We start from the raw sequence: 72,089 nt of genomic DNA on the forward strand, positions 1-72,089 counted from the left end.
GATACCTCTTCTGCGAAGACTTTTGTGTATGAGATGATGAACGGCTTTGTTTCATTTATCCATATATATATATATCCCTTGTTGTCCCCTTTTGAGCCTATAATATTTTTTCTTCTAATTCAACCCTAACCAAGGATCACCCTCCACACTGGGGGCAAGGTGGAAAGAATCTCCTCACATAAATGAAGATATCAATTCAATGGAGATATCAAAAGGTGAACCAATGCCAAGTGCGAAGATCCAATTAGAACAAAAACAAATCAAAAAAGTGAAGAAAAAAATGAAGACAAGAAGCACACATAAAGATTCCCTCGAGTCAAATGGCGCATCAAGTTTCAAACTATGAGATTGATCAAGCACAATTATTCCAAAATCACTTCACTCGAAGACCATAGAGCATCGAGAGAGAAGCATACGAGCATATTCAAATTAAGCAAAACGGGATTGAAATCATCAAAATGAATTGATACTTGGTTCAATACCTTGAAACACTTGTTTGGGCCTATTTATCATTTTCTTTCATAACCATAAACCATGTCCTACATTACGTGCCTTAAAAAGTCCCTTCTAATCATACGTGGATTTCTAAACAGAAGAGACTATCTTCAGATTTCATCCCGCACATCAGGAATAATCTTTATTTGCAAAAGGTTTTCTAAAAATCTTTAATGCATGATAGAGAAAAAAATAACAAAGGGGGGTTCAAGATGTAAATTTTGAATGACGTCTTGAAACCAAAGAAGAATTCGAGTTGAAAACCTGAAAAGGCAGCTCGAATTTAAAAATGGTGCAACTAAGGCAATTGCACAAATTCCTTGATAAAGCATTGCACAATGCATGACCACAAAAGCTGGGAGCCAATGAACACTTCTAGGAGAAATATACAAGCTATCCCGTCAAATCAGTGAACATCAAAGAAATAAGAAGGCCAAACCATTGACTAAACATAATAACCTGAGACTTTTTTATCCTTTCCTTACTTAACCATTTCCCAAAGATAGTTTTGATCTTGACACTTGTCAAATTGCTATAATTTATTGAAGGATTAATAGTGTAATTAATTCTTTGATGTCCAATGAACTCTAGTTTTATGATTCGTCTCAATTGTGAAACCTAGAAAGGGGCAATATTTTCAAAACTTTTTGATCAAACATTTTTTTTCAAAACTCTTCTAATTGATATTTTCAGAACTTTTGAAAATAAAAGAAGAAGAAAATTCTTTTTCAAACAAGACAATCTCTCTACAGTGGATCTTGGTATTTGACATGTGGTTCTCAGACATAAAGCTCATGTTTAAAATCAGCGCTGAAGCAATAGAGGGCATCTTTAAAGATTCAACATCAAATGTTGGGGCATCTTTCGAGATTCAACATCGAATATTGGGGCATCTTTGGGAATTCAACATCCCGATGCGAACAATCAGACCTTCTGAAGGCCTTTCTTCCACATGCAGGAACAAAGAATGAGGCTCCATTTAAGAGATAAAACATGAATTAATTCATGTTGCATGCATCTTATACATACTTAAGAGCATCGCATTCATCATTTTTTATACATATTTTTTACAGCTTTTAGAGTCAAGTTTCAACTTCAAGAAGAAAGATACTAGATTCAAAAGTACATTCAGAAATTGATGATGGTTGTTCAACTTCACAAAGAAGGAGTGTCTGTCAACTTTCCAGTTTTAGAGTCAATTTCAACTTTACAGCGAAGGATATTGGACTCAAGACAACACAAGCTCAACTTCACAGCGAAGGGGCGACTGACTGTCAACAAACAACTTCCCAGTTTCATTTAAGAGCCAATTTCAACTTCACGGCGAAGGATATTAGACTCGAAACATACAATACTTGGATTTCAACTTCACGACGAAGGATATTCAAGTCAAGGCTCAATTTCAAAACGAAGAGGCCATCCACGATTTCAACTCCACGACGGAGGATATCGTACCCACGAATCCACGATTTCAACTCCACGACGGAGGATATCGTGCCCACACAACCACGGTTTCAACTTCACGACGAAGGGAATCGTGTCCACCCGCAACACACAATACTTGGATTTCAACTTCACGACGAAGGATATTCAAGTCAAGGCTCAACTTCACGACGAAGGGGCCATCCACAACGGATGATATCATACCCACAGATCCACGATTTCAACTCCACGACGGAGGATATCGTGCCTATCCATCCACGGTTTCAATTTCACGACGAAGGGAATCGTACACACAAGCAGCATCAATCTCTAGATTAGATTTCAACTTCATGACGAAGGATATCCAACTCAAAGAATGAGTGTCTGTCAATAAATTTTTCAGTTTCAGAGCCAATTTCAACTTCACGACGAAGGATTTTGGACTCGAAATAACACAAGCTTGGATTTCAACTTCAGGACGAAGGATATTCAAGTCAATGCTCAACTTCATGACGAAGGAGCTCTCCACAATTTTAACTTCACGATGAAGGATATCGTGCCCACAAGTAGCAATGCAACCCTTGGATTTCAACTTCACGATGAAGGATATCCAATTCAAAGCTCAATTTCACGACGAATGAGCCACCCACGATTTCAACTTCACGAAGAAGGATATTGTGCCCAATGGATTAACTTAGTGTCACAACAAACATTGTCAACCTTAGATAACCAATCGTCCTTATCACGTAGGAATCGTGTCATCCCTTGACTAGGTCTCCTCATCACGTAGGAACCATGTCATCCCTCGACTGTGTTTCATCATCATGTAGGAACTGTGTTATCATCTTTTAGATAACTAGTCGTCCTCATCACGCCCAGAAATGAAGCCATTACAAGAAGCTGAAACGGTGGCACAATGCACAACTCACATGGAAAACCCATCAGGTTTTTGCTTCAGCTCCAGTAGCCCATCAGGACCCAACTGATCCAAAATTAACCAGACTTCCTCAACGAGAAGGAACAGTGTCATCTTCAGCAAATAATTTACTTGAAAGCGGTCAGATCTCTTCAACGTAAATGAGCAGCGTCATTTTTAGCATCAAATTTACCTCTAAGAAGAATGTTGTCAACAAACAATGATTATTCAAAGAAAGGGGAGCTGATCAAAGAAGAGCTTGCTCAACCTCAACTGATGCCTTTAAAGAAGAGTGAATGGTTCAAAATAAGAAGATTCGGAGCTCGAGACTTATTGATATTCCAAAAATTGTTGTTTTATTTCTTTGCTCTATTCTTGTTTCACAACAATGAGCAAATAGGGACAGCTGTCATCACCAATTTTTATCCCCCCACTATCTTCATTATTCCACTAAAACACACCTAACTCTCCACTAAAATAAACCCACTCAACCCACTTAACCCACTACATCTACCATTACATACAAGAAGGCCACTAAAAAAAGAAAGAGAAGGGTCAGACACCAGGGGAGAAAAACGTGGGAAGCCAAATACGGGAGAGAGAGAAAAAAAAGCTTCAATGATTCTGTCGGATTCTTACCGGTGATCAGAATCACAATCAATATTCCGAACGGTCAAAAGTTTCGTAAAACCATCACAAACAACATACTGAATATTCAGGACGATCGGACGGTGGACGGAGATGGATCGAAGAAAATAAGCAGAACGGTTTTTGGCCTCTTGCCGGCGATCAGGATCTCCGATTAACATTCCGAACAGTCAAAAGATGTACGAGACTATCACAAACAACATACTGAAAATTCAGGACGATCGGACTGTGGACGACGACAGATCGAAGAAAATAAGCCGAACTGTTTTTGGCTTCTTGCCGGCGATCGGGATCTCCGATCAACATTCCAAATGGTGAAAAATTGTGTCATGTAAACACGAACATCATATTAAAATTTCAGGACGATCGGACATTGGACGGTGGTGAATCAGAGAAAACAAATCTGGATGATTTTTAGCCTCTCGCCGGCGATCGAGACGTTTGATCAACATTCTGAACGGTCAAAAGTTGTGCGAGGTCAAGACGAACAACATACTAAAATTTCAGGTTGATCGGATGGTGGCACGACAGCGCAACAACACGATGGCCGGTGAATCATTCATGACACATGTTATGTATTTTTGGTATAATTTCTGTTTAATCCCTGAACTTTTATGTGTGTTTTTCATTCCCGCATATAAATATATATGTTTTATTGATTTTGACACTTAGTTTATGTTATTTTATTTTAGTCACTTAAGTTTTTATTTTTATTATTTATGTCATTTAAATATCTGTTTTAGCTATTTTAGTCTTTTTGAGTTTATGTTTTTACTATTTAATCATTTAAGTTCATGTTTTTTTTAGATCTATTATTCAAATAAATAGTTTCTTTAATTAATTAATTTGAAGCAATTTATTAATATTTAATAAATAGATCATATTTTAACTTGATATTTGACTCAGGATTTCCACCATTACGACAACGTGTAAGCGAAACAGTACCAATTTTGGACGCTGTGGGGTACTAATCCTTTTTCACGAGTATCCGACTCCCGAACCGTTTTAATCGAATTTTTGGTAAACGCAGACTAACTTTTGTCTTAAAAAATGATTTTTCTTAAAATTGTTTTAAAAGACGTTTTTAGGTATTCGACCTACCTAACCCAAAGGTTGATGATGACTCTATCAAATTTTATCAAATTTAATTAAAAATACCCATTTTTCAAAATTAAAAGTCGCAACCGTTTTTAAAATAATAAATAATTGTTCCAACCTAAAAACGGTTATGACATACATAGATCACTTGATTCGTACTTATATGATGGTTCTTAATCCCACATTACGGTGACAAAACATGTGTCACGGGCCCACAAACATTACGGTGCTTATATATTACTTTGTTTATGTTTTTGATCATTTATCTATTTTTTCTTTCAAAATCTTACTTAATATTACATATTATTTTTGTTTTGGTCACTCGCTGTTAAAAAATTAAAAATTATATCGAGTGATCAATTTGTTACAAAACGATAACATTAGTTATCATTTTATTATTTTTGAAACTTCGTACTGTAAAAAGATTTTTTTTAATAGAAGAGGGAGGCAAGCCTATTAGCTAGTTACAAGCTTTAGCATAAGGGGGGCCTCTGATATCACGGTCAACTCTTGGCCGGATGGCGTCAGGCGCAAATAAGAACGTGCGCATCTGATAATGTTGATGGGAATCGAGCTTGGTCATTCCATCTGCCACCATGTTCTCCCCTCTAGGAATCCAAGTAAATTCAGTATATCACAATGCTGTTTTTGAAACTTTAGTATTATAAAAAGAAATTTAATATTACTTTAGTTACCATTTATGTAGTTTACCCAAATAGAAACAAAATTATATGATTTTAAAAAGTAGGTAAACTATATCATTGACCACCTTAACTATTTAGTCCTTTTATTTTTATCACCAATCTTTCAATTTTATCAATCGGAATACTTAAATATTTAATTGAGGTCAATCAAGTCACTATCCATTAACAATTTACAAAAATGCTGGCGTGGCGGATAAAAAATTACCATAATTATACATTTAGTCCTTAATATTTATATATTCTATCATTTTGATCCTAATTTAAATTTAAATTTAATAAATTAATCATTCAATCAGGATTTGATATGTGCAGTACATGAATAGAATATATAAATATTAAGGACTGAATGTAAAATTATGCTAATTTTTTTAAGTATCACGTCAACATTTTAGTCAACCATTAACAGTTAGTGGTTTGATTGACAAAATTGAAAGATTGGTCACAAAAGTAAAAAGAATAAATAGTTAGGTGGTCAAAGGTACAGTTTATCCTAAAACATATATAACTGAATGATCAAAACAGAAACTAAGTAATATGTGGATGATCAAATAGGTATTTTACCCTAAAATCAATTACGCTTCACGCTTTTAAAGAACTAACCTAAATCCCTGGCCGTCTATTGGTACCCGAGTGTCTGTACACAATTGACCTTTGGGCTTTCAAAAATTTTCGACACAGAAATTAAAGAAACCAACAGCTTCCTCTGAAGCTTCGTTGGTGGCGACTGCTGCACGGTTTCATCTTTGAATCTTCTCTTCTCAATCTTCGTTGTAAGTTCTTTATTCCTATCCGATTATTGAAGTTATTGTTTTAATGCTTATGGTGATGAGGTATCGAACTAAAATTTTGGTGAGAATGTTAATACAAATCTTATTTTCTTATATGTAATTTTTGCATCTTTTATTCATATAAGTCGTGGTCTCTTCGGTTTCTTGGGAACTTTTTGGTTTCTTGCTTTATTTGTTTTTACTGCATTTCGGCCCTGAATGAATGATACATGAAGAAAGAATGATACGAAATTGTTCGGACATTCACGGATGTTCGATTTTTCTTAACACGAGAAATGATTTTTCAAAATAGGAAATGTTTTATTATCTTCCCATTTGCATTTGCTCTGTGATTTATTCGGACATTTTTCTATTCCTGTAAGTAGAAGGTTTCATGTGCTGAACTGATGATGTGATGTTATTAATGGTATTTACAGGCTTTGGTTGATTGTCCTTCTATCAAGATGGTTGGACCAGCACCATTTGTAGATATAGGCAAAAAAGCCAAAGGTCTGGGTTGCTTTAGCCTTTACTTTTTATTGCCCGGTTTTGTATGTTAAGATATTGTTTGATAAGGTATCACTTGTCACGGTCTTACTAGAAATTACTGTTCATTGGCAACTTAAACAGATAACTAGCTTTTTGGGTAGAGGAAATGTAAAGACTACTGCAGTTAGATTTTTCAAAAGCACTTAATAAACCAAAGAAAATGCTTATATTTATGTGATAGATAACCAAAACAAGTAGTTATTATTATACTATTATACTGAGGATTAACAGTTGTACCTTATGCTCAATATGATAAATTTTTCTTATAGTTCAGTCTTACATTTATTATCAGGACTTTTCTCACTATTTGTAACTTTTAATAACTGTTAATCAATACTTACTGCAGTTGTTCATTAGTTTATCATGTTACAAAACTGGGACTACGAAACCTTCTTTTTTTGCTTTTAGCCTTCATAAACTCTAATCATTTCTAATTATGTTTATGCAGACCTCCTGACAAAAGATTACAACTTTGACCAGAAGTTTACTCTTTCAATGCTGAGCTCCACTGGAATGGTAGTGTTTCCCCAATAGAACTTGTTGACTCTTTTTATTGAGCTGCTTGATTGTAATATTTTGACAGAGCTTGATTAATATACTTGAAAACTTAAATTCTGTTTTTCCATGATTGTATATGCCACTGATGCTATGGTGTGAGAATAGTTTGTTAAATATTAGTGATTAGCTGGTAGTTTTTCACATATGAACATTATGCTTATAGGATGGATCATTTGGTATTCTGTTATTAATCCTTTCTCTTAAGAAATCTTCTGCAGCAAATTACTGACAGAGATTGTTGGTGCACTGCTATATTTGAGATGTAGGAGAAAACACCTTACTCTCTGCGAGAATTTCATGTACATTGAATAGTTTTTTTGAGTAATGCCACTTCTCGGTACTCCCTCGTTTTGCTCATGTTGTGTATATATATCTGAAGAAATTCACACTAGTACCCCAAATTTCATGATAAATAAATGTCTGCTAGTGATTTCTCGTGTTAAGCTGGATGAAACTGGTAATGGAGACATCATGTGACCTTGGGTTGCCAAGCTAGGGCTGTTCATGGACGGTTAACCGTACCGTTTAGCCTAAACGATCAGTTAACCGTTATAACAGTTATGAGATTTTTCTAACCGTAATCTAACCATTAAGAAATGGTTAACCACTAACGGTTAACCGTTATTAACGGTTCGGTTACAGGTTAACCGAAGGTTAACATATCACAATTTTTTGTCAATTTTTTTCATAATTCATACTGCAAAAAATGTAGCACTTAACACATACTTACACCGGTGTAAGTGAATAAAATAAACAAGTGTAGCACTTAACACATACTACACCGGTGTAAGTGAATAAAATAAAAAAAAGTGTAGCACTTAACACATACTTACACCGGTGTTAGTAAACAAAATAAAAAAGTGTAACACTTAACACATACTTACATTGGTTTAAGTATATACATCTCCCAATATCTTAGTACCTAACGATAAACATATAATTATAAATGTGTAATTATGTTTATATATTTTCAAAGAAATAAATAATAAAAAATATACATTAAGTTATTTGTATACAAATTTTTTAAATATATATAAATTATAAATAATAGAAACTTATATCCCGTTAACAATCATTTTTAGCGGTTCGGTTAACCGAAACTGTTTAGTATTAAAGGTTCGGTTAATTAACCTGTTAAATATAACGGTTATACCGGTTAACGGTTTCGGGTTTTTTTGAACACCCCTAGCCAAAGCTTTCATTGTAATGGGTGATGATCTACTTTGATCTACTTAAAGATGTGTGTGGATGTAGTGACAAAAACCACCTATGTTCTGTCCTTTCAGTTTCCCTTTCTTCATCCCTTAACTTTCTGTTTGCTTTTTATCCATATGAGCTGAATTAGTCACATCTATTCCTTGTATTACATATCTAACCTTCATTATCCCTTTAGTACTCACCAGTGGTCTGTCCAGTCTGGTACATATAAGAAATCCGAGCCTTTAGTGAAATCGTAGGAAATCAGTTCAACTGGTAAAAAATTAGCAAAAAAAGGATTACATCAGAATCTTTTATTATTACTTCTTTGTATGTGTTGGTATATGAAGCTTTACCCTTTGTGGTCATGTATTGAAGACCATACCACTAAACCAAATGCAAATTTTTATTATCTAATAACTAATTACATTATTTAGTTCTTATCTTACATCAAAATATTATACCTAATATTTAATAGTTAATAAATTCTTTAATTTAACAATACTGTTCAACTGGTGACTCTGAGGGCCCATCACCAGTTTGGCATCCAGTACTGTTTCCCATTCATTGATATTCATTTCCATCACATATTTGACAGATACAGGTATGGCTTGCTGCCTCTAAATGGTAGGAAAAAGTTTAGAAAAAGATGTGTTGAACATATCATTAAGCTTATAATAAAATGAAGTTGGAGAACCAGGGAGAGCAGGAGACATGGATGGTTGACAGAGCTAAATTGGGAGGCCTAAAGGAACTAAATCCCTATTTATTTTATTGATTATATTTTTATAAATAGCCTAAGAGCACGTGAAGAAGGCCAAAATGTATTTACTTTCAAGATTTTGATATCTTAGTCACGTTTGCCATCAATGGATTCTAACATTTTCAAAAAAAATGTACTGCTGGTGACGTACCTTAAAAATGAAAAGAGCTCTTTTCAATTATTTTGTTTTTTTAAAATGCTATATTGAACTGTTTTCCAATTTGTTTGTTATGCCATCTAATGTAATTCTTAAAATGTTTCGCAGGGACTTACGGCCACTGGGCTCAAGAAGGACCAGATTTTTTTTGGAGACATAAATACCGTGTATAAGAGTGGAAATACTACTGTGGATGTGAAAGTTGATACCTATTCTAATGTATAGAAGATTTTTCCTTTCCAATTTTTTGTTTGTGATTCGCCATATTTGTGATTCAGTTTACCGCATCACCTGTTTGTATTCGGTGGTTGTTAAATTCTGATTATGGAATCCCTAATAATTTTGTCTCTTTTCCTCTTTTATTTTTTATTTGCTTTCCTGCAGGTGTCCACAAAAGTGACTGTCAATAATGCATGGCCATGTTCCAAAGCTGCTCTAAGTTTCAGGATACCTGATCACAAGTCAGGCAAGGTCAGTGCATGAATGTTAACAGTATAAATGTAAAAGGATGGTCTTAATTTCACATAATAACAGAGGTATTCCTATTATTATTATTATTATTATTATTATTATTATTATTATTATAGCCATGAACTTTTCATGTGGTGGGGATTGTGATAATGCTGACTGTTGATCATTCCTATTCTCTTACTACATATTTACCAAGGCTGTAGTTGATATGGTTGTTTTATTATGTCTCCTTTTCATGTATGGTACCTAGTTCTACTTTCTATGTATCATTTTATCTTGAAAAATGGTAATTTTTTAAAGTAAATCAGTTTGATGGAAGATTATGCTCCAATTCTCTTGTTGATTCAAAAGAAAGATCATTAATGGTTGCTGTTGTTGAAAATTATATTACCAAACACTTCAACCAATCAACTAAAGGCGGTAAACTAGCAACCAACTTCTTGACGTTGGTAATATAATTTTATTTTTGAGAAACTGAATCTTTGACTCCTTACATGCTCCATATCTCAGTTGGATGTCCAATATCTTCATCCTCGTGCGGCCATTGATTCTAGCATTGGCCTTAATCCAACTCCTCTACTGGAGCTTTCGGCAACAATTGGCAGCAACGAGCTTTATTTGGGTGGTGAAGTTGGATTTGATACAGCTTCTGCTTCTTTTACCAAGTACACTGCTGGGATAAACTTGAACAAGCCAGATTTCTCTGCTGCTCTTTTGCTGTAAGTATTTCGAGATCATCTAGCTGTATCATTTTTGTTCCAATATCTTCAGGCTTCAATTAGGTTGGCAAGTGCTGCACCATGAGAAGTTTATAACATCTTGTTAGCATTTTAGAAAATCTAAAGTGGGATTAAGATGATCCAAAATGTTGTTTGCAAGTATTATGGTCCTAGCCATTAATAAAGGTTTCACTTTCAGGTAAGTCTGAAAAACATTTGGGTAGTCTACCGATATTCATTGGGCTTTTCAAAAAATATTCTTGATCTCCAAACATTGATTTCTACCAACCGGATCTACAAACCTTTTACATAATAAAATCCAGCGCTTTCACCTTATGTTTCAGTAAAGACCGACAGTTTATTCCCTTGTCCCATAACTCTTCTAGGCAAAATTTTGTTTCTTGGCTGAATCAGAAATAGCCCACCTCCTCTTTCAGTTTCCAATTAAATGGGATTAAGTCTGCTAGCTCATACACCTCCTGTAATCTTTACGAACTTTACAAAGATTCACAAGCAATTGAGCGAAACGTCTATTTTGCTTGTGTATTTTTTGCTAAGAAGTTTGTGTGACCTGTATAGGGTTGTGGGTGGTAGAGAGAGAATCAAGGGAAGAGCAGTTAGTTAAGGGTGGTCCTACTTTTCATTGGCATTGAGTTGAACGCTGATATGCCTTCCATATCAGCACCTTGTTTTCCTTTGTAATGCCAGAGTGACGTCATTTCTTGCGTTTTGAAAATTTCAGTGACCTAATATTTTTAAATTGAATCTTAATGATGTGTAGGTTAAATTCAGAATGATGTGTTGGCCGACTTATCTTATTAGTTGTCAATATTTTATGCTCCTTTTCTTGTTATTTTTTGTTCTTTCCCTCTGTTAGGAAAGCCTTTGCTTTAATTTTATTGAATGCTTATACTCTCTATTTAGGACTGATAAAGGACAGGCATTGAAGGCATCCTATATCCATTCTGTCAACCCCTTCACCTCTGTTGCTGCTGAAATGGCTCATAGATTTTCCACCTACGAAAACTCTTTCACCATTGGGAGTTCTCATGACGTGGATCCTTTTACCGTGGTAAGAACACGGTTCTCCGACAACGGGAAGGTCGCAATGCTCTGCCAACGTGAATGGAGGCCCAAGTCACTCGTAACTTTTTCAGCGGAGTACGATTCAAAGGCCACGAATGCATCCCCTAAGATGGGGCTTGCCCTTGCCCTCAAGCCTTGACCGTGAGGATGCCGTTTCGGATTTTCCGTATTTTAAATTTTGATATGGTTTTTCCCCGAAACCCTTGTGGGAGTTGTCATTCACCCACAGATTATTTCGAAATATTATATAAGCAAATTGTTGAGATAATGAGTTGATGAATGTGTTTTTTCTTTCACAACATTGGTGGGGGATTTGAACCCAGATTTGCCAAATTGTTATAATGATAACAGCTAGGGATGGGCATGGGACCAAACCTGACAGGTTTCGATCCGATCTGATTAGGTTGGGTTTTTTTTAAAAAAAATTGGGTTCGGGTCGCGTTGAGTTTTTTAAAGGTGATGTTCGGGTTGGTCGGATTTGGGTTTAGGATAAAAAATATCCGATCCGACCCGAAAAAATGTATAATTTTTTTTTATATATTTAAGAATAATTACAATAATATCTCTTTATATATTTTTTCTAATTAAATCATTGCTTTTATTGAATAAAAATAATATTTTTTATTATTTCGGAGCAGGTTGGATCAAGTTTAGATTTTATCTCAAAAAATTAAATATTATTCGAGTTAGGTGAAGGTTGTAAACTTTTTAGGTCGAGTCGAGTTTGCGGAAATCTGACCCTAACAACACAGCAGTTTTCCTTGCTGAATTCTCATTTTCAAGTTGTATGATAGTAGGGGGTGCTTCCCCTTTTGTTGTATCGAATGCGTTGATGGTATGGGAAAACAAGTTTGGGCTTAGGTTTATCAAAGGGAGCATCATTCAATTTTATTTTATTTCGGAATTGTCTTTAAATCCTGATTGGATCTCGAATTTAAGTGAATGATTTTATCTGTCAAAATTGTTATTGCCCTCCATGCCTTCCGTCTAACCCGTTTTGCCTTCTCCAACAAATCCCCTTCCTCCGCCGCCGCTTCCTCCTCCGATCCCAGTGCGGCCACTGAATCCATCGGTGACGACCCCCTCTCCGCCTCCAGTGGCCAACTAATCGTCGGCGTTGAAAGTAAGTACCGCGTCGTTTACCGTCTCGTTAATTCCATCTACGTCCTCGGGATCACTACCGCTGATCATGACAATTCGATCAACGTATTTGAGTGCATCAACATCGTTAACCAAGCCGTTAGTGTCATCGTAACGGCCTGCCGTGGCGTCGATGTCACTCCTGAAAAACTCGCCCGGAAATACGCCGAGGTTTACATGGCTCTCGACATCGTCCTTCGTGGAGTCAACAACATTCGTCTCGCTGCCATGCTTTCCTATATGCACGGCGACGGGCTCACCAAGATGGTCCTTTCTGGACTCGACACTGAGGCCAAGATCCGTGGTGCTGACGCATGGCCTGCCGTCGAGCTCCATTCAGCCGAACACGAATCCAACATTGAAGCCTTCTCGAATGCGAATTTCGAACTGCCTCCGGAAACTCTAGCGGCGGGCGATCAGAACGCTTCAACTCTTGTACCTCAGAGTACACTTGAGCAAGACGAGAAAATGATTAAAGCAGAGGAATCAGAAGCAGAAAAAGATCCTTTTGCTGCGAGTGAGGCCATAAATAAGCAAGAAGATTTAGTTGGAGGGTTCAAGAAGGCGAAGGATCCATCGGCTAATGATTTAACATTGGCGTTGGCTGGATTAGAGGTGACTACACTGCCTCCTGCAGAAGCAACCCAATCTACGGATATTACAGTTGAAGGGTTTGAGGGGAAGTATGGAGGAATTGAGTTCGGCAGTGAACAGACTACACTTGGAGAAGCTTTTGAAGGGTTTAGTGATGCTTGGGGTGGAGGCTTGGATGCTTCTGAGTTTTTGGAAAATAAAAAGGTTAAGAAACAAGAAGGGTTTAGTGGGCTTGAACTTTTGCAAACTGGGGATAATGCTGCCCCTCCGACTGCTGCCGGTGCTGATGGAGGAAAGTCTCTTGAGAATCTTTTGGTGAAGACGACCGAGATGAAAGGTCCCGAAATGTATATTTCGGAGGAGATCAGTGCCAAGTTTAGGGAATCATTGCTCGCTAGAGTTGGATTAATGGGTGTGGTTTACTTGAGAACGATGCCTCCTAAAGTTTCCGTTGATAAAGATACCGAGTTTTCATTTCGTGTTGAAGGAACAAATTCTGTTAAGAGGTTTGTTATACAGAGTTCTCGGGTTAGTAGCCTAGGAAATGGAATGTTTCATGTTAGAACTGCCCCATCCGAGGAGCCTATACCTATTTTGAAATATAGTTTGTTGCCTAGGTTGACTCCGTTGCCTTTGAGAGTTAGATTGATTAAGCGTCTTAGTGGGACATTACTTTCGGCGATGATTCAGTATGTTTCAAATTCTGAGTTACTAGCACCATTGACTGATGTAACTTTTGTTCTGAAATTGCCGGCTGATCCAACATTGTTAAAGGTTTCACCTAAAGCTGTGTTGAACAGATCAGAGAGAGAACTGAAGTGGCATATTCCGGAAATTCCACTAAAGGGTACTCCTGGAAAGTTGAGAGCAAGGATGCCATTGGATTCCGGTGACATTGATGAAGAACTAGAAATTGTTGGTTATGTTAAATTTTCAGTGCAGGGAGCTACTTCATTGTCTGGGGTCTGTTTGAAGCCTGCTTCCGAGGGTAAGACGGATTTTTATGAGGTGAATCATCGGTATCAGAGTGGGGTTTATATTTGCAATTGAACACTGATAAGATCGTTATTTCTATTCAAATTTGTTGGTTTCTTTTACTATTATTTTTCCCCTTCTCGAGGCGATATATGATTAGGTCGCTTTTGATGAATTACTGGATATTGTGCTTGCAATCTATAACAACTTCCGTGAAAGCTTCTGTTTCTTGTTCTTGACCATTGATTTACACTGGCTGCTTTTCAAATAATTATTGTATCAATTTGCATTTTGGATTCTCGCTTGGGGTACAAGCATTACTACTGATTTCAATATTGTTACAAATACACTGATCTTGTTTCAGGATAGCATCTCTTATCTTTATTTTCTGAATCCCTCTGTGTTTAACTTTCTGCCTTTGGTTTAGTTTTGCTAGACATAAGTAGGTCATGATGTTTAAAAGCTACAATAGTGGTGCTGTTAGATTTAGTGCAAGTTCAGACACACCTTTGTAGTGGGATAATGAGAATTGGCGACCTAGCAGATGCTATTGAGGCCAGCTAGATTTTGGTGAGTTGAAAAACTATTATTCATATGGAAACTACATTCTTCTTTTACTTGGAAATAACTTTTATGATTTAGGGTTTTGTTCAATTTGTAGTTGCTCTAAAATTGTGCGGCCTTTGCTTTTTCTCTTAGGCTATAGAAGATGTATGTTGTTAAGAGATGGCTGGCAGATGATATACAACACTGTAGCCGCCTTAGATCTCTGTTATATTAGTTTGTTCCTTTGATTTTGCATATGTTCGATTGGTTTGCTATTCAATAGTTTCAATTCCATAAAATATACTCTCCTAATTTGGTCATTTTTAGTCATTGTAGCCAGTGGTGTTCAATTGGTTGCTTCGGCTATCGATCGAGTTGAATTAGTCACAACCGATCAAATTGATCGATTAACTGAATTAAATTTTGATTTGGTTGGTTAGTTTAGACAACACATGAGAGTTGCAATTTGGGTTCTATTTGTTAAGATTGGTTTTCTTAGGATCTAAGATGTAGAGAATTTGTTGTTGAGCATTAATTTAAAAAAAGAAGAAGAAATACTCCGCTTATTTGTTTTCCAGAACTCTTATAATACATTCTAAATTGATTCTTAAACTTTTAGACATTCTAAATTCATTCCCAAACTATGACAATCATTCTAAATTGGTCCTTAAGCTTTTGAACATTCCAAATTCATCCTTAAATCATGACCCTCTTTCTAAATTAGTACCTAAACTTTTGAAATTCCTATAATTTCCCCCCAAATCATTCAGAAGTTCGAGGATAATATTAAAACATTCAAAAGCTTGTGGATCAATATAGAATGAGGGTCATACTTTGAGGATTGATTCAAAATGTTTAAAATTTTGGGGACTAATTTAGGGGATAAAACTAGAATGTTAAAAGTATGATAACCAATTTAGAATAAGTATCATAGTTTAAGGGTGAATAGTGCAATTATCTCTTTTCTAAAATGTAAATCCTTTTTTTTGGACTCGTCTAATAGTGTGGTCGGGTCGGATCGGGTTCTCGATCAATTCAACTCGATCTGAAAATATATATCCTCCATTCGAAACTCGATTTGACTCAAGTTTAGGGGTGACTCTACCCGACCCAAACCTGACTCGATTTTTTAGATAGAACCCGACCCGACTAGACCCAAAATAAATATATTTATGAGAAAATATTGTTTTTATTCAATAAAAATAAGGATCTAATTTAAAAAAATAGAGATTATTATTATTGTAATTATCCCTAAATATGTAAGATAAATTTATATTATTTTTGGGGTCGAGTAAGGTGTTTTTCACCCTAAATCCGAACTCAACCCCACCCAAACATATTCTCTAAAAAACCGACCTGGTCTGATCCGAACCTAATTTAAAAAAAATCTAGTCGATCGGGTCGGGTTCGGGTCCCGTGTCCATCCCTAGTTTAGACGTAATATAAAGGTTTTACGTAGGGGTATTTATAATTCAGTTAAAACCAAATTAATCGACTGAATTGATTTTTTTTCGATTAATCGGTCAATTAATTTTGGGTTCAATCAACTACTGATTAATGGTTTTTTAAATTTTGTTTATCGATAAATTTGGTTCGAAATCGACTAATTAACTTAATTAACCAAAATTATTATTTATTTAATATATTATATATATTATTGAGGTAATAAGGTGTTTAAACTTCGATTTTAACCGAATTAATCAACCAAATAAACCAAAAATATTGAAGATTTAATATATAATATATATTATTTATAAATTTTGATTAATTTGGTTAACATGCCAATTAATCGAATTTAGTTCGGTTTAGTTAGAAATTTTTGAGAAAAATTTGATTCGGCTAAAGAATAAAGAAAAAAGTTCGGTTAATAGACTCTGGGTAGTTTGGTTCGACCGGTTAACCAAAATAACTGATTAAACACCCCTAATTTTACGTAATAAATATTCAACCTAATATATCCTTTTTAAGATTTTGGCACAATTCATAAAATATATGCCGCCCCATCACGTTATACACAAAAAGGGAGCTCAATTAACTATTTTTTGTTTCCATTAAGAGAGATTATAATTGCCGGCATTATCATTGTGAACAAAATAAGTATATGGAGCACTACTGCATACTTAAAACCTACATTGCTTCATGCATCCACTTCATTCATCTTTATTTCCCCATTAAAACCTTTTAGAGTTGAAGCCAACCTGAAGTTTCCATGATTGCTCATCTACGATTTTGCACACTCAATTAACAATATATTCGGATCGAATTCGAGTATTGTTAAACTTGACTCGAGTCTTATTTACAACCAATGGCAGATCCACTCTTGTCATAGAGTGGATGCGTGTCCATCTTGAAATCTGAATGTTCTTTTATTTGTTATTCATTTTATTGTCTGTGTCCACCTGAAATCTTATTTGTGCTCACCCATACGAAAATTTTATATTATTATATATACGTGCCTAGCCTAAATTTTTTTCTAGATCCACCACTGTGATTCACTCAACACACTTTTACTCGTAAATTAATATCATAAAAGTTCAAATTCAACTAGATCAATTAATAATCACATTTATTATAATGTTATATAATTAGTAACAAAAATTTAGCTATCAAAATTTTCTATTTTATATATTTATTTAATAGATCTAGAATTTCGTTTTTATTTGTTTAATACTTCTTCTTTTTATATAAATAGTGAGTTTTTTTTTATCTTGTTTTATTTTCTTATAAAAATAGTGAAAGGTTTTTTTTTATCTTCTTTCGTGTAAATTTTGGTTTTACCTTACACGAAAGAAAATATTTTTCAGAAAATATTTCCCGTTTTTCAGTGTTTGGTTGGTGAAAAACATATGGTCAACGTAATTCATTTTTCTTATCAACAAAATTCCCTTTGCATTTTCGAAAAAAAAAACTTACATATTGGTTTTTCGTAAATCGTTTTTCGAAATTTTACTTCAAAACATAATATCTAAAATAATATTATTTTTATATATTAATAATACAATATTATATTTTTAGTATTATAATAATATATTAAATTATATTATAATAATATTTTATATTATATTTTTATTTTAACAATATATAATAAATTATTAATAAAACTATTTTTATATATTAATTTCATAAAATAATATTATTAAATTATTAAATATATAAGTTAACTCCAAACACTCTAGCTGCATTCTTCCTCCTCTCTATTTTTTTTCTTCTTTACAATTTATGTCAATTTTATTGATCAATCCAACTTTTTTTCTTAATTTTGTTTAACTGACGACGACACTGCTTTTAATGATGGTTATCGTCCGTCGGTTTTCTTTTTTCTTTGTTTTTATTTTTAATAAGATTAATTATGACTTTGTCACATGTTATTTGCCTTTATGACACGTTTATCTCTGTCTTTGTGGCATGTTTTTCTCTGCCTTTTGGTAGCTTACGATTTTTACCGTTGTTTATGATTTTTTGCCATTGTTTTTGTTTATCTTTTTTTCTTAGGGTTGGATTTGACATTGTCACGACTGATCAATATAGAGCTTATTGTTATTATGATGATATTTCCTGCTTTGGACCCTCATATTGATTTGAATACGCGTTTTGCGTTCGTAGATAGTTTTCCACGTTGCTTGACTCTGATTTGCGATTTTTTTCGGTGATCTTTCAGTAGTTTTATCCCTTTTTTTGGTTCGTTATCGATGCAGTCAGATTTGTTCGTATTTTTATTTTATTCGAGTTTTTTGGTTGGGTTTTTTTAACATTTTCCTTCTTTGGTCCTTATGTGATCTAAGTAGCAGGCGTTTGTCTCAATGGTAATAGGAAATATCATAATTATATTTTAGATTTACGTTATGCTTGTAAAACTTCATTGTAATTTTGAATATTTTCTATTTTTAAGAAAACTACGAATTTCTATAATTTTTTATTAAATATATAAAATATTTATTAATAATTTTTAGAATATAATATTGAAAAAATAATATTAAATAAATTATTTTAATATTTTAAAAATAATTATTAATTATATTTCTAATAAATAATATTATTATTATACTTTATATTTAATAAATAATTTTAAAAAAATTATCAACACAGTAAATATGATTTACATGCATCATTCAAACACCGTAAAATGATTTTCATATTGTTTTAGCAAATGTAATTCATTTTACGAGATTCATTTTTCGTAAAACAAACTACCCTTATCATCTGGCTAGGGCACCTTATCTCAAGCAAACTGATTTAATTAAAAAATATATTTTTCACAGTATTTTAATTGTTATTAATGATGAATCTTTTAGGACTTATGCTGCAACTTAAATTTCTAGGGTGTATATTATTCCATTTTATCACTAATTTTAAAAAGTTAAATAAAACTATTAATAAGAAAATATAAAGAAAATATATTAATCATAAGAAAATAAAATTAGGCTCGAGGCATCCACAGCGATGTGGCCACCGCAACGCTACTGTGATCTCTGCAACTCAACGCCTTCAACAAACTCCTGTCGAAACGATTTTTAAACGGTGGGGGGGATTTGGAAACCGCGTCATTTTTAATTGTTCTCTTTACGATTTAATTTCAATTAAAAACAATGCAATTTTAGAAAACCTCTCGTTTCGAAAAATTGGAAATTCCGTTACGGTAAAATAATAAGGTTCGAGGAGTCGCCACCAATCTTTGATTAGGGTGTGATTGGGCACCCAAAAACATTTTGTCATTTTAAATAAAAATTAATTTTAATTAAAACGACAAGTAGAGGTCTGCGTTATCAAAATCCAAGTTCGGGAGTCGGTTACGCGTGGGGAAGGATTAGCACCCCCACAACGCCCTAAATCGGTACCTAGTCGATTAATTAATTTCTTTGCAACGAATTTCACAAGTTCAGAGTTAGTTTGATTTATGATCCCTTAAACAACAAATGCAAATTTGTAACATTCAAAAACAACGAAATAGTTATATTAAAATTACCAAGCCATTAGAAAGATAAAGGATATTCGATTATTTAAAATATCGAGACCAGATCTTTAGTTGAGTTCTAACGATCTTTTCTCAAATAATTTAAATAATCGAACATTTCTTTTTCTTTCATTCCCAAATTTTAAAGTGATTAATCAATCCTTTTGGTGACACTGTTGGAATACACTTTTAATTTAAAATCATCAAACGACCCTCTAGTAAGTTAAGAGAAGTCATTTCAATAGTTTTAAATTAAAAGGGTATTACCCTTAATCCGATTATATAGTCAAGGTTAAGTCACACAAATGAGGCTAACATGCTTTAAAACATTACACCTAAACAAGTACATACTAACAACCTGCTCAAAATAATATGTACATGCATATACTCGAAATAAATCTAAATTAAACCTACAATTAAGCATAAAATATTAAACAATGCTAAAACGAAACGTACAAAAATAAAAGCAATATGTCTAAACAAACTGAAACTGAACACATTACTAATTCAGCACTAAATGCAACATGCAAAGATATGAGGGTCAACATCTAAACAACAGAAATAAACAAATCAACACTAGGACGAAAATTAAATGAACCATAAAATAAAAAGACATAATTAGAAACATGCAAACTTCGACCTAGGGACTAAAACGAAACATGCAACCATTCAGAGGTTAAATGTCTAGAGAAACAAACCTAAGTACATTACCAATCGGGCTGAAATTAAATGGATAAAACATGAAGTTAAAATCAAAAATACAAAAATATCGATTTAAGGATTAAAATATAACATGTAAAAACTTGAAAACCAAATGTGCAAACGAAAGGAAACATACACTAGCATTCAAGACTAAAATCAAAGTGCATAAAAGATGAAGTCCAAATTACTAACAAACAGGACTCGATTCCATGACCAAAACGAAAATATGGGCAAAAGCGTGGTGACCTTAAAGCAATTAACCCTAAAAACCTAATATAAAACTTACTTTAAACTAAACCTATCCTCAGACGTTCCTCTCATCTTCTCTACTCTCCCTCTATATTCTCTTTTTCATCTCCCCCATTCACAAACCACGGGACTCCAAATCCCAAATCCGGCCACCATGCACAACGCCCGGTGACTCAACGTAAAGGTAAACGATCTTCACCCTACCTCTCTTTATTCTCACTCTATTTAGAAATCACGATCTAAAAGCTAAACCTCATACCCATGTGCAAGGTCTCAGACAAATCTCAACGCTCGGACACCAACCCCTGCTACGCACGACTCGGGTAAACAATCCTCTCCTGATTTTATTTCATATTTACCTTGGTTTGAAGACAAGACCAGTACACACAAAGAAAACGGGAAAATGGAAACAACCAAAAGAGAGTACCTCAAACCCAAAAACGTGTTTCTATTGCTTTCCCGATTTTAATACAATGAAGGATTGCACTTTCTTTTCTCTTTTACATTGATTTTCTGCTGTAAATTCGAAGGAAAAGATTGAGACCACCCTCCTTTGTTTTTACTGTTTTCGTCCCTTGTTTGAGAGCCCCCTTCGAATGATTGTTGGGAAACCTCCTCGTTAATTTTGGTTGTCGAACTCCTCACTGTTGGTTTCTGGTTCCCTGCTCTCGTGAACCTCCTTCCTTTCTTGGTTAATTTCCGTCCTCTGTATTATATTCCCCCCCTCCTTTGAAAACAAAAACAAATTTTGTAGGTTATGGGCTCGAACAAAGTGGACGGCGGTAATGCTTCCTGAATGGCCGACAAACGCGGGTAGGTGCTTGGTGGACATTCACACTGTTTCCCGGTTTTGGGGTAACGTGAGCCTCATTGCTGATGATGAAATTTTTTATCTCCCATAATAATGCTGCTCCCACATCATGTTGAATATACTAATGTATTTTGCAGGAACATGGGGTCTTCACGAGGGGCATGGACAGCATGGGTGGATAGATGAGTCATCGGGACTGATTTTATTCAACTAGTTTTGTATCCCACGTGCTGCCTTTCTCTCTAATAATTTAATGTGCTGTTTATGCTTTGTGAGTGTGCCCCAACATAAACTTCCCCCGCATGTGCTTGTTGCCGTGTATGAGCTGGAAATGTCTCACATGTGCTCCTACGTGTTGCATTATCCTTGTAAGCTGTTAATGTCCAATTTCCGCCTGTTTAGACACTCCTTAGTGCTCATATGTGCTGTTCCAACGTTTCCAATGCATGTGCAAAGAACAACAAAGGTTTTATCGAACTGAATTCGTAACTCCCGTATTGATTTTCCAGCTTGCACAGTCTTCAGTTATCTGATCATATCTTGAGCTACCGATATCGGATTGATACGATTCAAAGTGCGTTGGGAAAGATAAGAGATAGAGGATTAAATTTTAAGAAGACTTAATCATCCAAATATGCTCGTAACATGCTCAAACTTGGAAATCAACATGGATGACGTGCACTGTTTGTAATTTGGGGTCTGATTTGTGCTCGGTGTACCTTGGCCTGCAAAATGATAACATAAATAACGTTAACATTATTATTAATAATAAATAATATAATAATAATAAATAATATCCCGGACAAACGGGTGTCTACAGCTGCCCCTCTTTGCTTATCCTTGTGTTAACAAGAATAGAGCAAAGATAAAAAGAGACAACACGTTTTTGTCCAGTTCAATCTCTTTAAAACTTGATAAGGGATCTATTCCACTCCTCCCCTGGGGTGAGACTTGAAAGATCCTCGGAAAACATGTTAACTCCATATTCCTTCAGAGAGTATGAGACCGGAATAATCTTCAATAAACGTATCTACTCCCTATTTCTTCAGAGATATGAGACTCGAACAATCTTCAACCATCGAGTTCGCTTCCTCTTTTTTAGGGAGTATAGAACTCGAACTTCTTCTGCAAACGGGTTCGCTCCCTCTTATTAGGGGTATACAACTCGAAAATCTTCAAACGGGTTCGTTCCCTCTTTCTCTAGGGAGTATAGAACTCGGACATCTTCTTCAAACGGGTTCGCTCCCTCTTTCTTCAGGAAGTATAGAACTCGAACAATCTTCAAACGGGTTCGCTCCTCTCTTTAGGGAGTATGGAACTCGAACATCTTCTTACGGGTTCACTCCCTCTTTCTCTAGGGAGTATAGAACTTGGACATCTTCTTCAAACGGGTTCGCTCCCTCTTTCTTCAGGAAGTATAGAACTCGAACAATCTTTAAACGGGTTCGCTCCCTCTCTTTAGGGAGTATGGAACTCGAACATCTTCTTCTTACGGGTTCGCTCCCTCTTTCTCTAGGAAGTATAGAACTCGAACAATCTTCAAACGGGTTCGCTCCCTCTCTTTAGGGAGTATGGAACTCGAACATCTTCTTCTTACGGGTTCGCTCCCTCTTTATTAGGAGATACAACTCGAAATCTTCAAACGGGTTCGTTCCCTCTCTTTAGGGAGTATGGAACTCGAACATCTTCTTCTTACGGGTTTGCTCCCTCTTTCTCTAGGGAGTATAGAACTTGGACATCTTCTTCAAACGGGTTCGCTCCCTCTTTCTTCAGGAATTATAGAACTCGAATAATCTTCAAACGGGTTCGCTCTCTTTAGGGAGTATGGAACTCAGACATCTTCTTCAAATGGGTTCGCTCCTCTTTCTTCAGGAAGTATAGAACTCGAATAATCTTCAAACGGGTTCACTCCCTCTCTTTAGGGAGTATGGAATTCAAACATCTTCTTACGGGTTCGCTCCCTCTTTCTCTAGGAAGTATAGAACTCGAACAATCTTCAAACGGGTTCGTTCTCTTTAGGGAGTATGGAACTCGGACATCTTCTTCAAACGGGTTCGCTCCCTCTTTCTTCAAGAAGTATAGAACTCGAATAATCTTCGAACGGGTTTGCTCCCTCTTTCTCTAGGGAGTATAGAACTCGGACACTTCTAACGGGTTCGCTCCCTCTATTTAGGGAGTATGGAACTCGGACATCTTCTTCTGCTTCACTACTTTCTTGTGAAGGCTTAAGTTTGATTTGCTTCAAAGGTCGAACCTGAAAATCAAACATTATCAATTATTAATGTATGCTTGAAGATTCGAAAACATTATACTCAAAAATTTAGAATTTAAGAGAATCTTTTCGAATCCTTTCTCTTGTGAGAGCTTGTCTCGCCGCAATTGAATACGAGAGTCTTTCTTGACTTGACTGCCATTTGAACCTCTCCCTTTCTGGGACCTTGAATCGGTTAATGACTCCTCGCGCGTGTTTCCTTTTAATCACTTAATCAACTTCTTTGTACTCGAAAACTTTCTTTTTCTCCTACATGATGGTCGGATGGTTTGTTCCAACACTTTCTGAGAAGGCTTAAAATGGATCTGCTTCACTTTTGGTGAAGACTTAAGATGGTTTGCTTCGCTACTCTCTGGTGAAGACTTATGATGGTTTGCTTCACTATTCCGGTGAAGGCTTCAGATTGATTGCTTCACTATCTCCGGTGAAGGCTTCAGATGGTTTGCTTCACTATTCTCCGGTGAAGGCTTAGGATGGTTTGCTTCACTTCTCTTCGGTGAAGGCTTAAGATTGACTTTGCTCCAAATGTGTGCAAGTCTTTCTTCATACACGAAAATCTTCATTTTTCTACATCTGATGGCCTTCACTTCAAAGCAATGCTCCTTCTATGGATTAGACCTCTCTGTTTTTCAGGGTATGCCTCTTTAAACACTTTGCATTTGAGGTTTGAAATCTTCCTTTCGATCATTGGGATTTTAACATTCTGCATCTTCTCTTTGCGCTGGAAGATCTGTCAAAATCACGTATTTATGCAAGAAACACGAATGCAATTCAATGTATCAGTGTAATGCATTTCTTTTATGCAAATGATGCTTTCATGAATGCATAAATGTCGATTAATCTTCATTTGCCTTCAAAGTGGCGAACTCAGTCTTCTTCTTCTGGGATCATTCTTTCTATGGTGCTTTATATACTCGTGGAGCAACTCATAGTTTTCAACTTGCATCTTTGAAGAGCCATCTGATCTTCTTTTATCTTCTTGTCATCTTTGTTTTCTGTATTCATTTGGAGAAAGTGTTTTCTCTCTCGACTTCTTGCTATGGTCAAAAGCATGATTGTGTTGCCACATTTCTGCCATTGGCTCAATTATACTTTCAGAGTTGTTCTTCCAGGACTCTGACATTGATCAATACTCAGTTGATTTGCTTCACAAAGTAAGCTCTGCTAAAATTCACAGTCTCCCCCTGACACTTCAAGTTGCGAGACTCATTCTCAATAATTTCTTTGTCTGAATCTTTTCATCTCAACATGACGTGGGTCGGTCGTGCCCCAACATTATCTTACACTGGTACGGGCCTTCAAAATGCCCATCACCTCAAATTGTAAGGCTCATTCTTCATGCCTCCTTGGTCTGAATCTTTTCATCAGCATGACGTGGGTTCGGTCGTACCATAACATATCACAACTTGAATGTTCTCATTATGGTGTCACTACACAGTAGCGTTGTCAATAGTTTGAGGGCATTTTTTCGTGCTACTTAAGAAGTGATCAACCCTTCTAACACAATGTCTTTCATTTTCATTCGGGCTGAGATATGTGCCCCTTCTGAATGATGAGATAATCTTCTTCTTACTGGGTTACTGACAATGTCACAAAGAAATGTTGCCAGTTCTGTCTTTCATCTATTCTGATCTCTGGGACCTTCTACTTCAAGGTCGCGAAATGCTTCATGTTATGGCGCCGCTTATTCTTTTTCTCCAATAGAGGCCAATGAGCCTCACCCGCTTCAAGGACCTTTTACATTTGAATTGTCCTGTTTGAAAATGCTTTTCTCTTTCTCTTATTTTAGGGAGTAAAGAATGAAAGAATCTTATAAAACATTGTCCCTTAATTCAGACTCACAATCAAATCAAATCATAAACATGAATTCATAGAATATCGAAAGAATCAATAGCTCTTTAATGTTTTCAGGGTTATAAATCTTTGACAAGTGTCAAAATTGAGGGGTTGGTTTTAGGTTGGCTTCCTATTTTCTAAGGCTTCGACCACCAAAATACCATCTCTTTCTTGATCGTTGTGACCATCACAACATGCCCTTCTTTCTTGGCTTGGTATTTTAATCGGATGCGGACAAAATGACGCAAATAATATACTCCATTACTAGACTTTCCAGAACACTTCCATTTCAGTTCTCTGAAATCTTCCATTTGTTCAAGCTTCGTAGACTCCTCTAACCAAGGTAGTGCAGAAATATCGATCTAAAAATAAATTTCTGAGTGCTCGTGTGAAATTGACTATGACAGGTGTTCCTTAACTCCCTTAGTCCATTTTTATCGCAACTCCTTATTTAGATAAACTTGATTTAATTTGCCATTATCGAGCTAGCTGAAATCAGCTTTATTGTAATTTGCCTTTATCAGGCTAGCTGAAGGGTTCATCTCATCACAAAGTCTTTGACTTGACAATCACAGTGGAGCATACACCGAATTGCCAGGTACCCGATCAAGGTCATGGTTTGAGTATAATCTATTCATAAAGCCAGGGTTTTCGAGTTTCCTCTATAACCAATTGCCTTAGTGGAATAGCTCAGCTTTATGTATACATGTATATATATATTTTGATGAGAATGTGGATTCAATTTCTTAAGCTTGTCAAGAAGAACCTGTCATAGTCTAGGTGTTGTTGAATGTCAGAAAATCTCATCGTTAGAGTTCAATTTCCAAGCAACTGACCTAAACTAGATTCACCTACTCGACTATTTCATCCGTAAAGATCATAATCATCATCGAACGTCGTCAACAAAAATGGTCTAGTCAATTTTGTAATGTCATACGCAAAAGATGCCCCATGTTGTCGCTCCTATGCATACCTGAATACCAAGCCTATGGTTCATTCCCTTATGATAGGAGAAGGCTATATCGGTTCCTGCAAGAAAAGGGTATGGTGTTCGATTGTATCTTCTGGGGTAAGGTCAAGGTCCTTGTTTTATCGGGTTTCAATCTTGTCATTTTGTCAAAGATTTATAACTCTAATCATTAAAGAGCTTTTAATTCAATTGATATTCAAAGAATTTCAAGTTGAAAATTCGATCAATGCTCACCATCCTTAAAGTAACATGAATTCATTTAAAATATCCTTACAAACAGAAAGATGAGAAAGTACAAAAAAAACATGTTCAAACAAGATGCCGCAAATGAAGAATGCGATTGTGGTGGAGCACAACCTTCACTGTTCAACCAAAAGGCCCTACTTTCCTAGAATAGCGGGTGCCCCGTTGGATTAGGGTTTTTACCCTCACTTACTCCCCATTTCTCGATCACTTCTCTTGTCAGGACTCCTTTGTCAACGAGCCTTTCTATCTCTTCCATCATGGTATACACTTATCAGTGTGATGGCCCAATGCCCCTAGATGAAAATCGCAAGCACTATTCGGGTCATAGCCATAAGCGGATGGGCTAGTCTTCATTCTTAATGGCCTTGGAGTGAGGTATTGATTCTTGATTAAAGGGGATAGCAAGTCAGAAATGGGCACTTGAAAAACCTTGAGGGTACCTCTCCTTTGACTTTTATCTTGTCACTTCCACTTCTATCTTCTTTTTAGTGTCAGAGAGGTCTCAAGAGTTGGGTAATTTATCTCTGCTTCACATACCTCGATTTCCTTGACTTTGCTCTTATCTTTTCAACACTCTCTTCCGTTGTACTTCACTTGTTTTGACCCCGTCAACTCTATTCTGGGGATGACTTTCAGCTGTTTAGCATCCACCTCTATAACTCCTTGAGCCAAAAGATCTCGTACTTGTCGTTTGAAGTTGCTACAATTATCGATGGAGTGTCCTCGGGCTCCCGCATGATATTCACAGGAAACTTTCTCATTATACCAACTCGGATAAGGGGGCAACAAAGGCTTGGCAGACGTGGAGCAATCAGCTGGGCTTGGCAACTTGGGATATATCTGGCTATATGAAAGCTCTTTTGACCCTACTTTCTCCTTGCCGTTATTATGATCATATTGAAGACCCTGTGACTGACCACTGGAACGGTCACTTTGAAGGTTTAACGTTTGACCAACATATTGGGAGAGACATTGATTTGCATATCTCCCTTTATTGACAAGTTTGAGCTTCCGGGAGCTTAGGTTTTCCATTTTCAAAGCATAACAACCCTTCCGTGATGAAGTTTTGAACTTTATATCTCAGGATCGTACAATCTTCTGTAGAGTGACTAAACTCTTGAGAATGATAACCGCATGATCTTTTGACACCCGCCAGTCTGGACGCAAATAAGTATTATACCTCGGAGGAAAAGGCTTTAGGAGCCCACTTTCAAAAAGAAAAGGTAACAAGTCTGAATATGAGATCGGAATCGAAATCAGAGACATCCCCTTCTTCTTCTTTCTATTCTTTTTGGCCTTCTTCACTGGCATTGAACATCCTCTATGCCTCTCTTCTTTGAGTCCGGCTCCACTTTCGTATTAGAAGTTTCACCCTTAACTTCTGCTTTTCCCAGTATGATCTCCGTAGCATCTTCTGGAATCTTACTTGATTTTGGAGTTGACTTGAATTACCACATCCCCTAACAGGTTCTTGATCATTTGCTATCATCACATTGGCTGCAGCGCTAACCTTCAGATTCTCACCGAAGTCTTCATCTTTTCTTGTGTAACAGGGTCATCTGATGATTTCTCCCCCATATATCACTGTAATCATCATGCTCGTCAACTTGGACATTTGTTCCCTAGATTCAACTTGGAACTTCTTACTTCATCAATCATTTCTTGTTGGGTCTTACGAGCCGTTCTTGAATTCTCTCGATCTACTAACTCGCTCTAATATCTCATTCATTGCTCTCTATCTTTCCAGAAACACGTCTCGGGGTAACTTCAATTTGCTTTCAGAGCTTCTGCCACATCATTCACGAGTTACTCTCATATTTTCATGATTGATGCATGTAAAAAATGCTTAAATTAATACATGCAATGCGAAAATGCAAAATGCAAATGCAAATGCACGAGGTTAATCCCAAAAGTGACCACTTAAGAACAACCGTTCACTTAGACAACAAGAATTTCGTAAGTACACCATGTAGTCAAAATACAACTGCAATTTTTCATCTCTTCATTTCCTTGAGTCGTACTCTTCATGGGATCTGGTATCGCACCTCCAAAGTTGTTGGCGTATTTCATCACCTTTGATGTCGTCGAATTGAATCTTGAAATCTCCATTCTCACCTCCAATGTGAAGTGGTCTTCATGTCGTTATGAAGGGTCTTCTCGTCCTTGGTATGACTGTATCTATCCCTTGAGTCAACATCTTGGCCTTTGCAGCTTTAAAGGAATTCTTCATCAGCTTCAGATCTCTTCGTTCATCGGGTGTCCTTCATGGATCGTTTGAACATCTCTGGATCTCCTGGTTTTGACTACATAGTGGAGAATTTCTTGCCTCAATATGGTCAGCCTTCTTGTTAGTCAATCACTTGTGAATTAACACCCCTCGATGACATGAGGATGCAAATGCAATAAAATCACAATAAAATAGACATAGAACGAAAACGGGTTAGTACACATAAGATAAACAACAAGATAGTGGATACCGTAAACATCACATAAACCTACCCTCACATGCTGGCTACCCAATCATGCTTTAGTAGATCTACCCGACATGATATCTACCCACATGTTTTGTCATTCATAAAAGATCCTAACCGCATGGTATCTAATTCACATGTTTTGTGCGAAAATATAAAACCTAACCGCATGCTTTTCTAGTTCTCATACTTATTGCAAAAATAAATTCGAGGAAAAGGTTAGAATGAGTTTCCCCTTCGTGTCTGCAGACAGAAATTCAACATAAGATGGGCAGAGTTTCAGTATTTCTAAAAGGGTCCTCGAATTGTCCTTTGCTGGTGCCCCCTTGGGCTTGCCAGACCCTCGATTCTCACCCATTATAGGCTTAAAACAATCAAGTTCAATCCGAGAGATACATTTCCCTATATCCATGCGAGAAAACTCAATGTTTTCTCGTAGACATAAAGCATGTACCCCAGAGGTTACTAGCTAAAGCCCGTGCGGAGAAAAATAATTTTTCTCACGTAAGCGTAGCTTTCACCCCTACTTAACGGGACAGAGCACAATTAGAAGGCTCTAAATATCAAAATGGTGTTGCGACTGTAAAGGAGAAACCTATAATCCTTTCCCTCGATCCAAGAAACACAACAAACTAAAGTGAAGGCCAAAAAACTGAAACATGTAAATCACACGTTAGTACAACTATTTATTTGTTAATTAAAACGCAAATTAAAATGCAAACAACAATTAAAACAAATCAGGGATCATTAATCAAATTAAAGTGAACTTACAACTTTCGTTTGCAAAGACAATTAATTAATCGACTATAGGCCTGACTCTCTAAAAGTCCCCAGCGGAGTCGCCAAGCTGTCGAAACGATTTTTAAACGGTGGGGGGATTTGGAAACCGCGTCATTTTAATTGTTCTCTTTACGATTTAATTTCAATTAAAAACAATGCAATTTTAGAAAACCTCTCGTTTCGAAAAATTGGAAATTCCGTTACGGTAAAATAATAAGGTTCGAGGAGTCGCCACCAATCTTTGATTAGGGTGTGATTGGGCACCCAAAACATTTTGTCATTTTAAATAAAAATTAATTTTAATTAAACGACAAGTAGAGGTCTGCGTTATCAAAATCCAAGTTCGGGAGTCGGTTACGCGTGGGGAAGGATTAGCACCCCCACAACGCCCTAAATCGGTACCTAGTCGATTAATTAATTTCTTTGCAACGAATTTCACAAGTTCAGAGTTAGTTTGATTTATGATCCCTTAAAACAACAAAATGCAAATTTGTAACATTCAAAAACAACGAAATAAGTTATATTAAAATTACCAAGCCATTAGAAAGATAAAGGATATTCGATTATTTAAAAATATCGAGACCAGATCTTTAGTTGAGTTCTAACGATCTTTTCTCAAATAATTTAAATAATCGAACATTTCTTTTTCTTTCATTCCCAAATTTTAAAGTGATTAATCAATCCTTTTGGTGACACTGTTGGAATACACTTTTAATTTAAAATCATCAAAACGACCCTCTAGTAAGTTAAGAGAAGTCATTTCAATAGTTTTAAATTAAAAGGGTATTACCCTTAATCCGATTATATAGTCAAGGTTAAGTCACAAATGAGGCTAACATGCTTTAAAACATTACACCTAAACAAGTACATACTAACAACCTGCTCAAAATAATATGTACATGCATATACTCGAAATAAATCTAAATTAAACCTACAATTAAGCATAAAATATTAAACAATGGCTAAAACGAAACGTACAAAATAAAAGCAATATGTCTAAACAAACTGAAACTGAACACATTACTAATTCAGCACTAAAATGCAACATGCAAAGATATGAGGGTCAACATCTAAACAACAGAAAATAAACAAATCAACACTAGGACGAAAATTAAATGAACCATAAATAAAAAGACATAATTAGAAACATGCAAACTTCGACCTAGGGACTAAACGAAACATGCAACCATTCAGAGGTTAAAATGTCTAGAGAAACAAACCTAAGTACATTACCAATCGGGCTGAAATTAAATACGGATAAAACATGAAGTTAAAATCAAAAATACAAAAATATCGATTTAAGGATTAAAATATAACATGTAAAAACTTGAAAACCAAATGTGCAAACGAAAGGAAACACATACACTAGCATTCAAGACTAAAATCAAATGTGCATAAAAGATGAAGTCCAAATTACTAACAAACAGGACTCGATTCCATGACCAAACGAAAATATGGGCAAAAGCGTGGTGACCTTAAAGCAATTAACCCTAAAAACCTAATATAAAACTTACTTTAAACTAAACCTATCCCTCAGACGTTCCTCTCATCTTCTCTACTCTCCCTCTATATTCTCTTTTTCATCTCCCCCATTCACAAACCACGGGACTCCAAATCCCAAATCCGGCCACCATGCACAACGCCCCGGTGACTCAACGTAAAGGTAAACGATCTTCACCCTACCTCTCTTTATTCTCACTCTATTTAGAAATCACGATCTAAAAGCTAAACCTCATACCCATGTGCAAGGTCTCGACAAATCTCAACGCTCGGACACCAACCCCTGCTACGCACGACTCGGGTAAACAATCCTCTCCTGATTTTATTTCATATTTACCTTGGTTTGAAGACAAGACCAGTACACACAAAGAAAACGGGAAAATGGAAACAAACCAAAAGAGAGTACCTCAAACCCAAAAACGTGTTTTCTATTGCTTTCCCGATTTTAATACAATGAAGGATTGCACTTTCTTTTCTCTTTACATTGATTTTCTGCTGTAAATTCGAAGGAAAAGATTGAGACCACCCTCCTTTGTTTTTTACTGTTTTCGTCCCTTGTTTGAGAGCCCCCTTCGAATGATTGTTGGGAAACCTCCTCGTTAATTTTTGGTTGTCGAACTCCTCACTGTTGGTTTCTGGTTCCCTGCTCTCGTGAACCTCCTTCCTTTTCTTGGTTAATTTCCGTCCTCTGTATTATATTCCCCCCCTCCTTTGAAAACAAAAACAAATTTTGTAGGTTATGGGCTCGAACAAAGTGGACGGCGGTAATGCTTCCTGAATGGCCGACAAACGCGGGTAGGTGCTTGGTGGACATTCACACTGTTTCCCGGTTTTGGGGTAACGTGAGCCTCATTGCTGATGATGAAATTTTTTATTATCTCCCATAATAATGCTGCTCCCACATCATGTGTTGAATATACTAATGTATTTTGCAGGAACATGGGGTCTTCACGAGGGGCATGGACAGCATGGGTGGATAGATGAGTCATCGGGACTGATTTTATTCAACTAGTTTTGTATCCCACGTGCTGCCTTTCTCTCTAATAATTTTAATGTGCTGTTTATGCTTTGTGAGTGTGCCCCAACATAAACTTTCCCCCGCATGTGCTTGTTGCCGTGTATGAGCTGGAAATGTCTCACATGTGCTCCTACGTGTTGCATTATCCTTGTAAGCTGTTAATGTCCAATTTCCGCCTGTTTAGACACTCCTTAGTGCTCATATGTGCTGTTCCAACGTTTCCAATGCATGTGCAAAGAACAACAAAGGTTTTATCGAACTGAATTCGTAACTCCCGTATTGATTTTCCAGCTTGCACAGTCTTCAGTTATCTGATCATCTTGAGCTACCGATATCGGATTGATACGATTCAAAGTGCGTTGGAAAGATAAGAGATAGAGGATTAAATTTTAAGAAGACTTAATCATCCAAATATGCTCGTAACATGCTCAAACTTGGAAATCAACATGGATGACGTGCACTGTTTGTAATTTGGGGTCTGATTTGTGCTCGGTGTACCTTGGCCTGCAAAATGATAACATAAATAACGTTAACATTATTATTAATAATAAAATAATATAATAATAATAATAATAATATCCCGGACAAAACGGGTGTCTACAACTCCAAGAAGAACCCTTGCCGGAGGTCCGGTCACCAGAAACTTTCTTCCCGTAATCTTCCACCTTCGGAAACATAACCGATTGATTCCGACGGAATTGCCGGCTTTTGATATCCTTAAGCTCCATTTCCGGCGGAAACTTAACCATTCCGAGCATCAAAACATACCACCTCCGCTTATTAACTTTCATCGCCGAGATGTCGGATTTTCTGGCGCTTCTTTTCGAAGGGTTCCTCTCCATGTCATAACGGCGGAGCTTTTTATAATCCAACGAACGGCTGTTTCTGAGGCATTTGGTGTGCTCTTTGGTGCTGTCGGAGCGAGTTGCAGATTCGCTGCGTAACTCGGAGAATGACTCGGATCGTTTGCGTAGAACGTTGTTCTTGATTTTGTTTTCTTCGAAGGGAATTTGTTGTTGTTGGTTCAGCGGGATGAGTTTGCCGCAGAAGATTATGTCGTCGGCCGGGCACATGTCGTAGGTGAGATCGCTGAGGAACTCGAAGAACTCAGGGGCTGACTCGGATGATGATCTCCGAGTTAGGCCCGGGTTGTTCTTGGCATATGAATCTAAGGGAAAGTCACGAAGAGAAAATGCTTCTTCTTCTTCTTCTACTTCTTTTTCGGCATGGTTTTGATGAAGATGACCAATGTTTTCTCCCATGTTTCTATGTGTTGGAGAGAAAATTGGAAGATTTGATAGGAAGACAAGTTTTAGGACAGAAAATATATGTGATGGTTCTGATAAAGGATAATATATATATATATATATATATATATATGAAATAGTAAGGGTTATTACAAGTAGAGGTATAAATGAATAAAGGGTTTGATGAATCGTTCGTATAAATATTCGTTTATGTTCGTTTATTAAGTTAAATAAACGATTATGAACAAAATTCTTATGTTCATTTAATAAACGAACAAACATGAACGAATGTGTGTTCAATTTATTTATGTTCATGAACAAGATTGTTTATCGACTCGTTTATAAGTTTGTTTACCAAGTTCTTTTCCTTTTAGTCTTTTTTTTTTACATTTTAAATATTGATGAAGATAGAGACTAAATTGATCAGGGGATGAACTTTAAAATTCAAATTGTGAAGTCTAAGGAGATAAAGGACTAGTGGCATGGTTTTACCACTTATGAACATATAAATGAATATGTCCGTGAACATGTTCGTAAACAATAAATAAATGAACACAAACATCTTTAAAAATAAATACACGAAGATAAATAGGATGTTAAAAGATTAAATCAACACGAATCGAACATTAATACTTTAAAAAATAAACAAATGAATACGAATATAACCTTATTCATTTAAACTCAATCTATAAAATATATGTTCATTTTTTTTATCAAGCCAAGGTGACTACAAGTATACTCTCAACCATTTAACATTGAACGCTCAATCACCCTGTAGCAGTCACTTATACTCGAACCCATAACCCTTAAGATCAACAACAATTCCTTTAACCACTAAGATAAGTTGATTCGTGCATATATTTATATTTTTTAAATCTATTAAGAAGAAACCCATATTATATAAATACAATTGATAATTTAAAACCGCACAGAATAATAACATTTTCTTTTATATTGACATCAAAGACCATAATAACTTGTGTGTTTGGGGTGGGGTGATTCTCATATTTGAACTTCATCATTAATGGCATCAAAGATAACCATTGCTTGTACATTAAGTCTGTTTGTCATACACATAAATTTTATATATGTAAATAATCATAACTAGAATAAAGATTAAAAGTAAGAAAAAAAACCCTAAAGTCGATGTTCGATTAAATAGTCACTTTTAATCTTTATTCTTTTTTAGAGTATTTTGGCCCACAATATTTCATTTTATGACAAAATGGCCCCTCACTAGATGGAAACCGTTCTCCAAAATAAGGGTATTTTTACTCTAAAATGAAACGTTGAGTTAAAATGTTTTCGATCAAATGTCAGGGTCTTTTTACCCTAAAATGAAATGGTTATGACCAAAGTAATCCAAAAAATAAAATATGAACTAAAATGATTGTTTCAATAAATGTTAGGGCCTAATTTTAATATTATGCCATAAATAAAGTCGGACTCATCCATTTAAGGAAAAAATTCAATGAAGAGATCTTTTAAACCGAGTGGTTAAAGATACTTATGTCATCTCATCTTGTGTAAATTCAAATCTCGATATTTATATTTTTTTACTGTTAATTCTTTTAAACCGAGTGATTAAAGATACAAATCAATGTATTAGAGGAGAAAATAAACGAGTAAAAATAGATAATTTAGATTAATTCTTTTTTTCAATAAGTATATTTCCTATTCACACTTGTATAATTAAGGACAATGAGTGTCAGAAAGCAAGAATAATAAGTAATGAACTTCTAACATTGAAAATCTGTCTCTATTCTGACTATTTGGAATTGGGCACTTCCATCTTAAATCATCTGAGGGGAAAAAAACCTAATCACGTAGGTAAGGTTTTATATAAAAGTGTAAATTTATAAAATTTTAAGAAATAAAAATAAATTATTAATAAAAATATAAAGAAAATATTTAAATTATATAAAAATTTAAAATTTTTAGGAGATCACTAACGCTTCATGTTCCATTTGTAGCCATGTAGATGATCAGTGACGAATGCGAAAATATTTTTGAGAATGAGAACAAATTAATGGAATTTTTTCGTATGAGTAAGCATAAATAAAATTTTAGGGTGGACATCAATAGTAAAATGAACAACTAATATAAAGAAATTTAAATTCAAGGGTTGACATCTGCCTACTCTGGGCAAGCCTTGCATCCGCCACTTTATATGGTAACGAGTGAGATTTTGGACCAACCCAACCTGATAAAGCTAGAAGCACATATTGTTCTTCTAACCCGACCCAACCCGACCCTAGGAACATGTTCCCTCTACCTAAACACGATCCAACCTAATTTTTAAAAATAAATTCACATTCAATATGACATAAATATATATAAAAGTAGTTTATTGGTAAAATAATGACCCAACTAAAGAAATTATAGAGAGGAGATATTATAGTAATTATCCTTAAATTTATAGAAAAATTATTTCATATTGACTCGAATAGGAGATTTTTCATTATAAATTTGAACTTAACCCAACTCGACTTTATCCTCTATAAAAATCTAACCTAATCTAGTTTGAACTTTATTTTTTAAAAATTCGATTTTATCGAATTGAATAATATCATTTATGATTTTAGGTTAAATTGTCATCCCTGCATAAACAAAGTAGGGCTCTTGTAGGGTAAAAATAAATCCACTCACGATAACGAAGCAGGAGAGGAGAGGAGGAGAAAATTTCAAAACCCCACTGAAAATGGGCTTAAATGTGCTTCTTGGATTTCTTTATAGTTTCAGATATATTAAGTCCATCCAACAACATAATGAAAAGGAGAAATGCATAATATAATTAAGGGGTAAACTATGCATTTAATACTTAAACTATCAGTTTTGATCAATTTTAGTACCTTAAACCTGAATCATCATGCCTTGAAATTATATACCATATAACTTGTCCCGTCTTGCCCCAATCCCCTTTTTTTTTTTAGAAAAACCTAAAAGATCGAGTCAGGTCGAAACTCGACGGATTTCAGGTATTTTGGAAATTGTTGAATTTCGGGGAAGAAGAGACAGTTGACTGTTGTTTAGGAATTATTTGAAATAAATGGATTTCAATTTATTTTCTTTTTCTCTAATATATGTTCAAGAAGTTATTTAGATTATATTTATAATTTAACATGATCAACAATTTTAAATAGTTATAAATATAAACTAATAAAATAGAATTATTAAAATTCTGAATGATAAATATCATTAAAATATATCAATACTAATTTAAATAATCATTTTATCATAAAAAAATCGATAACATATATTTAACTACATTAATAATAAAAAAATAAAGACAGGTGTTATGATAGGGTAAATTATACATTTAGTACTTAAAATATCATTTTTTTTCTATTTTAGTATTTAAACTTTCAATTTTTTCAAAATTATACCTAACGTTTAGTTTTCATTTTATTTTATTACTCAGTTGTTAAAAATTTAATGCGTTCATTACCTGAAAAATAAAGGTTGTCATTTATAGTATCTAAACTTTTAATTTTTTAAAATTTAACGTTAAATTTTAAATAGATACTAAAATAAAATAAAAACTTAAATTTTTAACGACGGAGTAAAATGAAACAAAAATTAAAGATAGGAGCTAATGAGCATAGGCGCTATCAATTTGCAGTGAGATTTTTTAGAAGCTATTGGGTCAAGCCAGCTCTGGACCAACCTTTCTTAAACACCTCAAAGTTCAGCTTGAAGCACAAAAGGTGATCCTAAGTTGCTTTCTGGGTTTTTTTTGGTAAACTACAAGGAGACTATTAAACTATGATAAAAATTAATGTGATCATCGAATTTTTAATTGAATCAATCAGATCATTCAACTATTTAATTGATTCAATCAAACCACCGATCGTTAATTTTTAACAGAGGTGGTGACGTGTCCGTTAAGCTTAATTGGCATAATTAAATATTTAGTCCTTAATATTTACATATTCTATCAGTTTAGTCACTATTTTAATTTAATTAAATAAATTTAATTATCCAATTAAAACGTAACACATGAATATATGATTGAGAGGTTTTATTTATGAATTTTAAATTAAGGACCAAACATATAATTATGACAATTAAGCTTAACGGACACATCACCACCTCTGTTAAAAATTAACGTCCGATGGTTTGATTGAATCAATTAAATAGTTGGGCGGTCTGATTGATTCAATTGAAAGTTCGGTGGTCACATTAATTTTTTATCATAATTTAGTGGTATCCCGTGTAATTTACCCTTTTTTTTGGCTCAATAGGGTAAACAAGTAAATTATTTGTGAAAATATGGTAAATAATTATTTATTTTAGGATCTACGACATTTTTATGATATACATGAAACTCGTCACGTCGATATTACGAGTTTTGATAATTTTTTTATTTAAACTTGTCACGTCAAGATGATGAATTTTAATAAAATATAATTTTTAATTAAATTTTACTACATTGAGATAAAAAATATTTTTTTATTAAAACTCGTAAATGAGTTTTAAGTTACTATAGTAAATACTGTAGATTCTAAATATATATAAAATCTCGCCTTTTGGATCCTAATATTAACAACTGTGTCTAACCGGAACTGAGGTAATTACCCAATTGAAAAACGACTTGGAATTCGAGACGAAAGCATTTCTTTCGAAATGATAACTAAAATCATGTGCTATTTATTAGGAATTTGTAAATTAAAAAATAATTAAAGTAATATTAACATAAAATAAAACATGCTTAATAGAAAAGATTTAATATCATTCAATTTTATTTATCTTTACAAATAAAAAGAATAATAGTCGGTTTTAAATATAAAGATCAACACAAATAAATAATATCTAAAATTTAATATTTATTTCAAAATCCAGAATATCTCAAATCACTCTTTTTATATTCCGATAAAAAAAATTTTTGCAAATAAAACTTAAAATTATAAAACTTTAAAAGAATTCACACCTGTTCAAAATAATTATCTTATATAATAAATAATAGGATAAATTACGTGTTGAGTATATAGACTATCAATTTTAATCTATTTTAATATATAAACTTTTAATTTTTTTAAAACTATATGCTAAAGTTTAATTTTTGTTTCATTTTAGTACCCATGTTTAAAATTTAACGTTTTTTGAAAAAAATTAAACTTTATGATCCATTTTAGTACCTAAATTTCTAAGTTTTTCAAAAAATATAATGCTAAATTTTTAACAGTATGGTACTAAAATAAAAAAAATTAAATTTTAAGTATGATTTTAAAAAAATTAAAAGTTTAGATACTAAAACAAATTAAAACTAATAGTTTACCCTAAAAAAATAATAATTGATTAAATTAGGGGAAGGAAGGAGACCGCCCAACTATCGCATGAAATGGTTACATCTGGGAATGTAGGTTGCGGCCTTAATGCCAAAGTCTATCCCTATCCATCTGTCTAATTAGGCGTATTTATCGAAAAATCACTCTATTTTTTTATTTACATATTAAATACAGTTAGAAAAAATATTATTGTTTTAGCACCCTTTGCAGAAAGGCGCAAAATGATAATCTATGTCTTACATTGATGTGATTCCACGTGTGGTAAACACAGATGATGATCCGCGTCTTACGTCGAACCATCCGCACCTTTCATTTAAATTTTAATCATTCACACTACCTATCTGCCCAAATCTCATCCCACAACCTATAAATACCCCCTCTCAACTATTTCCACCACACCAAATTCTCTCAAACTATATCAAAAACCAAATCCTCTTAAAGCTAAAGCCTGATCAAATTTTATTTAGAAGGTAATATATTATATCATATTTTACTAAATTGATATTTTAGTATTTTATTAAATTATTTTATATTAATTTTTTTTCAGTTATAAAATGGAAGTCGGTCTATTTCGTTTGGATAGAAATCATATCTCGATACATTTTGCTGATACGGTAAAATTTTTAAATTCTATTTTAATTTAAATTATTAGTAATAATTTATTTATTTATTTTTGATTATTAGTTTATATATTAATTTTTGTAATATTTATTAAATTATGATAGATTCTATATATTATATGATTTTATCCGCAACCTTAAGTTAGATATACCAACACGTGTATGGTCGTATTTAGCCGAGGCTGGATTCAGTTACGTAGCTAAATATGAAGGCCACTGTAACGTAGAATCCAACCTGATTTCTGCATTAGTTGAGCGATGGAGACCGGAGACACACACATTCCATCTTCCGTGCGGAGAGTGCACAATTACGCTGGAGGATGTTTCCATACACTTGGGGCTTTCGGTAGATGGAGATGTGATTTCAGGGGTGGCGCACGGTAACTGGAATTCATTGTGCAAGGAATATCTAGAAAGTGTCCCGCCAAATTTTAACGGTGGTCGAACTCTGTTAAATTGGTTGGATGCAAATTTCAAGCATTTGAGTAGCGACGCCTCGGAGGAGCGGGTAAAAATGTATTCACGGGCATGCATACTACAGCTGATAGGAGGGCTACTGATGTCGGACAAATCGCGCAACCAAGTTCAGTGTATGTGGTTGCGACATCTCATTGATTTTCATCTGGCTAGAACATTGAGTTGGAACTCGACAGTTTTGGCATTCTTGTATAAAGAAATGTTTCGAGCTACTGACTATAGAAAAAAATACTATCGGCATATTCTCCTTCTACTGCAGCCTTGGACATGGTATTGCATGCCCTTTTTATGTCCGGTTATGAAAAACCCATTCGTATTCCCACTATTATTGAGGTAATTACAATACTGATTTTATATATTAATCATTTTATCTAGTATATAATAAAAATTATTTAATTGAATAGGTGGTCTACTGCAAGGAAAGATCATCAGGATTTACCTGATGAATTATAATTAATTAGGCTACTAATTAATCAGAAGACTGGCACAGATGTATGTATTTAAATGTTTGAAAATATATTTTGTATTATCGTTATATAATTAGATTATTATTTTGATAAGAATTATATATATTTGTTTTAGTTTGAATGAGCTCCTTATTGTACTGATGATGTGAGGATTTACATCTTACATGAGTTAAAGGGTCATTAGATGTTTAGATAACGGTGGTCCCTTTGATATGTTATGTGATTGTCGAGTGGCACCCCACTGATCGCGTGCTCTGGTAATTTAGTTTTGTACATCAATTCCGGAAGCACCTCAAAATCTCTACGAGTTGCATAACACCGATCGACGAAGTAAGAAAGATGTGAATTGGCTACTGAAACATTATGAATGGGTCATGATATGGGAGGATCGACGTCGACGCATTCCCCGTAGAGAACTCATTTATGTGGACCATTTGATGGTTGCAGATGGTTATTATGAGTGGTTTAACAGTAACGGGAAATCGTTTCTGCTTTCTGAGGGAGCACGATGAGGGAGCATTCATTTACGTCGATAGAACCGCCCACCATCACAACCTCATTATCCCCCGACTAGTGGACAGAGAGCAGGTGCTTCCGGTTATTTGTCAGCTGCAGCACCAGAACCTTCACAGCAGCCACTGTTTGCAATGATGTACACACCGCAACCAATTCATATGGCTCCGTAGCCATATCGGATGTCTCTACATTAGACCCAAAGACTCCATTGTTGCTTTGATCTCAGCTCCGCGATCTAAAATGACACAAATTTTCCCCTCGTGATAACATTTGAGCGTAAGTTTCGGAGAAAAAGCCTAAGAATCTATATCTTCTCCTTCAACAAGGGCAAAAACAACTGGAAGAATGTTGTGATTACCATCTTGGACAACTGCCAATAGTAAAACTTGCTTCTATTTTCCATAAAATGTCCCGTCGATTTGAACCACAGGCTTGCAGTATTTCACAACACTAATGCACTGTGGGTAAGTCCAAAAAAGCCGGTAGAATTGGCATCGATCGCGAAGAACTCGATCATTATAGTATGCATGGCAAGTTTCGAAGTCCATAACTATCCCAAGATTCAACCTGCACACCACCCTAAACCAACTTGGTAGTTCGTTGTAAGATGCATCTCATTCGCCTTGAAGTTTTTTAATCGCACTATGCTTTGCCATATATGTTTTTCTTTATGAGACGGAATACTCATACTGCGATTGTATAGATGAAATCAACACAACAATAGTTATATAAGAGTTTGCTTTTACCATGGGCATGATGGCTTGCCAGATCATTTCGGAGTCCAAGTTGGGATGATCTTGGTTGATCCATCCAGCACAATATGTGTGAGGATCGTTATACATCGTTTGTTCCCATATATTGTTTTTCCTCTTCCTCTTCGATATGCGAACCATCCAATTGCATCCGTTTTCACGTTGGACACAGTGTCAAACATACTTTTTGGTCATAGAGCAGTCGACTCTAGACTGAACATAATAACGAATATTGTAATTTTTAATTGCCATCATCGCTTCTTCTTTGCTTGAAAACTCCATTCCTAAATATAACTCAACATTAATTATTGATGAGTTAAATCCATAGTCTCCGAGATTAGGCATATCCGTAAATTCTGGCCCGTACATTGCACCATAGACAGCTTCATACATATGTGTTGGAGGTTAAGTGTGTACTATATTTCTGGGAACTTCATCTGCATCATCATCATCATCGGAGTCTATGTTGAACTGCGGTGATTCTGGGTGAATAAATAGTTCAATCTCAACACCATCCGCACTTGGCTCACAAAGCGATTCTTCTGGTGGAGATAAGGGTTCCTCCATGCTGTCCACATTTAGGTCGAACAACCTGGTACTTGCATGCCTTCCCCTTGAACTTGAAGGCATCTCGACATTGAGATCGAAGAAGCTCGCAGTAGAATGCCTCCCTCTAGAGCTTGAAGTCATAGTGTCAAATGGAAATTGCACAGATTGTTGCGTCGAGGGCATCTCCATATTTAGGTAAAAGAAATTGGCATATGAATGTCTTCCCCTTGAACTGGACACGATGTTGTCATACGGATTGTTTGTGGACCTACCTTGGTACAGATCGTAAGGAGTTGATGATGAATGTCTCCCCATTGAACTTGATGAGATGACACCATGATGTGGATTTCTCATTATGGCGTTAAAATCATTACACATTACTGTAGTTGGGTTGTCAACTTGATCAACTTGTTGAGCCAGCCCATAGTGGGAGCATAATGACATACCCCGAGCAACACACACTTCAACAAACTTTGCATACATCTCCGTATCGGCGTCTGAATAATAGTTTTAAGAATCAACTATCATTACAACATCATCATCGTTCGATAGTTCGAACATTGTATAATTTAACGGAAACATTGATGTTGTAAATCTGTACTGAAGCAACAACATTATTCTAGTACTTCCAACATGAACTTTCGTTGAAATCTTCATTATCAGCTCATCAAGAGTTATGTTTCTCTTAAAGGATATTTTAACAAAATGATTTGATGCGAACACAATGCCGATTTCATCTTCCCGAATTTCTCCATCATAGTAAACAATAACTGAAATTCTCGTCATTATGAGAGTTTGAAAAATAAACACTCTTATATTTTCAAAAAAAAAACTGAAATAAACCTAATTAAATAAATAATATATGAATTAAAATATAATGTACTAAAATATTTAAAAATAAACATAAATAATTTAAATAAAATAATTTAATATTATTAACGTATCGACAAAAATATTTCGACGTATGATCTTTCTTTCTAATTTTACAACCACAAAAATTAATAAAAAATAAAAAATATATATATTAAAAAAATTACCTTACAATGAAAGATCGAACGAACTTGTGAACCAAATATAAGAGGAATTGATGGGTGATGTTTACGAGTTGAGAGGGTCTTATTTTTAGCCGAAGAAAAGTTTAAAAGCCGAGAAATTCAAATATAATTATAAAAGACGCGGATGATTTTTCGCGCCTTATATGATGTGACGCTAGTTAGGGTAAGACGTGAATCTTTATTTGCGCTTTACCACACATGACGTCATATCATCATGATACACGCCTTTTTACAAAGTATATTATATCGATAATATTTTTTATAACGGTATATGACACATAAATAAAAAAGGTGATTTTTGAGTAAATACGCCGTATCATTCATTCTTTTTATATATATATTAAAATCACACACTTCAATGCATGGTCTCTCTTTCTCAACATTCATCTTCCTTCCCATTTAGCTATATCAGTGTTTAGATTCATGTCTCTCATGGTTTAATCACTTGATCTCCCTTTCTCTTTCCTTTTCTAATTGCCCAGACTCCTCTGCTGCAGCTTCCAGTTGATGTTTTCTCTCCACCCAGATTATCATCATGGATTCTTCTTCGTCCACCCGCCGCCACCACCACCTCCTCCTCTCCTCTTCTTCTAACCACCGTCTCTTTCAAGACGCAGGCGGTGAAGGTCCAGGCAGTGCCACCGCTGCTGCAACAAAAGACTCGTCTGTGCTCAAAGTCCGCCCAAAGTTCGAGGATTTTCTCTGCGGTTCACCCCAACCACAGCTGCCCGACGACATGTATGACTAAGAGCTCAAAACCATTGCTGCTAATTTTCTTCGGACCCAACAGCAGGTGCCTACTACTGCAGCCAATCATGCACCGAAAAGAGCTGTCGATACTTTCGGCCAACGTACCTCTATCTACCGGGGTGTCACCAGGTCAATAAATGACAAAGGTGCTCATCTTTTTGGAACTAAAAGTGTGAAATTAATGGTAAAAAAATGCTTCTTCTTTTGGTTTGGATTAGGCATAGATGAACCGGAAGGTATGAAGCTCACTTGTGGGACAATAGTTGTACAAGAGAAGGCCAAAGTAGGAAAGGAAAGGAAGGCATGGTAACACCTAACATCTTTTTGACTACTAATTAATCACTCATACTTCATTATTAATATTAGCATTAGTTTCACTAGGGGTGAGTATTTGATCGAATCGGATCAAAATTTGTTTGACTTTATCAAGTTGATTCATATTTTATAATTCAAACTTTATTTGAATTTTTATGAAATTTGAGTTGATTTATCCATGTTTATGTTAAATTTAATTGTGTATTTTTATAATGTTATAATACTATTTGATTTCAATTTAAATCATTTTTATAATGATATATATATATTGCAATATACATGTATATGATGTAGAGTGGAGGGATTGACTCAAACTTTATACTAATTACTAAAAAAATTCAAGTTATTTGAATTTCATTTGTAACTCAAACTTTCTTGGAATTTTTTTTCTAATGAAGTATATGAAATTACGAGTCAAGTTTTTTAACTTCAAGTCGAGTAAAAAAGTTTGATTTTTCGAGTTCAAACGAGTTTGCTCGCCCTTACTAGGTGGTCTTGGAAATGTTGAAACGAAGAGTCATGCTGATTAATCATGCATGCTTCATTATTAGCATTAGTATCGCAAATGGTTGAGGATTCTAAATATGCTTTTTGGTTGCTCATGATTTGGCATGTGCATGACGAATGATTACTTCCATGGATGCTCAAATTCTATCATTGTCTTTCCAGTGTATCTAGGTGAGTTTCTTTTCTTGATTATCATCAATATTACTTCTGATTGGAATACCGTTGATCATTGTCAACTTCAGCTTATTACGAAGATTTTAACATTTGTTTTCGTTTTTCTTCATCCAATTAGGTGGCTATGACAAGGAAGATAAAGCAGCAAGGGCTTATGATCTTGCGGCACTCAGGTACTGGGGTCCAACCACGATTACAAACTTTCCGATAAGCACCGTTTATCAGATTCTGGCTTTGCATGTTGTTCTGTTTCTTTTCCATCCTATGTTCGTATTAAAATCTCTCATTGTTATATTTCGAACTTCGAGAAGGAACTTGCATAGATGAAGAGCGTGACTAGGCAAGAGTTTATTGCTTCCCTCCGAAGGTAATTTTTTTTTATCAAACCATCAGCTTTAGATGTTGATCTACTTTGCTAGTCTTTTTGGTCTGTTCATTCCAAGATAAACTTTCTTCTTGATCAATTCTGTGTTTCAGGAGTAGTGGATTTTCTAGGGGTGCATCAATTTACAGAGGTGTCACAAGGTTCGGTGTGTGTGCGTGATCGTGTTTTAGCGTTTCGGTTTGTTAATTATATAGGACTAGGATCTCGATTATATCGGTCCTATGTCCCAATTTAGCCATTTTAACATTATATCTCGGGCATCATCAACATGGTAGATGGCAAGCAAGAATTGGAAGAGTTGCAGGCAACAAAGATCTCTATTAGTGAGTTTTTTTTAGTTCTTTATTTTTAAACGAAACAGTCCGTAAAACGGAACATTTTTGTTCCGCGGGCACCCAAGAAGAAGCAGCTGAAGCCTACGATATTGCAGCAATCAAGTTTAGAGGTCTAAACGCGGTTACGAATTTCGACATGAGTCGCTACGACGTAAAAAGCATTCCTAACAGCAATCTTCCCATCAGAGGACTAAGCAACAAATCCATAAACTGCTCTGATTCAGCTTCCGATAGTAAGAGCACCAACGAGGACCAAGATCACTCCTCAGTATCAACATCAGGCATTGCAATTCCCATCAAGCAAGACCAATCCAATTACTGGTCCAATGTTCTCGAATTCAGTAACACTGCTGACCACTGCCAAGAACTCTAGTATGCTTCATCAGCCATCAAACGATGGATCCGATTTCGCCACCGGATACGGTTCGACTTATGGAGGAAATTCTACGGGGTTACTCAATGGTGATGGTAATGTGGAGCAGCAGCAACAACAAGAGAGCGCTGTTAGTAGTAATTGGCTCCCATTTGCGACACCCATCGTCGTATGTAACAACAATGGTGATGAGAACTCATCTTCTGGGTATGGTAACTGGAATATTGAACAATCATTACACTATCCTATCAAACTTCAAAACCAAGCCTCTCAGTGTTCCAGAAACCAATTTTTGGCAAGAAACTTTGGGTAAAGAAACTTTGCAAAGGCAGTAAACTGGAATGAACAGATGAAGAAGATGATGATGAAGTGAGGTTGAAATGACGGTCATAGCATAGGAGCTAACAGAACCAACTTAAGTTCTTTTGTTAATTAAAGGACCTTTGAGTCATTTTCTTTATTTTAGCAAATAAGAGAGAACCACTTTGTCCTATTTAAAGTACCTAAATATGTGTGTGTGTGTGCGTGTGTATATACAAGTTAAAATGATTTTCATTTATTATCAAAAGAAATTTTCTGTTATAGCTATTTTATTTATTTATATTTATACAATATGGGCACATTATTTATAAATATCATAAATGAATTGAGTAATTATAAGTACAAACAGTATATTGTCAACGAAATCGTTAAAAGTATGATATAGATTTATTTTGATTAATAATATAATACAGATGGTTGGGTAAACATGGTTACATACGGCTATAAACGAGTTCGAATTCAAGTCAAAAAAGTTCAAAGTTGAATTCGACTCGAGCCATCTTTGTTTAATGTGCACGTGAATTTTGTCCAAAGTTGGAATTTGACACGCACTATCATGTAATCGTATTCCTTTGCATTACATCATATAAATTTTATATTTGATAGGATTGCTTGTAATTTTAATTTATTAACTAGTACTTTAAGGCATTCAAACTAATTAGTGATGAACAGTCATTTATTAAGCATTAGATCCTAGTAGTAATTAATAAGATCAATTATTTCACATCCCTAAGCATAGAAAAATTGAACAAATGAAAGAGAATGAGGAAAATACCTAAGCTTCATATCTAGGACTCTGGTTGCATTAGACAATAAGAAAAAATAGAACCAAACGTTCCATATGAGTCACTTGCAAGTTAAACAATAAAATTTTACACTACAATAGGGAAAAAACCAATGTAACTTGCAACAAACCCTAATAGGAAGAGAAAACCTGAGTATGACCCTAAACCGTACTATAAAATACCAGAAATAACTCTAAATCTATAAAATATTACAATTCATCTCCATATATATATATATATATAACAAAGTAACAAATAAAATCTTAAGTTTGTTAATCCCTCGGAGTGAACAAGAAAGGAACTCTATGTTAAACTTATATAGAGTATTCAAGATGATATTTTTCCTAAAAAGAAACATTCAAGATGATATTTATCCATGTAATTGGTTGTTAGCTTAAACTGAAAAAGGATTCATGAGCTGTTTTGCTCAAACGCAAGAGTGGGAGTCTCATCCATTTTGAGACATTAAAGATATGTCCAACATGAGTACCTTAGGAAATACGATAAATCAAAACTACTTCATATGCATTCAATATAATAAAAACAGGATATATACTTTGAACATAAAAAGAAAACAACAAGGTGTAAGCAATCTGACAACGCACAAAGTTAGAAGGCTAATAGTTTGCTAGTACGTTCTCCTTCTGTACTATTCAATGGTGTTTGCGTAAAGTGGAAAATTTTAGGTTGATGTTCAAAGACTAGCATGTTTAAGTTTGGAGAAATTTTTCCCATTAAATTTGGGAAATGAAAAGCAATCTTAGATTTTGATACCTAATGCACAGTATCATAGCCAAACTCAAGTTAAAAGAAAGCCTAAGAAACATGGTGTATAAGTAATGTATATTATTTGACTTATCAATCTTTCATTCTTTCTTGTTCCTTCATTGCAAGCTTCTTGCACTAGCTTCTGACAGAATAATATATTAAGCTCATTTACATTCCACCATGGTTGATGAAAATTACGGACTGAAACACCAGGCTAAACCCAAGTACCCAACATACCAATAAGCCATCTATAAGCTCGTAGAGATAATGACTATTCAGGAAGGAACAGAGTAATTTATTTTGTAGTGTCGTTATACAAATTGTGTTATTGTATCCTTTTTATTATATCTTAAAAGGTATACCTTACCATAGTGCATCAAAGAAATCAAGTACATCCACTGTTTAAACCTTCTAACTAACTCTTGGAAGAGGAATGTTGTTTGAGGTCTCTGCTCTGGTATCAAATATCATCAAAAAGGCTTGTTTTTCATGCCAGTGGCACTAAAAAATGGATGACCAATCCCAGTTCTAGGAAGACTACTACCCTGTATGCAAGAGCAACTTGGGATAGGCAGTTTGAAAAAATAGTATGTACCCAAATACACAAGTTGTAGTAGGGTTTCTGAGCTTCTAAATCCTAAATTATGCTAAAACCAATAGGAATTCTAAATCAGTAGAGAAACAACTTAGGTTTCACAGTAACTTGGAGCTAGTTAGTTTCAACATTAGTATTCCATATGGTAAGACTAGTATGAATTATAAATCGAACAACATAAGTCAAACAATTCCGAGCTCAATAAACCAACGAGCATTCACTTACAATAACATGAAAGCAATAAAACCCAGGAAAAGGAAAACCATGAAACCCAAATTAGCAGTCAACACTAGAAAAAACCCTAACCTTGAAACTGCTTTCATCCACTAATCCGTTCTAGCGGTTGCGCTCGGCAGGCAACGGACGATTAAACCCGCCTCTTCGATTCATATACTGCCTGGGCTGCCGCTTAGTGACAGCCCTAACTCCACTGATATCTGCTCCAGGTACATGTTTCCCTTTGGTGGAATCAAAACCAACTGGAATCCCTAGCTTCTTCATCACCTCCATCTCATCCTCCTCTCCTGCATCCACATCTCCGTTCTCATTCTCATTATTAACGTTTCCTTTCTTTTGCTGCTGCGCTCTAGCTATATCGTCCACAAAATCCGACACGGCCTTTTTCCTATCCTTCTCACTCTCCTCACTTTCGTGGCGGTGACGTTTCCTAGGGGGTTCAGTCGATGGTGTTCGGTGCTGGTGTCGGGGATGACGGTGGGAGGCCCGTTCCGGGGAGCGCGTATGAGAACGGGAGCGTGAACGGTACCGTTCACGGTCAGGGGAACGCGTAGAAGAGCTAGTGTGACGAGATTGAGTACGCTCCGGTGTGCGAGATCTCTTGCTGCGCGTCCGTTCCCTGTCTCGCTCTCTGTCTCTATCTCGGTCTCGGTCGCGGTCGCGAATATCTCTGTCTCGTCTGCGTTCTCTATCGCGGTCTCGGTCTCGTTCCCTCTCGCGTCGGTCTGACATTGCGGAGGTTAGCGGTGGCTGAAGGAGGGGATGGAGCCCAGCGAGCAAAGGGTTTGAAGAAGGGAAAACCCTGTGATTTTTCGAAATAGAACAAAATAATTTAGAATAAACTACAATAATGATCACTAATATTTAAGAACATTTTCATTTTTCTCACTAAAGTTTAAAAAATAACAATATGGTCAGTAATGTACTGATTTGTAGCAAATGATCAATAACACATTATCGATTTGTAACAAAATAATCACTCGACCATTATCTCTGTTAATCTGATAATGTGGAAACGTTAATAAAAAGATTAATATTTACTTTTACCCCTAAACTATTTTTAAAATATCAAACAGATCTTTAAACAATGATTTATATCTAATTTATCCTAAAAATTTTCTAATTTATATTTTTTTCAAACTACATTGACAAATGGAGTTTTTGAATTAAAGACAAATATATGAGTATTTAAAGCCATATATTTAATTAATTTAATGTAAAAAATAATGTATCAGACAGCTTGCAGATCACACAAATTATAAACTAACTGATGACAATTCCTTCACTAATATTAAGCAAACTACCTATAACTTTCAAGTAAAATTAATGCCAAGGCCAATAACAGTAATAAATAAATCAAACTAATAATTAACAAATATGCAAAGTTTAATCATGGGGTAATATAGTTGAAAACCTGTGCAAAGGGTGGTGTTCTTTGATTGGTGTCATAACCATTTTAAAATGTAAAAAATTAATTTAAAAATATTTATGACTTTATTTTGAGAAAATTGAAATTTTTGATAAATTTGATTTAATTCGAATTAGAGTCGCCATCGACCTTTGGGTTAGGCAGGTTGAATACCTAAAAAATATATTTTTAATGAATTTTAGTAAGATCATTTAAAAGACAAAAATTGGTATGCATATTACCAAAAATTCATTTTTAAGGGTTTCAGAGTCGATTATGTATGGGGAAGGATAAACACCCCCACAGTGCCCATAATTAGTACCTTCGATTTTATGTTGTCTAAGATGGTGGAATTTTACGAATTAGAATTCAAAATTTAAATTACGATCATTTTATTTATATGAATTAAAAAAGAGTGAATATCTTTTTTATATATAAAATGTTTGACTCGATGAAAATGATTTAATTTACTCAGATTTATTTTTACTACGTGAATTAACGAAAATTAAATTCCAATTATGATTGACGTAATTTCGTTAACTCACGAAGCGAAACAACATTGCCTTTGATTCTTATAGAAAATGAGAAAACAAATGCTTGATTTATAAATGTGACAATAATAAATTAACATGTATAAAATAGATGAAAATATTAGCATGATGTAACGAATAAATAAATAAACCAAATAAATAACAAAGAATTAAAATAAATAAAACACACAATAAATGTTTTTTATTAAAAAATAATTAAAAGAAAATGTCAAAAATTATACATTTATATAAATTATATCTAATGGACTTAATATAAATAAAAAAGGTAAAAATAAGCAACAAATATATTATTAAAATTACTTTATTCGAATAACATTCGAAAGGGCACCCCAGGTTTTTAGAGATATTACATAAGTTAATCGAACACGGAAGACTTTATAAATGTAAAAATACATTTATAAATATTATATATATATATATATATATTAGAATACATAAAATTCCTTTTTAATATAATATATGTATAAACAATATTGTATATGTTTTGCCTAATATATGTAATAAAAAAGGGATAATAAATAAATAATCATTCAAAAAGTTCATGGACCAACAAATAATAAATAAACAAAACAGGGACTAATTCAGAAAATAGATAAAAATACATGGGCCTATCAAAGCAATAATTCATATTGTTTCAAACTAAAACAGTGATTAAATCAATAACAAGCAAAACAAGAGGGCTTAAATCATAAATTGAGCATAGTTTGCATGTAATAATCATGAAGGACTAACGTGCAATAACTCACAAATTAGCAACCACAATTGAAAACTTACCAAAAAACGCAACAATAAACAAGCAATGACTAAAATGTAAGAACGACAAACTTAAAAGGAACGAAAACAGTATTAATCCATATATTTCATTATCAAAATAATAGGTTACAATGTTTGTTGGAGTAAATCTGCATTTACCCACACGCCGAAAACGATAAGCCCTAATCCTTAAAAATGGTGTCGTTTTGGGTGGTTTAAATACCCCTATTATAACACAAAAAAGACCCCAACTCATTTCTCTCCTCTTCTTTTTTACGACGTCGTTTCTCCCCTTTCTTCTCATCTCTCTTTTGTTTCTCTCAATCGAGAGAGGGGGTGAAAATTTCCTCTCTAGCCACCACTGAACGGCCCCGACGAAGGACCGACAAATATCTGTTTGTCTTTCTAACCCCTCTTTTCGAACTCTTAGGCAAACCGAACACCCAAACTTCATATTCAAGCCCTTATACTCCCTAAAATTCTCGAAGCCTAACAGAGAATGAGTCTACCTTTGGCGTTTTGGGATTCCACGACTCTGGTGAAACAAGGGTGCTCGGATCCGAGCGGTAAGGTTCTCTTCCTTCTTCAATTTTTTTAGTTCCCTCTTTTTCTTTCTATTTTCAAATCTAGGTCTCTTTTTTTGGTTTAGGGTTTAGGCGACGATGATGTCAAGACATGCTAGACTTAGGCGACGGTGACAGCAGCCGAGAGCTTCAGCTTACACGGCGCAGCAGGTGACTAAGGGCTTGGGTGCGGCGTAGCAGGTTCCCCTTCCTGGCAGCTGGAGGCTAACCCTAAAATTAGAGTTAGCCAAAAGTTATAACATCATGGGATTTAGGGTTTGTAAATATTGGGCCGATTATTTGAGTCATTTTGTAAAAATACTTGTTATTCTAATGTGAAGTTCATCCCACTGAAATTTTGGGTTAATGTACTTCTTGTACATATTCAGGATCTAATTGTGGCTTACAATACCAGGGTTCATGAAGTTTCATATGTCCCTCAAGTTCATCTCTGTCATTTCAATCGAAATTGGTAGAAGTTCATCCAAGATTGTCAAGTTGTTGGGAATATTGATCACCTTACTGTATCGTGAAATCATGGTAATGAAGTTGCCAGTGTTGTTTAGGTTGGATGATATTAGTATCCAAACTCTGAGGGCACATTGTCATTTTCTTTCAGCAACTATCCAACCTAAAAAATATTATGAAAATAATTTTTGTGCACTTAAAGACAAACTAGCAAGCGATAGTTTGTTTGAGTGTGGTTTTTGTTTTATGAGAAATGTGGTTAGAATATAATTGAGATGGTGGGGTGTTTTAAGAAAAAACTGAAAATTAGAAAGTTTTTAGGATAAATTAGATATAAAATCAATATTTAGGGATATATTTGATGTTTTAACAATAATTTAAGAGTGAACTTAAATATTAACCTTTTAATTAATGTGTTCACTTTATCAATTTAATAGAGATAACGGTGGAGTGATCATTTTGTTATAAATAGATAACATTAGTGATCATTTTGTTACAAAGCAATAATGTTAATAACTAATTTTTTATTTTGAAATTTTAGTGGGAAAATTAGAAAGTTACTTAAACAATAATGACCATTGATGTAGTTTACTAAATAATTTAAACTAGGGTTGAGTTTAATCAGTTTATTCGTGTAAAGGGAAGGGAGTTTGCTTATCACTGGATTAATCCACAAAGTTTAATTGGGTTTAAATTGATTCTTAAAAATATTTTGTTTATTGATTAATGGCTTAAACCAAAAAAATTATTCACAATCTATCTATTTTTCTTTTAATATCTAAACTATTTTTGTCAAAATAAGTCCTTAAAATATTTGTAACCACTTTAATGACCTCAACTATTTTTAGTTAAAATAAGTTCCTAAATTGTATCTCTTTTGAGATTATAAGATATTATAGGATTAGGAGATCGAGATGAGATCGGGTTTATTTGAGATTGTTGAACCTATTTTGATATAACAAAATTTAAGAGCAAAATATTTTTGGACTAAATTGAATTTATGCAAAGTTTTCAAAAATAATTCAAAGTCCATAAAACTTGAATTTGAACACAAAGCTATTTTCAAAGCATGAAGTACCGATACTGTTCTTACAGTATCGATACCACATGAACGGTATCGATATTGTTCTTGTAGTATCGATACCCAAAGTAAGGGAAGTATCGATACTGCCTATTAATTTTATATGTGTTTAGATTCCAGAATGCGAATTTGGTACTGATATTTTACAAGTATCAATACCAATATCTACACCCCAAACCCCAGTATCGACACTCCCTGTCCAACGGTCATATAACGACTAGTTTTTATTATAGCAATACCGATACTCCTAGCCCAAGTATCGATACTCTTGTGTCTGGAGAGTTTTATTTTTGTAGAAAATTAATCACCAATGACTCCAAAACATCCCCAACGGCTAGAAATGTCCACAAACACATTCCAACATATAAAATGAAGTTCAAGACACTTGAAGAAGGTTACAACACCTATCCAAACAATCCACGTCAAGAGAAAAGTTCTTTCAATCTTATTTTTTTCATTTTCTCTTGTAAATAGAGTGTTTTAGTGAGCTTAATTGTGTAAACATCTTTCTTTGAGAGGTTTCTTGTTTACAATATTTTTATCCTTTTGTAAAAGGGGTTTGGTTCTATCTTAGCCATTGAAAAGATAGGGAAATTGTAAAGATTACTCTTGAGCATAGACAAAGAAAGAACAAATTAGTGAATTTGTTAGAAATCCTTAGTGAGCTAAGGTAGTGGATGTAGACTTCATTGAGGAAGTTAAACCACTATAAATAATTTTGCAAATCTTTCCTATATTTTCTCCTTATTTCCCAAAAACTTCAGAAAGCCAATTCACCTCGTCTTGGCACATTTCTGATTGATCTCTTCAGCTTCTTAAATCCCAATAATTGGTATCAGAGGGGGTCACAAATCGACGATTTAACAACCTTCTAAAGATCCTTGAAGCTTTTTATCAACTTCCCGAAGCAACCGAAATGATGACTTCCACATCCGGCGAATACTACCTTGAGGATTCTCACTCCATCCATAGGCCACCTTACTTTAATGGAGCAAATTATTCCTATTGAAAGAATAAGATGATGTTGTTCATACAATCCATCGATCTTGATGTTTTGGATGCCATCGTCGACAATTTTCCCGTACCTCTAAGAAATCGAGGGGAATGGACAAGTGAAGATAAGAAGCTTGCCCAACTCAATGCCAGAGCCATGCACATCCTCTTTTTGTGTTCTTGGCTCAGACGAAAATAGTAGAGTATTTTCATGCTCTAATACTAAAGAGATTTGGGAAAAATTAGAGGTGAACCATGAAGGAACAAACCAAGTGAAGAAGTTCAAGATTGGCATTCTCACTCTCAATTATGAGAACTTCAAGATGAAGCCAGATGAAGACATCAAGACAATGTCCAATGGGTTTACCACTATCATCAATGACTTGAAGAGCTTTGGAAAGGTCTACCCCCAATGAAGATATAGTGAGAATGATGTTTGCCTCATTACATACATCTTGGGAAGGCAAAGCCAATGCCATTGAAGAAGCCAAGGACTTGGAGTTATACACCCTCGATGAGCTCATCAGTTCTTTACTCACTCATAAGGTGAAACTCCAAAGAAAGAAGACGAAGAAAAGAAGAACAAGAAAAAGAATGAGGTGGGAACCGCCTTCAAATCCACCAATAAGAGTAATCAAAACTCAAGTGAAGAGGTGGATGAAGAGGAAGATGAAGAAATGGCCAAATTCTTCAAGAGATTCACAAAGTTCATGACTTTCAAAGGAAAAGAAGTAAAACATGAATCAAGCAAGAATAAGAGCCCCCCCCAGTGTCCTTTAAGTGCCAAAGGATGGGACATGTCAAGTATGAATATCCTCTCTTAAAGAAGAATGGACCATGCAAAAAGAAGTCGTTTGTGGTGGCTTAGAGTGATAAAGACAACTCCGATGATAAAGTAGCCAATCTATGCCTTATGGTCATTCAAGAAGATTCAATGGTAACTTCTAACTCTTGTGATTTAAATTCTTATTCATTTAAAGAGTTACAAGATGTCTATGATGAGTTGTATTTGGAATTTGAAACCATGAATTCCAAATATAAGAAATTAATTTCAAAATTGAAAATTGAAAATGATTTGATTTTAAAAGCACATTTTGATTTTGAGCTTTCAAAAACCAAAAGCAATGATTTAGAAAAAGAAAGGTTTGATTTGAAAGTTAAACTTGAAAGACTAACAAAAGAAAAAGAATTAATTTCTCAAAACAATTCATTATATTCAAAAATAAAAAAATGTTCACATTGTCATTTTCATGGTCACATGGAACATACTAGTCATTTAAAGAAAGAAAAAACATTTTAAAATTAGACAAGTATGAGTTCTAAAGGGAACAAGGGGCATTGAAACTAATATTCAATTATCCAAAGCAATTTGGATACCAAAATCCAAATAAATGTCTCTTGTAGGTGTGTGTAAACAATGGTAACAAAAGTGAAGATATTCAAATACTCTAGCCACACTTGAAAAGGAATGAGTAACCTCTACACTTAAATGTTTTTTAATTTTGTATAATTGGTTGCCTATTTGTTTTATGCATACAATGATTATGTATGTTAAAATGTATTATGATGAATATTTTTAAAGTTTTAATATTTTTCATAAGTTTTAGTTCATCATAATGATTTGTGGTCAAATATATTTTAATGTCTTGGTTTTACAAACTTGGATTGTTGACCTTAAATTTAAATATCCATGCAAGTGATTTATAGCAAATGATATATCTCTAACAATTGATATTAATTTTTCAAATTCATAACATTTTAGGATATCTTTATGCATGTAAACTTTAATATTTATGTCAATATTGCATAAAGTATAATAGACTTAGATTTATTGAATTTCATGTATTACTAACATATTTGTTCATCTTTATTGAAATTCAATAGTTATTAGTGTCAATATTTTTAAAGTTGATTTTTTGGAATGTTTTTTTTGAGGGGGAGCCTTTTGATTTTTCAAATGAATTTTAAGTTAAAAATCTCTACTTGTAACATCCTCAATACCGGGTTAGTGATTAAATTGTAAAGTTTCAAAATTTGGTGATAAAAGTAGAATAGTTAAATAGTTTAATGATTTATTGGAAATATAGTTGAAGGTTGTTTGGTATTTATTGAATGAATTAAAGGGTAAAATGGTCAATTGACAAGTAAGATTTTTATTTCCCTTTATAAGATAAGGGAACCACGTGGAAGAGGAGAGATTTCTCCAGAGTTTTCTTCTCTCCTTTCTTCTTCTTCTTCACGTGAAGCCATAAGCAAAGGTAAGATCTCTTGTTGGTTGATATTTAACTGAATTTAAGATGGGGTTTTGATCATTAGATGATAACTAAGCTTAAGGAAAGCTTAATTTATCTTAAAATCAAAAGATAAAGGAGTTAAGGAAGATTAAAGATTTGGAGTTCTTGAGTGAAATAATGAAATAGAGTTTATAATAAGAATTGAAAGTTGAATTTGACTTGTCATCAATAAGAATAAGAGATTTACGAAGTTAGAAATGATTAATAACAAAGTTGAAAGTTTAGTAAGATTCTTAAATTTTAAGAATCATGATGAGATATGGAAGATAAATATGGTTTATATGGATATAAGTTGGTTTAAGTAATGGTAGTTGAGTTTAATGACATGATAGAGGCTTAAAATAGAAGAATTGAGTGAAAAGTTGATGGTTTTCGGGAAAAAATACAAATTATGGGCAAGGTGTATCGATGCACTCTTTAAAGAAGAAACATCAAATATAATTAGTGCATCGATGCACCCCCTTAAAATGAAAACATCGAAGGTGATTGGTGTATCGATGCATGGGTAGTGCATCGATGCACATGTTAAAGGATGCACGATACATTGTAGAATGTATCGATGCACTTCAATGGGAAATGAAATAAATCTTTCTTTCATTCTAAGAAATGATAGATTAAAGTATATCAATTGGATAATGATAAGTATTAGTACATGATTATGTAGATATCGAGCACGAACAAGTTCCAGGACGACTATCAAGTTAAGATTCGATCGAAAGAAAGAAAATCATAAAAGTGGATTAGAACTTAGTGAGGCCCAGGTGAGTGCATATTAGTTAGTCTATGGTGCTAAATGGAAACAAGATTTGCGACAAGTCTATTTCTTATATTAGAATGCATGAATATATGATTATGAGTATATGAATGACATGAATTGTATGTACACATGATTATATGTGTTAACATGCTTTTGAATATAATGATATAAGAAGTATGTGCTATATGACTGCATGAAAAAGATATGAGCCATATGATATGATATATGTGAACATGAGAAAACAAGGTATAAGATATGAACTATGTAGATAATAAAGATTTAAGTAATAACAATAGAAAGTGGTATACACTTGGTGGTATAAATACCCAGAATTATATGTACATGTAATATAGGTTAGGTAATGAGGAATTATGGGTCTATATGACTAAGAGAAGATAATAATTTTAACCTTGAATCGAGATAATATAATAAAATTCAATTTGATTAAGTTAGTTTTAACCTTTAATTAATTTAATTAAACTTTTAACCTTAAATCTTAATAATTTTATACTTAATTCCTTGAACTAAAACTTGATTTGGCTCATAAATAATCATATTCAATGAGGAGCATAGGATTTTATGTTAAGAGAGCGAACTTGAACTTATAAAATTTTAGTGAGCGAACTTAAAATTATAAAATTTTAATGGGACAAAAACATATTTTTAATAAAAATGCATAGAAAAACTTAAATTTTGAGGAGGCGACTACCCCTCCCGCTCTGCCTAGGTCCATCCCTGACCATATTGACAAAGGGCTAGATTGTTGGCTAGCTGGTATGTGCAGCCCTTAGTCGCTTTGCTCGGTTGCTGGTCGCTAAGTCAACCTTGAAATCTAAGTTTGGTTGCTTAACTTGTCACGAAAGTAAGAACAAAAAGAATTTGAACGGAAATAAGAGATGCAATAGAGTATTTGGCTTGAAAGTCGGGTTAGCCTTATTTCCAAGAGAATGAATGAATGAATACAATGGGGGTGGAGAGACTCCCTTTTATAATGAGAATCTCTTAAAAGTTGATGACTAAGTCTACTTCTAATCTAACTAAAAGTGCATCTCTACTTTAATTAAAAGTCTACTTAAACAAAGATGGTGGCTTTGTCCCTTTTCTTAAAGAGGGCTAGTCTTGGCTTGGAGAGGGCCCAAGTCATGGTGAGCTCAGCCTTATATGATTCTAGCGCGGGTTTTGCATATCGGGCAGACTTGGCTCGCCGCCTGATGCGTCTGGGTCTGAGAGTGCTTTGGTGCGCGCGGATGTGCGCAAGTGGATGTTTGACTTACCCTCATGGTCGCGGTCCGTGACAATATCATCTTACTCTACTCTTAAATAAAATGATCAAGTTTAAATTGCGTATTTTATGTTAATTTATAATTTATAAGATATAAATTCAATTATATATATATTTTTTAAAAATAAATATAATTTGAGTTCAGATCATTTCGAGTCACTTCAAATTTGGGCCATTTTAAGTACAAGTTGGACTAATTTAGTTGGTCTAAATAAATCAATGTTAACTACAAAATGTGTGTACAGATTTCATGAGAAGAAATCTCACCTCTCTGATAAAAGGTTGCTGATCTTCCGAAGCTCTTTGAGGGCTGTCACGGCTGTAACTTGTCCTTTGCCAACTAGATTGTTTCTCGACGAGTTGTCCGACGATCCCACTTGAACTTGATCTTGCTGGAAAACAGACTCAAGAACCTGCAAATGAAAACAAGGTGATTTAAAAACACATTCGAGGACGTAACTCGACAATCACGAAGCTCTAAACAATTGGAAAGACCGAAATATTACCTGAATGTGCTCAAGCATCGACTGGCCCAGATTCTTCAGCGTCCCCATTACATTCTGGTCCACTACATCTCTTTGGCTGGTGGGAGACGAATTACGAGAAGCACCGGCTGTAGATGAGTCTGCTGTACTGCTCTTGCTATCACGGTTTGCAGATTTCGCGGTCTCGTTGATAACTCCTTTAACAGATGCCTCCTGACTGGCATTGTTCCATCCAAACTTCAAAAGCCATTGAAATCTACTTGGAAGATGCCTTCTTTCCTTTGAGGCTGGGACCATCTTCCCTGAAGATTCATTCTCGTGCGGATAATTTAAAAGGACGTCATCAGGAGGAGAGGAAACTGGCAGAGGCGAATCTTCCAGGCTACTCTGGTGGCGATCATCATTATCATCTGAAGATAAAGTCGATGAGACGCTACTTTTTTCTGTGTCGTTTTCATGGTCATTACTGCTACTACAAGAACTTGCAGGGTCGGAAAAAATAGAGGAGTTTTCTTCACTGACAGAAGCTCCACTTCCACTCTCGCATCTTTCTTCAGCTGTGCGAATAGTCTCTATGCTTGTATCATTTTGCCTCTCCACCTGAACTTCTATGGAATGACGATCGTCTAAATTGCAAGCATCGAAACAGTCTCCCGCTTCGGTATCTTCCTCCAAGCCAAGTTGCTGAGACAAATCTTCAAGCAAACTACGCCTAACAGATGAACTATGGCCCTTTTTGTATTTTTCTGCTCTTGCTGGTGAAGGGTCGGATTCAGTTCTAGATAGCACCGGCTTTACTTTTTCAGACCATCTCCTTTTCCCAATGGAAGCATGTTTACCTAAACTATCTTGCCTTAGCTCCTCTGCCTTATTCAGGACTGTCCACTTTTCTTCCCAGTAGCTGTCGGGAACCAGAGATAGAGTTTTCAGAGAAACTGAATCCGATGAAAGATTGCGACTGCTCGCAGCAGATTTGCAACGGTTATATGCCACATCGAATGTAAGTAATGAGGATGAGATTTTGAATTCCAGTGCAAGAATTTGCAGTGACTTCGCCTTCCCTATAAGTTTCTTTAGATTTATATTCTCTGGAAAATTCAAGAGTCTCTGAAGACAAGTTGTCGCATTTTCAGTGGCAAGCAGGGAAGACCTCACAAAAAGTATCATAGAGACTGCCATGCCAGCAATTAATGCTCCACGATGCGAATCGAGTAATTTAAAACTGGAAATCTCTTCATTTTCAGAAACTTTATCAAGTGGACTATTATCTGCTGTTAAGATCTCGTCCCATACAACTAAGAGATCATGAAGTGAAAACTCCCGTCCAAATAAAACTCGCAACCAGCGAAGTGCAAAATACTGGGGTTCAACACCAAGCTCAACAAGATGGCTATGTAGAGAAGAATCAACCACGGACAGCAAATGGTATAATGCAGCTGAGGCTTCAATGACAGGAGGCAAGCCACCATGAGACTGCAAAGCAGGAAAGGGAGCAAAAAAATCTGCCACAGCAACTGATCCATGTGCCCCGCTCATAAGAGCCTCGAACATACAGTAGGCATCATGTTCCATAAATTTATCAGACAAGACAATACCAAGTTCACCTTCAGCTCCATAAGCATCAGTTAGCAATATGATGGTCTGTATCTCGGGATCAAGCTCATCAACACTCCCAACTTTCTTTGAATTACCTTGAGATCCAACCTCATCGTTCATGGAATCTAGAAACTTCTTAAAATCAAAATTGTATGTGACATCATTTTCTTCAAATAACAATCCATCAAATTTGTCAATGAAATGGTCTTTATGTATCTTTCGTACTTCTGAAAGACGCTCAACATCAACATGAAGAACATACAGCAAAGGTGCCAGGAGTTCATGCATTCCTACAAATAAGTAGGAAAGAGAATTAGATAACGTGTCAGGTCGATGCCTCACACAGTAACATAGCAAGAATTACTAGTTAGTTGACTTGGGATATTGTGAGCCAATTTGCAATGGCTTTTTAATTGCATGCTTCAGAATGAAATTTACATTATCAGGTCCAAATAGCTTTCACCTAATGCAGCGGTTGAAAATCTTGAAAACATTCAATAATTCAGGTTGCAAAACGTTTCTGGTTTGGTTTTCCAAAATCTATAACGTGATAGAATCGAAACTAATAAATAAGCATGCATAGTGATTAAGAAGGAAAGAAAAACCTTGTCTATAACCAAACTCTGGATGGCTAAGGCACCACAGCAACAATATTCGTCTCAACATTCCCTGGCATCCAAGAGCCTGGAAGTAGCTTCCATGTTCCGGATATAATCTCGATAAATCCTGGTCAACCATTTTTTCCAGTTCAGCATTCCGAAAGAATCGACCCCAGGAGCTGTCTGCATGAAGAATTAGACATCATTTCAAAAAAAGATTTAGAAAAAGTATGGACCCTAAAATATGATGCAAACATGTTAAACTTCTCATAGAAGAATACTCTAGACATATTTGACAATCAAATTTCCATTGACAAAGATGAGTTACAAGTCTTGGCATCAAAACCAACCAACCAGGATGGGGTGGAAAAGGAGGCAAAGAGAATTAGCTCCACACAAGTTCAACATGAATCATGATAAGATGGCAAGGAAAATATAGCAGTAGCCAGTACTAATTAAAACAAAATCAGATGAACAAACAATGCAATTGGCACAGTGCCCACCGTAAAATCTGAAAGTTATTTACTCATTTTATTGATAGTGTCCATCTTGAAATTATATTTGTGACCGTCCATATAAAAAATTTGTGTTGTTAATATACACGTGTTCACCTTCAAAACGATTTCCGAAAACGTCGCCGATTATGGCAATTACCTGGGTTTTGTGAGAGTGGATTGTCCATGACAAGATCAGGGGAATTACTTCCTCCATTCTTGGGAACATGCGGATCCAGTAGCAGCCGCCTCCTCAACTCAGCATATCTAGATAACAATAAAGTCAGACATTTGAACCCATAACCGTTAGTTTTTAGTTCCAAAAAACGTGAAGAAATAACAAAAACCAATCAATTGCAAGTTAATGATTTTTTTTTTTTGCAGAATTGGACAATCAAAACACAAGTTTATCATTACCTTCGGCGAGAATCAGCAGTTTCCCTGCGAAGATCATCAAGCGAAGGAGAAGGAGGTAAAACACCCAGATTAAGACGCCATCGGACGCTTCTCAGAGAACCAAGGGTACGATTCTCCGCCGAAACAACACCGGTCAACGACGGCGCTTCTTCGTTTACAATCTCTTTGCTCATTTGGCAATGGACCCGAATTTTCCAAATACTTGACTTTAAAGACGACTTTGTTTTTCCCTTTTAAGAAAACAATCTAATACAGAGGAGCAAACAAGTAAAACAAAAAGAGAATGAGTTGCGTTCGGGATTCGATTTGGTAGACCAAATTTATTGCCAATAGCAGGAGATATGGAGTTGTTTTCTTTTACCAAACTTCCCACCTTTTTCTTATTCTTTTATTTAATCTCTCTCTCTCTCTCTCTCTCTCTCTCACACAGCCACAAAAGGAGAAGAATGATTCAAAGAAAAAACAATAGAATAACATGTTCGTTTCTATTAACAAACGAAAACAAAAGGTAAACTATAAAATTGCGGACTTTTATTTTATAAATGTTTTTGTAGTTATAAGAATAATATTTATTTATAATTTTTTAGTAGACAATCTATGAGTATTATTAATTTAATTTATAAAAATTTAAATTTTAAAATATTTAATATATAATTATAAATTAATTAAAAAATAAAGGTAAATAACTTAAAATAAAAGGTAAATTATATCAATAACTACATAACTATTGTCCCTTTTTATTTTGATCACTATTTTTTGAAATTTTGTTAATTAGATCACTCAACTATTTAAATGTATTCAATTAAGCCACTTGAGATTAATATTTAGTAGAGAAGTTGATATGATAGTTAAAATATTTGGTATAATTCCACATTTGATCATTGTTATTTATATATTTTATCAATTTAGTCTTAATTTTAATAAATTAAAATGAATTTTACTCTCAAATCGAATGGCATCTTTCAAAGTTTATTCAGTATCGCGTTATAAATTAAAAATGACCATCACAATGATAACATCACTGGAAAATAAACCTCAATCAACCAAAATTATTATACATATAATTAATGTTTTCCGATAACAAAAATTTGCACCAGATTATTACTTCATTTATATCATGTTGATATTTCATTTATTCGTTTAATTGATTTATACGTTTTCAAACTTAATTTAATATTTTAAAATTTACTTTAATTTTCTACTCCCCAGTTCTCGAGGCATTTGCCAAGAACTGTCGCATCTACTATCGTCGTGTTTGTGCGGGAAGTTTTACCGTGAGTCAATTTTAATATACGATTAAAAAATTTTACTATTGATTTTATTATTTTTTTAACAAAATCGATAAAATATCACCTAAAATATTATTATTTATACTTAAAACATTAATTTTTTTAATATTTCTGGTAAAGTGCTCAATAATAACAAAATCAGTAAAACAATAACAAAATCGGTAGCGCTTTACTAGATATGTTAACAAAACCGGTAAAGCGTTATCCGGTAAAGCGTCTAATAATAATAAAATCGATAGAAATAATAATATTTTCGATAACTTTTTTACCGATTTTATTAAAAAATAACAAAACCAATAACACTTTTCCTTAATAATATATTAAGGTTATCTTACGCGTCATTTTCCCTGTTTGTGCTTCTTAGACCATGAGGAGTGTTGGGTGAGCAGTATCTCCAATCAACACTATATTGTCCCAATAAATTTGCCTTAGACGATCACAATTATATATATGGTATTTAAGGGTGCGTTTGGTTCACGGAATGTAAGATTATCAGTGGGAATAAAAGATTATCAGAGAATAGGATTACTAGGAATATTGTATTTTGTGTTTGGTTGGTTTAGCAGGAATGTAAGATTACCGTGTTTGGTTAAAGGAATAAAAGATTATTGGAATGTATATTTGACCAAATTGTCCTTATTATATATTTGTATAATATTACAAATTGTAAAATATTTATATATTTTCTTTAAAAAATTAAATTCATAATATTTATATAATTTTTTTTACAAAATTAAAAATATAAAAAAGTTTTAATGAAAGGGTAAAAAAAATTTAACCCCTGAACTTCATATAAAATTTTAATTATAGAATTTTTTTGTAAATCTAAAATAATTTAAGGATAAATTTGTAATTTAACATTCGTAGAATTTTTATTATTCAATGACAGAAGAATGATATTTTTGAAAAAAAATTAAGGGCATTTTAGTCCAAAACGCCGGTAATGTTACAATACCTAAGGGAAGGGAGGTAATGACATTCCCGGTAATATACCCAAAAAAATCTACTATTGGTAATAAAACATTACCGGGAATGAGATTCCCGGCCAACCAAACATGGGAATGTGAGATTCCCATCCCATGAAAATCTCACAATGCTTGAACCAAACACCCCCTAAGGGTCTTTTGTCTCCTTCATGACTTTTACGAGCTCCGGAACCCAAGTTTTCTCGGCTTCTTTGATAAAAAAAATTAAATTATAATTCCTATTAATTGTTTTATAATATTTTGAATAAATTTATTGAAACATTTTTAGATTCCAAAATCAATAAGTTATGTATTTCAATTAGCCACACAAATGGAATCAAAGAAGTTTACACGTTGATGGTAAGTTCCATGACACATGACACCATTTGATTTGAGGGTTAAATTTATTTTTAATTTATTAAAATTAAGACCAAATTGATAGAATATATAAGTAACAGTGACCAAATATATAATTATATCAAATATTTTAACTGTCAAAATAGTTGAGTGACCAAACATGTTGTTAAATATTAACGGCAAGTGACTTAATTAAACGTATCTTTTTAAATAGTTGAGTGATCTGATTAACATAATTTCAAAAAAGATGGTTAAAATGAAAAGAGACAGTAGTTAGGTGACAACTGATATAGTTTACCATTTTTTAAAATTATTTTCCTTTAAATTTTTAACTAATTTATAATTATACGTTGAACCCTTTTATTATTGACTATGTATATATTTTATTTACATAATTACTCTAATTTAAAAAAGAAAATAGCATCCTTTAATTATGAGAGTCTAAAATCATTCAATAAATTTAATATTTTTATTTTATTCTTAAATTTAAGAGAAAAATAATAATATTTTACTCACTTACAATATTTATTTTTAACATTTTTAATTGGACAGTCACTCGATTACTTTCTCATTTTTAACTCATTTACACCAATATTCCTCATGACGGAACATTCCATAGAAAAAACCTTCCATCAAAACTAACCTCCACTGCTAATAGGGTCGATTATATGGTAAACAGTATGATATTATTAAAGTATATCATTTTTTTCTGTTTTTGTATATGTAAAAATTTTCATTGAGAGACTCATCCATTAAAATTATATATACGATACAAATTGATTTGAATTAATCAAGACGAAACTCTGACAGAACAATAAAAATGATAAACTATAAATTTAATACCTAAAATATCATTTTTGTTTTATTTTAAGACATAAACTTTTAATTTTTTAAAAATTGTATATAAAGTTTATCTTTTGTTTCATTTTAGTATCTGTGTCGTTAAAAATTTAAGTGTTAAAATGAAACAAAAAGTTAACAACGAGTTATTAAAATGAAATAAAAAATTAACGATAAATATTAAAATGAAATAAAAAATTAACGTAACATATTATTTTGAAAAAATTAAAAATTACGTATTAAAACAAAACAATAGTAATAGTTTAAGTACCAAAGATTTAAAACTCTCAATAAATATTGGTTGAGCAAAAGAAAACGAGAAAAGAAGAATCAGAAAGGGGAGAGACGAAGGAACAGTAGCAAGACCTTAGATTCAATAAAGGACTGAGCTGAAGCATTCGCGGTAGTGAAGGATCAATCGGAACAATGGAGAAGCTCGTGGCGTCGATGAGTAGTTATGGTTCCACTCCAATGACAATCTGTTGGTGAACTATGATTAAGAGGAAGAAAACCTGAAACATCGGCTTGATTTTCGTGACATTTACTGTCTCTTCGGATCAAAGCGAAAGAGAGAAACGAGAGTACGAGACTATACTGTTGGTACTTTCGATTACCGGAAAACGCCATCAAACCACGCGATTAATGGCGGTGACGGTGGAATGCGTCTAATGTTAACTTTTAAGAAGATGATAAAATGAAATGAATTTAGGATGCGGGTTAGTCGCATAAAAGATCATTGCCGATGATAATATATTGATGAATTTTTTTGACAAAAAAATATTATTGAGTGGTTTAGGATGAAAAATATTTGATTCATATTCGACTGGATTCAATCCAATTTTTTATCTTATATATATTTAGGAATAATTAGAATAATATCATTTTATAAATATATCAATTAAATCATTGTTTTTATTTATTAAGGGAAGAAATGAAAAGAGTAGGGAGAATGTTAGACTATAGCATACTGTGTACATGCATGTATTATAGCATGGCTTTGGCAATCAGTTAGTTTAGGCGCCAAATATTGTTAGTCGGTTAAGTGGTTGATAGCTTGACTCTAGCTATAAAGCTAGTATGATTGTAAATGCAACACACGTGAATTCAATACATTTCTTTCATATACAGTTTCTTAATATGGTATCTTTCGCCATTGATCTTGGGGTTTCTTGAAAAACTCTTGCTGCGCATTCTTCCTTGGTGTTTCAATGGAGTCGTCCATAAGCACGAGCTTCTCTCACAAGAAAATCAGCGTTGTTCTTGATGAGATGAACTACCTTCTGTGGAAGCAACAAATTCTGCTCACGGTAAGGAGTCACCGTCTTGAGCGCTTGTTGACCGGAGCTCTACAATCACCACCGGAGACGATTCTTGATGATACCGATGCGATTCGTGTCAATGATGCATTTGAGGATTTTGTTGCGCAGGATAGTGCGCTTGCTTCGTGGCTCCTATCAACCATTAGCTCTCATCTTCTTCCTCATTTTGTTGGTGCCGAATCTGCAGCTGCAGTGTGGAGTATTGTGCACCAGCTCTTTGCGAGCAGATCCACGACGGCTGCTACGAGTTTGCACTGCAAGTTGCAGTCGCTTAGGAAGGGAAATGATAGCATGCGATTGTATCTCACTCTTGTAAAAGAGGTATGTGACGCACTTGCCTCGTGTGGTAGTGCAGTTTCGCATGTTGGACATGTTGCCAGTATCTTGAAAGGATTGCCCAGGGAGTATCAACCGTTTATGGCGGTTATCACTACGATGAAGGAAACACTGTCCTTGGACAGCCTTTACACCGTTCTGTTAGATGCTGAAGCACAGTTGGCCGGGTTCGAAGAGCAGTTTGATTATGCTCCTATGGCAGCCAATGTTGCTGAGAGAGTAGAAGATCATGATTCCTCTGCTAATGGACGACGTGACTCTAACTCTTCACGCTCATCGTTTACAAACAGGACAGGCGGTCGAGGACGAACTAAGATTCAATGTCAGCTATGTGGCAAGCTCGGTCACTTGGTTGATCGATGCTGGCATCGTTATGATGAAGAATTTATATGTGTTACATCTGAGTCTCAAACTCATAAAGGACAGTCTGCCAATACACACTACTCTGCTACTGAAACTTCAAACATGGGATGTGAATACTGTAAAGGTCATTCTCAGACAGCAGGTAATTTGCAAGCTAATACGGTCTCCAGGTCCAGTGATCATTGGGTGGTGGATTCTGGAGCTACACATCATATTACACCAGATGCTGCGAATGTCTCGAACCCTGCTGAGTTTAGAGGACCAGGTAAACTTACTGTTGGCAATGGAGTTTCTGTTGATATTCATAATGTTGGTAATGCGGTTGTTTCCTCTGCTTCTTCAAGAACTCTAATCTTGACTGAATTGTTGCATGTGCCTCACATAACTAAGAATTTGCTTTCGGTCTCTAAGCTTGCCAGGGATAATAAAGTTTACCTTGAATTTCATGCTGAGAAGTGCTTTGTTCGTGATGAATTCTCTAAGGCAATTCTTCTGCAAGGTGAAGAGAAATGAGGGTTGTATACGTTTTCTCTTAGTGATTTCAGTACAGAAGGTTGTGGTACTGAAGTTCATCTTGCAACTTCAGATATGACTCAGTCTGAGCTATGGCATCGACGTTTAGGACATCCAGCTAGTTTTGCTTTAAGTAAAATTGCCAAAGAGCTTGATGTAAAACTTGATATTGATGTTAATAAAACGTGTGTGGCTTGCTTTATGGGAAAAAGTCATAAACTCCCTTTTTCTTCATCTAATACAGAGTACACTGCACCTTTTGAATTGGTTTTTTCAGACTTGTGGGTACCTCCTCACATTGCTTCCAATGGCTTTCACTATTATGTAACCTTTGTGGATGCGTTTACCCGATTTACTTGGCTTTATCTACTGAAAGACAAAGCGCAAGCTGTTGATGCGTTTCATCTGTTCAAAAAATTGGTAGCAAATCAATTTGGCAGTAAAATCAAAGTTTTTCAGTCAGATTGGGGTGGAGAGTACCGAGTGTTTCCTGCGTTGCTTGCCAGATCAGGGATAGTGCATCGACTGACTTGTCCTCACACGTCTGAGCAGAACGGAGTCGTTGAGCATAAGCATCGACATGTTGTTGAGTTAGGACTTGTTTTGCTAGCTCAAGCATCCATACCTATGCAGTACTGGTCATATGCATTTGTGACTGCTGTACATTTGATCAATCGTCTTCCCACGGTGGTGCTTGGAGGAATGACTCCATACGAGAAGCTGTACCAGAAGAAACCAGAGTATGCTTCACTGAAGGTCTTTGGATGCCAGTGTTTCCCGCACCTAAGACCCTTCCAGAATCACAAACTGTGCTTTCGATCTCAGTCTTGTACATTCCTTGGAGTTAGTCCTCAACACAAGGGCTATCAGTGTCTGGCAAGTAATGGTAGAGTTTATATCTCTAGACATGTTGTATTTAATGAAAAGGTTTTTCCATTTGCAGATAAAACTACTGTATGTCGCCCACATCATGCACAAACTGCTTGTTCACGTGATATTTCAGTCGTTGCAGATGTGAGACAGTGGAACATTAATGATGCTGCTCCAACCACTATACGAGGTGATATGCATAGTGATAATGCACATGGTGATAATGCACATGGGACCGAACCAGTTGGTAGTAATGCGCATGTGGAAGACACTGGGGCTTTGCGTGAAAATTCACTTGACAATGGGGCCACACCGCTTGGAGCTTTGCGTGATAGTGGACATGGGGTTGTGCCTTTCGAAGCAATGCCCATGCATAGTCAAAATAATGTACATGGGGCCGTGCAGACAACAAATGCGCACCATGGAGACAACCATGGAGACACGCAGCTTGAAATAATAACAAACCATAATAATGCGCATGGTGGTGTACATAACCCAAGGAATGAAATTATTGAAGCTTCACGTGATAATGCTTTCACGCGTGAAAATGATTTAGTTGGGGCCATAAGTGCACATAATCCAAGCAATGAAATTGTTGAAGCTCCACGTGATAATGTTTTGGTCAGGTCCACGCGTGACATTGATTTTATTGGAGAAACTCATGATATTGGAGCCAGTGCGCCTGAAAGTGGAGCCCGTGATAGTGCCATTGGGACTCATAGTCAAAGCAATGAGGTTATTGAAGCCACGCATTATAATAATATATTGGGAGCCACACCGCTTGGACTTGGAGCAGTCACACCGTTTGAATTGGGAGCAATGTCCACTTCACCGGGCGACAATGATGTTGGGGTCGCACCGCTCGGCGTGATGGATACTACTGGGGCCGCACATGATGACTCCACATTGCATCCGTTGGAGAACAATGACAATTATAATATTGTCGGGGCCACAAATTCTGGTGGAGACAATTTTAATAATGGGAGTACTAGTCAGGTGGCTGAAGAATTGGAATTGCCCAATAATGCACCGACTGCACCATCTAGAAGGAATCATCACCCAATGTTGACACGCAGTAAATGTGGAGTCTTTAAGCCTAAGGCATACTCCACTCATTTTGACAATAATATACCTTCCACAATTCAAGAGGCGTTGCAGTCGACCAATTGGAAGGAGGCAGTCCAAGCTGAGGTAGATGCTCTTCAAAGGAACGGCACGTGGAGATTGGTGAAATTACCAGAAGGGCGTACTCCGATTGGGTGTAAGTGGTTGTTTAAACTGAAACGAAATCCAGATGGCTCCATACATCGCTATAAGGCGCGACTGGTTGCAAAAGGTTACTTGCAAGTTCCAGGGTATGATTTCCTTGATACGTTCAGCCCAGTTGTTAAGTTTTCTTCTCTTAATGCTGTTTTGACCCTAGCAGTATCTAATGACTGGGAGTTGAGGCACGTTGACATTAATAATGCGTTCCTCAATGGAGACCTCTCTGAGGATGTGTTCATGCAACAACCGCCAGGTTTTGTGCAACTTGCTGAAGATGGATCTGTCCTCATCTGCAAGCTTCAGAAGGCGTTATATGGATTGCGTCAGGCACCTAGGAACTGGCATGCCAAGCTCCGGGATAGCCTCATGCATATTGGATTTACAGCATCTCGAGCAGATTCGTCGTTGTTTGTCTATAAACGAGGTACTAGTGACATATATGTATTGGTCTATATTGATGACATAGTCATCACTGGACACTCGTCTTGTGAGATTCAAGAAGTAGTGAGGCTGCTTAGTGAAAAATTTTCTCTCAAGGACCTTGGTGCACTTCGTTTTTTCTTGGGGATTAAAGTGTATCGCTCTCGTGGCTCTCTATTTTTGAATCAGAAATTTTTTTTGTTGGAACTGCTTGAGAAAACTAGTATGGCAGGTGCAGCTGCATGTTCCACACCGATGATACTAGCATCGAAATTGTCAAAAGATGCTGGGGAGCTGCTGTCAAATGAAAGTGAGTATCGCAGCATAGTTGGCTCCTTGCTCTATCTGTGCTATACACGTCCGGATTTAGCCTACAGTGTTGGTAAGGTGGCACAATTCATGCATGCACCACGTGAACCACATTGGCTTGCAGTCAAGCGTATACTTCGATACTTGGTTGGAACTGTGAATTATGGGTTGATGTTCCAAGCAAGTGAGGCAGAATTGTCTGTGTCAGCTTTTGCAGATGCAGATTGGGGAGCAAACATTGATGATAGACGGTCAATTTCCGGTTATGGTGTGTTCGTTGAGAAAATGTCTTGTTGCGTGGTGCTCAAAGAAACAGAAAACGGTGTCTCGGTCCACGATGGAGGCAGAATACAAGTGTCTTGCTGATGCTGCTG

General features: G+C 35.0%; 5 protein-coding genes and 1 pseudogene across 5 annotated transcripts; 3 read left to right on the forward strand and 3 right to left on the reverse strand.

The window, feature by feature from the left end:
• Positions 1-5,948: 5,948 nt before the first annotated feature.
• LOC120129908 (mitochondrial outer membrane protein porin 4-like) lies at positions 5,949-11,846 on the forward strand. Its single transcript, XM_039147299.1, has 7 exons — positions 5,949-6,053; positions 6,488-6,560; positions 7,048-7,115; positions 9,383-9,493; positions 9,659-9,745; positions 10,256-10,464; positions 11,389-11,846. Exons 2-7 carry the CDS (start codon positions 6,515-6,517, stop codon positions 11,687-11,689), a joined length of 822 nt encoding a protein of 273 aa, XP_039003230.1. The 5' UTR covers positions 5,949-6,053; positions 6,488-6,514; the 3' UTR covers positions 11,690-11,846.
• Positions 11,847-12,341: 495 nt separating this feature from the next.
• Positions 12,342-14,401, forward strand: LOC120129896. The gene has a single exon (XM_039147293.1). The coding sequence runs from the start codon at positions 12,493-12,495 to the stop codon at positions 14,332-14,334; it is 1,842 nt and encodes a 613-aa protein (XP_039003224.1). The 5' UTR covers positions 12,342-12,492; the 3' UTR covers positions 14,335-14,401.
• An 18,613-nt stretch (positions 14,402-33,014) lies between these two features.
• LOC120128672 lies at positions 33,015-33,873 on the reverse strand. The gene is made up of 2 exons (XM_039146311.1): positions 33,228-33,873; positions 33,015-33,115 (listed from the first exon to the last, which is right to left on the reverse strand). The coding sequence occupies exons 1-2, from the start codon at positions 33,871-33,873 to the stop codon at positions 33,015-33,017; spliced, it is 747 nt and encodes a 248-aa protein (XP_039002242.1).
• Positions 33,874-40,510: 6,637 nt separating this feature from the next.
• LOC120128683 lies at positions 40,511-46,766 on the forward strand (annotated as a pseudogene).
• A 2,014-nt stretch (positions 46,767-48,780) lies between these two features.
• Positions 48,781-49,912, reverse strand: LOC120129083 (U4/U6.U5 small nuclear ribonucleoprotein 27 kDa protein-like). Its single transcript, XM_039146683.1, has 2 exons — positions 49,197-49,912; positions 48,781-48,840 (listed from the first exon to the last, which is right to left on the reverse strand). The coding sequence occupies exon 1, from the start codon at positions 49,857-49,859 to the stop codon at positions 49,227-49,229; it is 633 nt and encodes a 210-aa protein (XP_039002614.1). The 5' UTR covers positions 49,860-49,912; the 3' UTR covers positions 48,781-48,840; positions 49,197-49,226.
• Positions 49,913-59,436: 9,524 nt separating this feature from the next.
• LOC120129917 lies at positions 59,437-63,063 on the reverse strand. Its single transcript, XM_039147309.1, has 5 exons — positions 62,869-63,063; positions 62,612-62,718; positions 61,964-62,140; positions 59,784-61,648; positions 59,437-59,690 (listed from the first exon to the last, which is right to left on the reverse strand). The coding sequence occupies exons 1-5, from the start codon at positions 63,039-63,041 to the stop codon at positions 59,541-59,543; spliced, it is 2,472 nt and encodes an 823-aa protein (XP_039003240.1). The 5' UTR covers positions 63,042-63,063; the 3' UTR covers positions 59,437-59,540.
• Positions 63,064-72,089: the final 9,026 nt, after the last annotated feature.

This window comes from Hibiscus syriacus, unplaced genomic scaffold (assembly GCF_006381635.1).
Source record: "Hibiscus syriacus cultivar Baekdansim isolate YM2019G1 unplaced genomic scaffold, ASM638163v2 tig00001644_pilon, whole genome shotgun sequence".
Taxonomy (NCBI): domain Eukaryota; kingdom Viridiplantae; phylum Streptophyta; class Magnoliopsida; order Malvales; family Malvaceae; genus Hibiscus; species Hibiscus syriacus.

Excerpts from the sequence above, each read along its gene's own strand:
- LOC120129908 (XM_039147299.1), top strand. The coding sequence starts at position 6,515 with ATGGTTGGACCAGCACCATTTGTAGATATAGGCAAAAAAGCCAAAG. Across the intron at positions 6,561-7,047 it reads TATAGGCAAAAAAGCCAAAG|ACCTCCTGACAAAAGATTAC; the intron begins GTCTGGGTTGCT and ends ATGTTTATGCAG. Across the intron at positions 7,116-9,382 it reads TGCTGAGCTCCACTGGAATG|GGACTTACGGCCACTGGGCT; the intron begins GTAGTGTTTCCC and ends AATGTTTCGCAG.
- LOC120129896 (XM_039147293.1), top strand. The coding sequence starts at position 12,493 with ATGATTTTATCTGTCAAAATTGTTATTGCCCTCCATGCCTTCCGTCTA.
- LOC120128672 (XM_039146311.1), bottom strand. The coding sequence starts at position 33,873 with ATGGGAGAAAACATTGGTCATCTTCATCAAAACCATGCCGAAAAAGAA. Across the intron at positions 33,116-33,227 it reads TGACCGGACCTCCGGCAAGG|GCCAAGGTACACCGAGCACA; the intron begins GTTCTTCTTGGA and ends ATCATTTTGCAG.
- LOC120129083 (XM_039146683.1), bottom strand. The coding sequence starts at position 49,859 with ATGTCAGACCGACGCGAGAGGGAACGAGACCGAGACCGCGATAGAGAA.
- LOC120129917 (XM_039147309.1), bottom strand. The coding sequence starts at position 63,041 with ATGAGCAAAGAGATTGTAAACGAAGAAGCGCCGTCGTTGACCGGTGTT. Across the intron at positions 62,719-62,868 it reads ACTGCTGATTCTCGCCGAAG|ATATGCTGAGTTGAGGAGGC; the intron begins GTAATGATAAAC and ends ATTGTTATCTAG. Across the intron at positions 62,141-62,611 it reads TCCACTCTCACAAAACCCAG|ACAGCTCCTGGGGTCGATTC; the intron begins GTAATTGCCATA and ends TTCTTCATGCAG.